This window comes from Panthera leo, chromosome A1 (genome assembly GCF_018350215.1).
Source record: "Panthera leo isolate Ple1 chromosome A1, P.leo_Ple1_pat1.1, whole genome shotgun sequence".
In the NCBI taxonomy this organism is placed as follows: Eukaryota; Metazoa; Chordata; class Mammalia; order Carnivora; family Felidae; genus Panthera; species Panthera leo.
Window position 1 is genome coordinate 185,415,787 of NC_056679.1, and position 72,089 is coordinate 185,487,875.

The following is a 72,089-nucleotide window of genomic DNA, read 5'->3' on the forward strand; positions in this document are numbered from 1 at the left end:
ATAATGTTAAAGCACAATATTTCTTTGTTTCTAGACTGCAAAAAAAGAGTTTTATCCATCAACAAAATGAATTATTCATTATAAATGGGCATCATGTTCATGAAGACAAATGTCTCAAAGTAAATTAAAGATAATTAAAGCTATTGTGGGTAATTAAATTACTAATCTGTTTGTTATACAAAATTTACCCCAACTACTCATGGGGTTTTCTGTAGAAATAAGATGAGGCAAGTGGATACATGGTTATACCAATGCTGCCCAGAATTTTCAGTGATGATGGAAATGATCTATATCTGTATTGTCCAAAATGGTAATCACTAGACACATGTGGCAATGGAGCTCTTCAAATGTGGCTAGTGTGACTGTGTAACTGAATTGTAAATTTTTATTTATCTTTAATTAATTTTAATTTAAATAGCCACATGTGGCTGGTGGCTTCCATATTGAATAGCATAGGTAGATAATAATATCGTTAATGAGCTAACTATACATAGAGATCTGTACAGTATGAATTAAACTATCTAGAGAGATTAGGTATTCTGTTGCCAAAGATAATGAAATTACTTTTTAAATAAAACATTTGCATTTTGGCTCCATTCTTCAAACCATCATTACCTTAGTGGACATGTGAGATCATTAGGTACACTGAAATGTAGTACAAGAGAGTTTGAAAGCAGGGGGGCCTTTTAAGATTAGTGGAGTCATATGTGCTAACTTTAGAATCTAACCTATCATGACACAACTAATAAATCCTGTAAATTAAGATGTAAGGGCTTAATGTTAAAATTGGTTACATGAGCTTGGAAGGGCAAACACTTTAAATTCCTACTGACTCCTTTTTACCTCACCCTTATTTACTTCTAGAGGTTTCATAATTATATTTCAAGCAGAATGATTTTAATTTATATATGTATACATATATATCTGTATATAGACTTCCTTTTATTTCCTTGGTCTGCTTCAGTGTTTCTCAAATTTTAGTGTGCAGACAATTTTCTTCACCAGGATGGGTACACAGAATTGTGTGTACTGTATTTCATAGGTAATTTAAGCGCAATTTTTACATAATTGATTTTGCCTTCTCTGCTGACTTGACTAACTCTTGTGTGACTCGTCTACCTCTCTCAGTGTTAATCCCAGACTTGTTATTTGAAATTATTTTCCCCAAAGGTTGTGAAGCAGATCAATTCAGTATTGCTTCAACTATATTTAAAGCATTAAAAAAAAATCATACCCTCAGTTATCTGATTTTTCTAAGTATTTTTATGCTCAAAGGCATAATTGCTAAAAGCAGTTTGAAATAACCTAATAAATTTTAAGCATCTGAATACTGAGTGATAATATCTATTTCTATCCTTTTTTCATGTTTTCCAGACCAACAGAAGCTGTACATTTTTAGAGACTTTTCAGGGCCAACTTATGAAAAAATATTCTTTGAGATTTTAATTACAGAAAAGTGAATGGTCCCTTTTCCACTCTTAGAATTTTCTATATTGGTTTCTTTTTCAAAAAATTATTTTGAGAGAGGGAGGGAGAGAGAGAGAAAGAGGGATAGAAATGTGAGTGGGGAGAGGCAGAAAGAGAGAGTGAGGGAAAGAGAGAGAATCCCAAGCAGGCTCTGCACTGACAGATTAGTGTAGTGTGGCTTGAACTCGCAAACCATGAGAACATGAACGAGCTGAAATCAAGAGCCAGATGCTTAACCGACTGAACCACTGAAGCACCCCTAGATAGGTTTCTTAATATCTGCTTACCTAGAAATCATATCAGATAGCTTCAAATTGTCCAACAATTAATCTTTTCATGTAAATTAGTAAAACTTAGGTATTAGGCTAGAGACTGTTGTACAAGCAAAAAAACCCTAATATTCTCAACATTTAGGTATTAATTTTTTAAAAATTTAGATAGAGTGAGCAGGGGAACAGGCAGAGAGAATATTAGGCAAGCTCCATGCTCAGTATAGAGCTTGACTTGTGGCTCCATCTCAGGACTCTGGGATCATGACCTGACCCAAAATCAAGAGTCTGAAGCTCAATTGCCTGAGCCACCCTGGCATTTAAATATTTTACAATATAGTTGTGGTCACAAGCTAATCATAAGTGAAATCAATGTGAATGATTAATATTTTAGGGTGTGATTTATAAGTTATCAACTATTTTACAAGTCTCCTGTGTCAAAATATTTAAATTCTTTGTGATTTTTGACAAGCAAATATTTGTCTTATAAAACCCTTTACAGAATGGCAAATAAATTTTCATCAACACATAAAACATATTTGGTACCTCTGATACACACATGCGTACACACACACACACACACACACACACACAGAATGAGAGAGTTGATGTCTTTCATGGGGAATGTTTTATTTATATTCTTAGAGACGGAAGTTTACCAGGAACCTATACCTAGGCAAAATATTTGGATGATTTATTAAATGCGAACAGCCTATGTCTTACCATCTTTATGAAATCTACAATAGTGTTACAATGCTATATAATCAACAATGATTGCATTGTTCATTTGACACAGTCTTAAATTCTGTGATAGTGCCCTATGAAAATGTGCTCACTATTTAACGAAAGTAACTATTTCTTTATGTCTTGCATCTATGACTGAACTGTAAGATGGGCAAGAGAAAAGATATAGTTTTTCATGTTTCTGCAGAATTCTAAAAAAAGTAAGCACATGATACATATTGGATCTTCCATGTCTGTCTTCGAAGGTTTCTATTCCTTCACTACAACTTGTACTCACTTCCTGGCAAAATTAATTTTAATGTCTTAATTTCTTGGGTTAGGTCCATATTTTCTAATTTCTTCACAATTGACTTCTACAAATATTTATTGAGAACCCATTACATGCCAGCCACCTTGTTAGCTACTTATAAATGTTTCTTGCCCTGAAAGAGTTCATAGTAGAGTAAGGGATGTTAGCTAGCCTTCCATTTATTCTTCTATAGTCTTATTTATCTTCTTTACAACTTGATTTATAAGACTACCATAAATATTTCTTGAGCACTTAGTAGAAGCTCGATAAATATTTATTGAATAAAAGATAACATAATTGTGTGGAGTACTAGTACTGAACATTGTAAAAGATCAATGACTTTGGCTGAATGTTAAAGTGGAAGTCTGGAACTGCAAAGCATATTAAGAAGCAAAAAAAATGGTCTCATGTAATATTAGAAAAATATAATTTCTCCTCTCCCCCCAAAAAGACATGAGTAGAATTAATCTAACTGAATGGAACTTGAATATGGCTTCAAGAATCAAACTTTTACTCAACTGAGAGGCTGTGTGTTTTAGATTATCAGCTTTAGTACCCAGAAATGAGATTGAGCAAAATAATCACATCAACACTTCCTATGTTCTTCTGACCCAGTACCTGTTGTGCAGTTAGGCGTCTCTCAGTGTGGGCCAACTTGTGTGGAATTGCTGCTCCTCAAGACAGATTGAAATTTTACTGCCGGGATAAGTGCACTGTTAGACTCTTCCAAGGGAAATGCTCCTCCAAGGGGATAAGAGCAGCAATGTCCTCCCTGTTGGCTGAGCTAGTAAGGAATAAAGATAACTTTATGGCTTTTTTATATCTTTGGCATTTTTTTAGGCTAGAGAAAAAAATCAGTTCTCAGTGAAAAAGAATGCCGTATAATATAGGATAGCATATATCAAATACTCCTAACCTTTCCCTACCTTTGAGTAATCCCACATTGTTTCATTTGTACAACCCCTACAACTCTGTAAGGATTTGTGTCTGCCAACGTTCATGAGGACAATCACTCACCAGGGTACAAATAGGTATATGTTTAACTCTTGTACTGTGGGCTGGGGAAAGGGAAGACGATGGTACTGATATGGCAAAGGGGATATAAGAGAATATGTGGTATGACTCAATAAACTAGATTTCACAACACAACATTAGCTTCAGAAGCAAGAAGATTTTTGGTTATGGAATGGTAACTGATACTGCTCTGATCAAGAAAAGTGATAAATATTTTTTCATGCTGGGAGGAAAATAGGGTTTGTCATTTAAAATATCTAAATCACTTAGGGACATGTTCAGGCCCAGAGCACTTCACTGTGGGTAACCTAGAGATAAAAAGCATCTTTTCTAAATTAGAAATTGTTGAATTGTCATGGAGTGTGAGAATTGAAGCATACATGAAGTGCTTCAGCACCATCAAAACATAAAGATTATTTGTAAGTGAATATAAGTACACGGAAGCTTCAAAAATTACTTTGAAGGGATTTTGCAAGGAATTCTGTTTCCCATGAGTGTGGAAGGGGATTTGGAGCCAGTCAAAATTGGGTAGTATGTTCAGGAGCTATTTGGATGTGGGGATATTAGGATAATATAGGAACAATACAGAATAACAATTCTTGTCTTATTACCACATTTATACTGTTGAGTTGCTTTCCTGTGAAGTAGGCTAATCTGAGCTACTTGGGCCACATTGTCTTTATTGGTATTTCTAGCCGACAGTCGTTTTTTGCAGATCTGCCACGAATAAATGGAACCATTTCTACTTTTCTGGCTCACACCAACAAACGTGAAAGCCCAAAGAAGAGAATTTTGGTCATAGTGAACAGGAAGACAACAGACACAGGTGGCAAGGTTATACAAAGGAGAATCCTCATCAGAGAGAGTAACAGGAGAGCACTGACAAATTTTCTAAATTGATGGGAGAATCAACTGAGGTAATAAAAAACTACATCCAGAAAACACCTGGTTTGATAACAAATTCATGGTGGAAGGAAGAAATGTGATAAGAATAACAAGTAAAAGATAATATTTTGACTTCTTTAAATGATGATACATTTAATATTTAACACATTCCAAATGTCCTCCAAGAATATAGTGCTTTGTTTTTCAAGTAGCATTTTCAAAAATATTTGAAAATATCTGAAAATATTAAGGAAAAAAAGCAACCATAATAATAAAGAACATACTTCTGCACAAATTCCTTGGTTCTTGAGGACCTGAAAGAATTTTTTCCCAACAGTCCTAAACTGAGGAATGTTTGCATTCAACTCTATCCTCTGTGAAGATATTGCTTTTTTTCATTTTTTTTAAATCAACCACTTAATGCATCTTGGAAAATTAATGAGTATTTATTATTCAGGTAAAAAATGATGAGAAAGTTACTACTATAACTTTTGGTACTTTTGTACGTATTACTCATCTCCACAAAATCTTGACTTTTTGTGTGTTTGGATTGGGATCTAGACATGGGTACTTTTAAAAAAGCTCCTCATAGGTTTGGTTTTTTTTCATATTGTGTTATGATTGAGAAACATTATCTCAGGGGAAAACAATTTCATTTGGCTTTATAATCCTTAGAAGTTTTTCACTGTTGCTGAATTATATTTTTGTATGGTTTAAATTGTCAGAGACATGGTAGAGAGAAATCCCTGAAAGATGAGTCTTAAACCATTTGTATATTTGTATAGAAGAATCTTTAAAACCTATAAAACATGATCCAAATTCAGTTCCCAAAGGTCAAATGTCAGAATAGTCTTCAAGTGTATCTGTCTCAATCATTATTACCATGTATTAGCATGAAAAGTTGTTGAAACATAAGACTCACATAAAATATATCTTGATTTGACCATATTAAACAGTATTTTATAAAAAGTGTTGTTTCCATTTTATAATAGAGGAGCTGAACAGAAAACATATTGGCTAGAAACTAAATAATTCATCTCTTTTCGACCCCACTATGATTCACAAACTGCTTCAGGACCTACTTGCTGGAGGGGAACCAGCTTCATATTGATAAACCAATAGGAGAAGCTGATATTGGGAATGAATGCAAAATGTTAATTAGAAAAGTAGATGGGTAATATAAGCAAGAGCAGAAATTAAATGTCACAAAGCAAAACTTTCTAAGTTTAGAGACAGTAGCATTTACATTTAATATGACTTCTTCTGATTCTTAAATACTTTCCCTAATCACTTGTCTCTTAATATCTGATTGCACTTGACTTTTTAGTGCACCTTGGCTGATTAGCAAACTGGTTTCATCAGGAGGAAAATGTGTGTGTTTACCAAAGGAGAGAGGCTGCAAGAGCCTCCAAGAAAAAGAAAATATTTTTGCCATGTTAATTTTCATGATGGAGTGAATGAAAAACAGCATGGACACAATATGGTCATATTCCTTTGATGATTCAGCCACCTCACTCCTGCCATGCTCTGCTGGGACTCCAAAGGTATCTTAATGACCTTTTCAATTCATTCTGTTGGGATACTAGCCCTTTATGGAAAAACACTTTGAATGTAGCTTTTGCTCTAGCAGAAGGAATTCTAATCCCAGTCAAGGTATATAAAGTTCATTGACTCTACAGAGAAGGAGAGCACTATTTCAGGAGGAGGAAAATAAATCTCTCTGAAGAATCCCTAAGCAATTTACCAAAGTTTAATAAGCCTTTTATTGTGTTTTAAATAGGCTCTGCTACTTTATTACTCCTAATCATAAATATACATTAAAATTTATTTAAATAGTCACAGCGGATGCTCTGGATTAAAGCAAGTTTTGAAGTTTAATAGACTGTGAGTTCCTTTATTGCACAAAAAATATTAAATTATTACTTCTTTAAGGATCTAAATATTTGCTCATAGCATGTAGTCCAGAAATACATGTTCAAAACTTTCATGTGTTTGTAACTACTTTGTTTTGCAAACATTTAGAAGCCTTATATAAATAGATTATTTTAGAAAGCTTGCAGAGGGTATATTACATATAGGGAAAGATACACACACACACACACACACACACACACACACACACACACACACATCATGATACCATAGGGAGGTTTTCACTGTCCTCTAAAGTTCAAGACAGTTTGTTTTGTTATTGTTCTTGCTGTTTCCCTCATGTTTTAGCAATAAAGTGATCCTCTCTTCTGCCATGGTTGAGTCTATAACCTAACAAATAGAAGGAGTGAGTGCACAAAAAATACTACGACAAAAGAAGGGTGCTAACCTTAAATTTGAGTTTATGGTCAAATCACAAACAGTTATCATTGCTTTCCAACAATGAAGCCTCAGACTGGTGTGTGTAGTGGATCCCATAACATTTCTCTGCCCTGAAGATCTATTTTCTCTTTCTTGTAGAATATCAAAAATTGCTTCATCAAAAATCTCATTAGCAATACACATCAAGTATGGCTCTTATTGCACTGCAAACTTGGTTGCCCTTTCTATTTATATTAATTATGTCTTGAATTCAACGACCTAATTTGATTTAATTTTCAATTCTCAATTTGTATTGTGTATTACCTGATACATCGTAGGCAAGTCTAATATAGGCTTACTAGTGTTAAAGCAGCTTAGTCAGTCTTTAAAATTTCAAGGAAAATAAAGTATGAATGATTTTAACAGAAAATAAATTTATTTAAGGATACTGGTAAGTTGCAGGTAAGATACCCAATTATAAGTTCTCTCCCTTACTCCGTATTCTCATTATGTGTAATCTTTGAGGTAACTTTAAACAAAGTGCCCCATGCTTGACCAGCCAAGAGACAGACATGAACCCTAAGTCCAGGTTTTTCTCCAGAGAAATTAAATTTCCAGAAGTTCATGCAAGGATGGCCTGAAGTGCTTATCCGATTGTTTCTATTCCCTAGTTTCCTGAAGATTTTTTTTGTTTTATTTTGTTTTGTTTTCTATTTTATGATTCCCTACATAAGTCTACTTTACCTTGCCAGAATCACTTTCTACCAACAACACTTCTCCAGTTTCTCTCCAAACATATAAAGAGTACATAAATATAAACCATGATGAAGAAATACATCACCAGTTTCTTAGTCCCTTTTCTTCAAACAAACAACTTCTAAACAAATGAATACATTGAATTATTTCTCTAAAATCACACAGAGCATTTTCATCCTGGAAAGTGACCTCCTTGTGAAAAAAAATATATATATGTGTATATGTATTTTTGTTGCTTGTTTGTTTGTTTGTTTTGCTGATCTGTGAATCTGGCTGACCTGATACTGCTGATTTGTTACTTTAGTTGATGTTAAAATTTAATTTCCAGGAAAATTACGACATGTGCCGCTGATTGTATCCTTGCTAATCAAGGCCAAGAATGCTTTGGAACAACTGTATTACATAGGATAAGCTCCGTGAGTCATTTAAAAAGAGGCAGCTGCTGAGAGTGAAACCAAACCAAAATCTGTTCTAGTGAGGTCAAGTGAAGTGGAAGATGATTGTCAAACTTTATAAGGTTTACATAGAACTTATTTTTTAATTGTGGGATTTTTGATTTCTTTTCTCGGCTTTAACGTGCCATATGGAATACAATAAAATTTGTCACTATCTTTTTCCAATTGCAAAGGTGGAGGGTTGAATCAACTCATAATCAAATTTTTAAAATAGCAGAGTTGGCTACTCCTGTGTGTTCTAATTTCCTTCCAAGGAACACATTTCCTGCCATACTGAATTTCATTTCTCTATTTATGTTAGTGGGTAGTTTCATGTATATAGTGCCTCCTAGAATCCAGTCATGAATTAGCCTGTAGAGCATGTTGGCTGATTTTTGCCATGTTTTTTTTTTACTTTTTCTTATGAAGCCTGTGATGTTTAATTTACATTCCCCTTGAGATAGGGGAAATTGTAGTCATTATACAACTGAGTTCCACTTGTCCTAAGCTTTTCTAATTTTTTTTTTTTTTTATGGCTTTCTTGGTTGCCTGAGGGCAGAGTATGCCAGATTGATTTTGTTTCTAGGATCTTTCCCAGTCTCTTTCTTTCTCACTCTTCTTGAGACTTCTTGTTCCTAGACTAGTTGGTATGTTTGTTTTGTTTGCCCTAAAGCCAAAGCATGATATATTGCATTACCTATCAAACCAATTATACAGTGTTCAAAATCTTCAAAAGAAATGTCTTTAAAAATATAGATTAGGGCTATAAATAGGCCATTTAAAAAGTTCATTTTGCTAAATGTGAGCCATCATTTAGCCAATTTGTTAAAGCACAAATCCCATTATGTGGTTGATAGATTGTTAGTGATTATTTGGCTTTCTTCCATCTGTCCAATGAACGATACATGAAGAAACTAAAAATGACTGTTATTTTTTAAAATTCTTTATTTTAAGTGGAAATAGTTTATAAAGTCACCAAACTATAAGGTCATTTTTAGATTGCTGTGAGTCCATATCATTTGTGTTTCCCTCTGTTATAAAATATCCTTTGGATTGAATATGGCATATACTTATGGCCTTGAGCCACATAGTAGGAATGTCTTCAATATTCTTTTTCAGAATTGGTTAAAACAACAATGAAATTTATAAGCTATTCATAAATTAAAGGTTTGTTTTGCACTATATATTTTTTGTGGAGTGGAATATAAGATAGTTGTATAAAGAGCTAATCAATTATCTTCTGAATTTAATCCATCTGTACTTAAATGCTCTAATTCAGAATCCAAATGACATTTTTGCCTGAAGAGCTAAGTGCATGTCTAAAATATTTGTATTTATAGTAGACATATGCCTACTTGCATTTTTAATAGAGTAACTTCCTCAAATATATTTTTAAGGATATGTTGAAGGTTTTACCTTTGCCTTTTTTTAACTGAAGAAATATTCTCACATTCTTAGTTTTAGCACAGTGAATGCATATTTACTGAAGGAACACAAGATATACATGTAAAATACAGAAGAATTACAGATTTAAGTTTTCTTATCTGGAACATGGAGAACAAATGAGTGAAGATGATAGATAGATTAGATAGATAGATAGATGATAGAAAAAAAGCAGAAAGAGATAAGGTTTTTGTGTGGTTTGTGTATGTGTTTCTACAGTAACTTAAAAAGTTGTAAAAATAATATAATCTGGAACTGTTGCCTTACTTATTTTCCCATAAAAATGAGGTTTGTCTATGATAAATTCTGAAGAAATGACAAGGGAGTGGCCTGTCTGCTCACCTACCTTCTCTTTATTTTTTATTCTTTTTAAGAGAATAAGTAAAACCATTCAATGTATTACTGTTCCAATATCTGATTCCAAAATCTTTCAGGAGGTTTGAAGGCAAAGAATACACATGAGCTGAGCTAGAGCTGAGCCAAGTTAAAACATTTAGATATTTGAAGATTCAATATTGCCTGTGGTAATGCCACACTTTGTATTTTTCAATACAAAGAGAAAGATAAACTAGTTTTCATACATATCTATCTGGGAGTTTCTGTACCTAATTATCTATAAAAAGTTCCTTTTCTCTCATAGAACTCAAACCTCTCCTTCTGCTGACTTTTTCCAAAAAGAAGAATTTAAAGTTGCTTAAATATCTATTAACTTAAGCAAATATATATTCATACTTAATTTTCTGAGGCTAATACCCCCAACAAGCCAACAGTCTCTTATTCTTCCCTTCTAGGGTTAAGATACTAAAAAAAATCTCTAATTTTTCAGTTCACCTCTTTACCAAACATTAATCACATAATAATTTGTCTTCTGTACTTAATCCTAAATTGAAAATGATTAGAACAAAGATATTAACAATTCCCTATATGTTAAATGCAATGACTGCTTTACATGCCTTATTTGATCTCTATACTGTCACTGTTGAGAACAACTACTTCCTCCTTAAAACAAGTTCTTTTGGCTCCTGTGACACTAGACTCCCTGTTCTTCCATTTCTTGCTGTGGATAGTTGTTTCCTTTTCAGGTCTTCTGACTTAGTTAGCATTAGTATTGCCCTGAAGTCTGAACTAAGCCTACTGTTCTCCAGTATCTACACTCTCTAGGAAAATTCCTTTGCACTAATGGCCTAAAAGTCCAAAAAGTGATGATGATTCGCCAATCTTAGTATCTAGATCTCTAGAGTCAAATACCTGGTATTTACTCTTGGATATTATACTATATCATTATTCCTCCCCTCTCCTGCCAAAAAAAAAAAACAACCCCAAAAACCAAAACCAAAACCAAAACCAAAACCAGAAACAAAACCTTGCCATTCCTCCCATGTTTTCTCTTTCAGTAAGATTCTCATGCATACCATTGCTGTCTCTTCCTCCACTCCAGACAACTTGTACCCATTGCTTTTGTCTTTGATGGTACCTCTTCCAAGAACCTTTGCTGAGCCCCTGAATTTGAATTACATGCTCTCCTATGTGCTCCTGTGTCCATACAGCAACATTTTCTGTCTAGTCTTACTAATCATGAAGCATGTCCTGTCTCCCTCTGTAGACATAAAATTAAGTCAGGAATTTTCAGTGTTATTTATAGACTTAGACTCCCCAGGATGGCACAAGTACCTATTGCCTACTAGACTTCAAATAATTCCTCAATAAATGAATAAAAGAGAAAATAGGAGGTAGAACATTTATAGCAAGTGAAGAGAAAGTAAATGTTACCCGGAGGTTGATTTCAGATCCTACCAAAAAAACGTGATAATAAAGTATAATTTTATTTGCCAGATTTTTTTATTGCACGCAACTGGAACACAAATAAAAGTGGCTGAAAGTAAAATCAAACAGACTTAAGCAAAATAGGGAGATTTGTTGGCTCAAATTACTAAACGACTCCAGGTAGTCCAATAGTAGCCAGATCTAGGGGCTCAAGTGATATCGAGAGTAATTTCTCTCCATTTTTTTGGCTCTGCTTTGTTTTGTATTGGCTTTACCCTGAGAAAAATCATTCTTCAAGCTAAGGTCTAATAGAGTCTCTCTTCTTTATGGCAAAAAAAAAAAAAAAAAAAAATCCTGGAATTGAGCTTCATTAGTCTGAGTTGGATTATGTTTTTATACCTGAACTAATCATTTAGACTGGGAATCTGATACTCTGTTTTACAGGCATTAGTTACATACTCTCCCCTTGAGGAAGAGGTACTGTCAGGTAGTTAAGTTACATGAAATGAAGGCGGGGGAAAATGGTTCTCAAATAAAACATGTTCTACAGATGGTCCGTGACTTACCATAGCTTGACTTAGGATTTTTTGACTTTACAATGGTGGGAAAATGATAGTATTCAGTAGGAGCCATACTTCAAATTTTGAATTTAGATATTTTCCCAGGCTAGTGATATGTGGTACAATACTCCCTCTTGATACTGGGCAGTGACAGTGAGCAGGATCTTCCAGTCAGTCATGGGATCACAAGGATAAACAACCCATGCACGTACAATCATTCTGAACCCATACAACCATTCTGTTTTTCATTTTCAGTTACAGTATTCAATCAATTACATGAGATATCCCATATCTTATTACAAAATAGACTTTGCGTTAGAAGATTTTGTCCAACTGTAGACTAATGCTAAGTGTTCTGAGAATATTTAGCATGGGCTAGGCTGAGCTATGATGTTTGGTAGTTTGGATGCATTTACTGCATTTTTGACTTACAGTATTTTCAACATATGATGGGTTTATCAAGATATAACTCCAATTTTTTGAGGAACCTCCACACTGTTTTCCAGAGTGGCTGCACCAGTTTGCATTCCCACCAACAGTGCAAAAGGGTTCTCGTTTCTCCATGTCCTCTCCAGCATCTATAGTCTCCTGATTAGTTCATTTTAGCCACTCTGACTGGTGTGAGGTGGTATCTCAATGTGGTTTTGATTTGTATTTCCCTGATGAGGAGTGACGTTGATATGCTAAGTGAAATACGTCATACAGAGAAAGACAGATACCATATGTTTTCACTCTTAAGCGGATCCTGAGAAACTTAACAGAAGACCATCGTGGAGGGGAAGGAAAAAAAAAGTTAGAGAGGGAGAGAGCCAAACCATAACAGACTCTTAAAAACTGAGAATAAACTGAGGGTTGATGGGGAGTGGGAGGGAGGGTGGTGGGTGGGTGATGGGCATTGAGGAGGGCACCTGTTGGAAGGAGCACTGGGTGTTGTATGGAAACCAATTTGAGAATAAATTTCATATTAAAAAAATATATAATTCCAATTTAGGTCAAGGAAGATCTATATTATTAGTAGAAGTGAGAGTGGATTCTTTGCAGGCATAATTAGTAAATCAGTCACTTATAGATGGGAACACCAGATATATTCTTCATTTCAATGACCTATATTCATGGGAAGCGGAATTATAAAATCCCCTAAAACTGGTGCTCACCTTTTAAAAATAAAGCCCAAGTAAACTCTTGGCTGCTGGCTTTTTAATGGTATTCACAATGTAACTTTATACCTCAATCCCACTAAACTAATCATTTTAATGAGGACTAGGCATCTATAATTTTTATCTGAATGTTTTAAGAAACCAAGTACTATTAATTAAAAGTTAAAAAAATGAAATTTTAATAACTTTCTACCTTGCCATGGCCCATAAACCTTGAATTCTCCTCCTTTCTCCCAGTATTTTTCAATTGAGCAGTCACATACCTACAAAAATAATTACTGCAGTTGCAAAGCTCCATGCCCAAAGCATAGTAGTACCTGCAGGTCCACTGTGTAATCATTTCTGAAAGTTACAAAGCACATTAAGTGAATTTCCCTCCTGGTTGTGAGGTGTCTACATATGTAGCTTAGGAAATGCAAAGCCAGCTACAAGGTATTTCTCCCTCCTCAAGGCAAAAGCAATTAGTATGCTAAGAAGTCGTGTCCTTCTAGGTCATGTCAGTTGCAAAATTCTTGCATGTAAAGCTGTCTTTTTAAAGATAAACAGGGCTTTTTGTGAATACAAAAGAGCAACAATCTTCTTAATTTCTGATACAAACACAGATGCACACATACATGCACACACACGCACAGCACAATCAAACTTGGAAGTTAGAAAAGCAACACAATTCATAATATTTCTGAATCTATCCACTGTCATTTGTACTGAGCTATCTTTTTCCAAGTAACTAAATTTATATTCATTTTAGGAAATGTAACTTTGAAACACCATTTTAAAAGTGCAGCGGTACTTAGGCTATAATTTTGTAGGACATCTAGGTTAATGAACATGCCAGTATCATTCTAGCCTTTGAAAACATGCTGTTTAGAAAGGGAATAGATATCTTTATTGCTAAACTCTTTATGGTTTCCAAGAAGAGACAAGGCCAGATTATCTTTGTTGCTGTGGATTTATTACAAGGACACATAGAAAGGAAAGTAGCAGGGGAAATAGCCTTGGCACTTTAACATTTATTCTGGATCTCAAACTTCCCAGCTTGCACAGATAGTCTCAAAAAGAACTGGAACCTGAGCTCAGCATTAATCAAAGCATCAAGTCTGAATCCCTGTAGCCTGTGCACCTGTAATTTATACTTCCTAAAGAGAGGATCTTGTTAGGGTAATGTGACACTTCAGATAGCATTTATTTTCCTTGATACTCAATCTTCACAGAGTAACTTTGGTTTAAGCACTATTCACTGGTCCCACCAAAGAAAGCCAGGAATGTTTTGCTTGTGCTGTGCACATGACATGAGCAAGGAGGAACCACTGGGAACTGCTTTCTCGAAAGAAGCATACCACGCAAGATGGTAAGCTTTGGCGTAAAACTGGACTTTTCTCAAAATTATTCACACTTTTTTTCAAAATTGCCACTTACAAAACATTTTGGAGCCTCGGAGTAATAGTTAAGGTTGGCCAGGTTATGTTGTGGTAACAAATAAGGCTCTAAAGTGTAGTTGCTTAACACAAAGATTTATTTCTTGCTTATTTAATCTGATGCAGAACAGTGACTACTCCAAGGCAGCTGAACTCCACATGTAACTCAGCAAACCAGTGTGAGTCCATCTTGTGGCATCTCTCTTGTCAGATAGCTTCCAGGGAAAGGAAGAGCTTAGCAAACTCATACCCATTCTAAATATTTCCAATAGCACCCACCAATTCTGCACATAGTTTGCTGTCCAGAAATAGTCCCATAGCCCCGCTCCCTCTGTGTACATTGGGAATTGTAGAGAAGCACATCTGCGAGTGTGAAATTTTTCTGTCACACTTGGTTGTCTCATATATAAAGTGGACATACTCACAAAATGTGTAGGATTCTTACAAATTAGTGCTATGTAGTAAACTAAGATCACTGTAAAACAAATTAAAATTTAAATCTCTCATGTGCTTGTCACACATTGTTATATAGCAAGTACCAAAGGATAGCCTCCATTGTCATTATTTCCTCAAAAAAAGAGCTACTGGTGTGGACATTTCATAGTATGTAAACTTGTTCTGTGGTACACTGTAACTTTTAAGGTCACCTCAAAAAATATTCATAAACTGGTGATTTAACTTTAACCCCAAGTGAGTGAGATTTTAACAATGGCTATGATTCTATCATAATAACTGAAAACTTCTTTTTTTCCAAGATGAATCTTAGTTCAGGACTGCAGGTACTCATATGCTAGGATCCACTCTAGTTATTGGGGGTCAGGACACATTTAATCAAAATTTCATAATCATTCGACGGATTTAGGAGGCTATATTCAGGGCACTTGAGTGGTTCAGTTGGTTAAGTGCCTGACTTCAGCTCAGGTCGTGATCTCATGGTTTGTGGGTTTGAGCCCCGCATCGGGCTCTGTGCTGACAGCTCAGAGCCTGGAGCCTGCTTTGGATTCTGTGTCTCCTTCTCTCTCTGTCCCTCCCCTGCTCCCGCTCTGTCTCTCTCTCTCTTTCTGTCTTTCTCTCAAAAGTAAACATTAATTTTTTTTTTAAAAAAGAGGCTATATTCAAATCGATCCAAAGAAACATGTTTATTTTGTGCATGTAATTGTATTATAGGAGCTATAATTCATTTGTAATACATTTACAATACTCAGATACATCCATGACTTCAGAGACTTCAAATATTGATGAATAGGTAAAACAAACATAGGCATAATCACAATACATGTAGATTAAGCTCCAGGTGTCAGCAAGAAGATGGAATATCCAGTTAGGCACCCTAGGAAGGTGACCTAAAAGAAGGTTTTGAGATGATGTCAGTGGATGTGGAACATTTTAAAAGGTGGAGATGACAAGAAAGGCCAAATAGGCAGAGAGAAAAACACTAGCAAGGACAGAGCAGGTCCTAATCCATAAACAAGGGAGGTTATGTAGGGCACTCAAGAAAAAGGTATATCAAGCTCAGGTAATAGGGGGCCTTGGAGGTTATAATCACGAATCATTCTTAACCTGTTCAGTAGAGTAGATCTGCAGAAGGTTTATTTTTTTCCATAGCCTGGACAGATTTTACATAGATAAAAATTCTTGTGTATTCTTTAGTCACTAGCAACTTTTTCCTGAATTGGGCCTCAGTTCTAATATAAAAATATAAAACTATTTATCTTTAAAAACCTGTTTGGCCTTGTGATACCACCTTCCTTCTGAAATACTTTTCCAATTAACTTTCAGTCCATTCTAAGCCTGATAAATAGAGATGAAACAATGTTCCCCAATAAAGATAGTAACAGCTGATATGTATATAAGTTAATGCAGTAGATTTCCATTTTCCATTCTTAGACTTTTGGAAGCTTTGAAGGAGTGAGAAAAAATCAAATAGAAGAGGATTTTCAGAAATTTGTCAAGGTTTTCCAAGTAGAAGTTGAGGACTCTTTTAAATAAATTAATGGAAGTCTTGATCATTTTGCATGTATAAGAAAGTTTCCAGAAAGATTGCTTTACTTGTTGGATCCATCAGATAGAAGAACTATGTGGTTAGTATATTCAGCCTTATTATTTGGAAAAATGAGAAGATTAAACAGAATATGGATAGCTTGAAATTATATTTGAATGATATGTTTGATGCTTACTTATAAGGGGCAATGTACTAGAAACATTTTTGTTAGAACTAGAGAAAGGATACCATATCAAGGACATTTTTCTTTTTTTTTTAACGTTTATTTATTTATTTTGAAAGAGTGAGCACACGATTGGGGGAGGGGCAGAGAGAGAGGGAGAGAGAGAGAAAATCCCAAGCAGGCTCCGTGGTGTCAGCACAGAGCCTGACGTGGGGCTCGAACTCATGAACCGTGAGATCATGACCTGAGCCAAAACAAGAGTCAGACACATAACCGACTGCACCACCCAAGGGCCCCAAAATGATATTTTTCAAAATAACTGTTTATTTAATTGTAAATAGGTTCTTCTTTGTCATTAAACCCCTGGGGAGAAATCAATTATATATTCATTTAGTAATTACCTTTTAAAAAATGTTTATTTATTTTGAGAGAGAGAGAGAGAGAAAGACAGAGACAGAGAGAGAGAGAGAATCCCAGTCGGGCCCCTCTCTGTCAAACCAGAATTCAACTCAGGACTCTATCTCACAAACAGCGAGATAATGACCTGAGCCAAAATCAAGAGTCAGACGCTTAACTGATTGAGCCACCCAGGCTCCCCTAGTAATTACTTGTTTTAAAAAAGTTCTGGTTGAATAATTTTTTAATTAACTGCTGATTATACATAGCAGGATCCTGCAACAAATCTAGAGCATGCACTTTTAAAATCAACTAATAACAGAAATTATAAAAGAAAATGTTTTATATTTGCATCTGCCAAAAATAGAGCAAATTCAAATAAATATTGCCCTTAATCAATTTATAAATGTTTATAAGTGCCTGGAATGAGTAAGTGCTCAGTTGAAAACATGATATCTAAGTGTGTCAGGTGACTGATCTGATTCTATTAGAACATAAACTAATAGAATGAGGATTTTTTTAAAAATTTTCTGCAGTGGACTTTTTTTCTTCTACTCATTTGGAAGAGGCCTATCATAAACTTGTGTTTTTGGCTTCATTTCAGTTTGAAACTGGAAATAGTTATTGCTTCAGAGCCACTTAAAGTCATCTTCCCTGGAAGCATCATGCTCCTGCCATTTTGCAAAATTATGTCCAAGAAATAAAATTATTCTAAGCATTCCTGGATATGCAAAAGAATTTCTACTATTTTCAGCTAAATAACATCAAGTTCAGTTCGTGTTCAGTGTAAATGCAAATCTAAAGATGATGTTAATAGACATCAACTGGCATGCTATATATTATTAGGTAATATCTACGGAATGGGTTTTTTATAATTGATTTTATCTTCATAATAAACTCTAAAAACTCTCTTTACCAAATTTAGGATGTGTTTACAATCTGAGAGGTATTTTTTTTGACAACCATCAAACTGAGGTCAAAGCAAATTTTTTTTATCTGAAAACGACTGTATAATGAGAAAGGGTACATTAATTTCTACCCTTTTCCTCTTCTTTGGATCTATGTCAAGGAAACCAGAGCTTCCCAGAACAGAGATCTGGCTTCCCAGAATGGAGCTTTGGAAGGAGAAGGAAGCCTGAAGAATAAGTGGTAATTGCAAGGATGTCATCAAAGATGTGAACTCCTTCGTGAGTTTAGTGTGTGTAGGTCCAAAGCCAAGATGGAAAAATGGAGTAAGGACCCACATTTTCCAAGTTCTTCTCCAAGTTAATCTCCCAGGACTTATATCTCTATGTTAATGTTTGATGATATTTTTCATAATAGCAACAACATAGAATGTTTCTAAGTTTTACTTACCTGACTCTGATTCTGACAACAATTCGGTTGAAAGGAAATGCATTCTTTATTTTCCTATGTAATCAGCTTTTTTCTAAAAACTATTTTCTTTCATTGAGCTGTAGGTTAATTCTTACTCAGTGCCACACAGTTTAAATTACTGTCATAAAGTTTAAATTAACGTGTTTGCTTTTCAATGAACTTAGGCGATAGTACACTCTTTCCATTTCTTTTTTTCCTTTTCATAGAACTTCCTCCACTCAACTGCCCTCTCTAAAGCCTGATACCTAAGGTATGACCACGCTTGTATATTCACATTAAACCACCGTGATATACATTCCCATGTAGACATCATTACTCCCAATTGTATGCTGTGGGGAAGCCACACCTTCCATGACCATCTGCACATATCCCTTTCATTGTTTTTTACACCTGGTCCAACAGGAATGCCTCTCATTCAAACTCCTTCCTTTCCCCATGATTCCCAGTTCAGGATAAGAGGGTCTTGTTCCAACAGGTCTGAGTCGTTCATTGAGAGGAATAAAAATCGAAGAGGGAACAAGGGATAGCAAGAAAAGGGATAGAGAGCAGAATTATTTTTTTCCAAGTAATAGGAAAACAACATAAGAAAATAAAGGAAACTAAGTTGCATGTCTAAATGAATGCCAAATTCATCATTATGGTCTTTACACTCTATAATTATCATAAGGAACAATCCTGAAATGTTCTCTTTCATTAGTAAATTGAAACCTTTATTCTCATTTAAATGTGGTAACCAGTAGATGCATGTGAAACCTAGCTAACCAAATATTCTTTTCTCTCAGATATTATAAACATCTATTCCTGTTTCTTCCAAAGCAACATTTTCTTAGGAGGCCACATTAGTTGTTTACATATTCTATAGCATTTCTTCATAGCAAGAAGTTATTTGAAAATTTGCAGGTAGCCCCAGGTTTGCTGAAGGAATTACCATACTTGAACCTGTAGGCAGTTTTTCTGTCTAACATATTTCCTTCAAAGCAGTGATTTCTAAAAACTTATTTGCACATCAGAATTCTCTAAGGAGTTTGATAAAAGCTGGGCAAAACAGCTCTCTAGACCTAGTGAATCAGAATCCCTGGGCTGAAAAAGTATAGGCTTCATTTTTACCAAACTGGGCAAGCTTATTTATCTGAATCTGGAAAGCACTGTTCTGAATATTTTTTGATATGCCCACACTGAACCTGTTGCATGAACAGATCTTAAACCTGTCCAGTTATCAAATTCACTTGGGAGCTTTTAATTACTTTTATTCATAGGCCCCATCCATAAAAAAATATAATTATGTAGATCTGAGGTAGGGCAAAGAGAATGCATCGTTACAAAAGCATCTCAGGTGATTTTTATCAGAGCCAGAGTGGGGAATGGTTTTCTAAAAACATACTAATATCAGCATCAGCTTTAGTATTCTGCAGTTTTGAAAAAATCCAAAATTGGCAACTGATTTATTTTTGATATGCCAGAGTTAATTAAAACGTTTGATGACTTAAATGCCTAAACATAAAACAACACATAATTATTTACAGAATTCTTTAAAATGAAGTTATTGAATTCTTGTGTTTGTTACAAAATGTGCTAGATTTCCAGTGAAATATTCGGTAAATTTTACACATTACACATACATATATGTGTACGGATGAAATATCTAAAGTGACTCCCTCTCCCCAATCACCATATTGTCCTGTTCAATCCCTTCTAAAATATTATATTTTTAAAAATTTCTTTGTTTATTATATCTCCCTCTACTAGAATGTTAACTCCGTAAGGATAAGAGCTCTCTATGCTATGTTCAGCATTGCACTCCTAGGGCCTAGAACAATGGCTGGTATATAGTAAGTATTCAGTACATATCTGTTTTTTTTCAAGGTAGGGTATTATATTCATATATACTATTTATGTATAGATTATATATGTAAACCATATATCTATATATGAGATTGGCATGTAACCCACTCATTCACATACACATGCACACACACGATGTATGTGTAGTTTCTTGGCTGCTGATGAAAGTACCTTTTATTTGTCATGAGAGTTCTCCTAAATTCAAAAGCATTGGAGTCTCCTCTAAATAGCACATGCACAGAAAGTTTTATAGTTGTGAATAGATACCCTCTTCCCCTTCATTTGAAAGGGAGGTAGAGACCTTGACTTGGATTTGGAATAGCATTTCTTTTCAAGAGGGGTCACGCTGCTTCTCAGCTATTGTGAATCACTCTCACCTAATGTGCATGAAAAGCAGCTGAATCATACTGGAATCACATTGCTCTACAAGAAATGTGTCAACTATTTTGTCTTCATTCACATGGTGGAAAGTGTAGTTAATGACACCGTGATATTGTCACATTGAAAAACTTCAGAATCAAGGGGCTAAAAATATTTTCTCGCTGTGTAAGGTAGTAAAGGCACTAAAAATTTACCTTTAAAAGTATTTTTTATAAGGTGAGGCTATTATAATTGCACCTTTTCTCTCTGGGTGATATTCTTTTCAGGTGACGAGTGTATTTCAGAGTTGTTCAAGCTAGCTGTTCCTTGGATCATCTGCCAGGCTATAACACCCAGTATGCTGCCTGGGGAGGCCGATGGATGTAGGACATATTTATTATTTTGTTCATTCATACATTCATTCATTCAATAACATTCATATAGTACTTTTTGTACTCCCGGTACCATGTTAGGCCTCCTCCAGAAGGTGAGAGAAAATAATAATGATAGATTCAGTACAATGTCATGTGTGCTATGATAGTGATATATACAGATTGCTCTGGAAACAGAGAACAAGGACATCTACAGGCTGGAGGTATTAAGGATAGCTACCTGGAATTACAGATACTTGTACGGAGTCTTGAGGCTGGGTTGCACTTATCTATCCACAAATATTTATTAATTGACTTTTACAGAACCGGACTAAACTCTGGATATAGTGTAGGGGACAAAACAGACAAGGACATTGCCTTCATGGAGCTCACATCCTGTAAGGGAGACAGACATAATAAAACAACTAATCCTTGACTAAAACTAAGTGATAATGGAGCACAAACTTCAATAATCTCTAGGAGGTTATTGCAGATGGATCAAAATTTTGATAAATTGTTCAGGAAAAGCCACTCTTAGATGAAATGGCATTTGAGATGACATATTAAATTGAGTAGAAGGTAGTTAAGTAAAGACCGGGAGACAAAAGTATCAGATAGCAAAAGCAGGACTTCCTTTATTTTATTCGAAGAACTTTGCTCTAAAACATCCAAAAAAAATGGGGCGCCTGGGTGTCTCAGTTGGTTAAGCCTCTGACTTTGGCTCAGTTTAGGATCTCAAGGTTCATGAGTTTGAGACCCCCGTTGGGCTCTGTGCTGACAGCTCAGAATCTGGAGCCTGCTTCGGATTCTGTGTCTCCCTCTCTCTCTGCCACTCCCCTGCTCACACTCTGTCTGTCTCTCTCTCTGTCAAAAACAAATAAAAACATTTCAAAAACTTAAAAAAAAACAAATAAAACATCCAAAAAACACAAAAAAACAAACAAGAAGTATTTAAGTCATTGCCTTCACTGAACACTATGCTAATTAAAAATTTGAAACACAAGTAACAGTAATGGTTTAGAAAACACTAGGAAAATAACTTGAAATTGCTTTCCTACCCCCTCTTTTTGTTTTTTTTTCTGTCTCTTTTTTTATTTCTTAAAAGAGAAGGTACTTTAGAGATAGTCATCAGAATGTTTGAATTTAATTTTGTTGTTGTTTTATAACTTTGTAGCCACATATGATTTTACGGTTTTATTGCTATTGGGTTTTTTTTTTTTTTTTTGGATTTTCAAATGTCAGTTTATACTTGGCTCAGTGCAACCAAAGAACACTATAAAATACACGAAAGCCCAAGGTGGAGTTACTGCCTTTCTAACTTTTTCACTCTCCAGCAAACTTTTCTATTTATTGACCCCTAGCCATAATAACTCACTCTTGTCAGATTGTATTTTTCTCCGTCCATCTCAGTTTTCAGTACTTTTCTGTTCTCATTCAGTATTAGTTAGGCTGCAGTTATAGCACATTCAGGGGACTGGGCTTCTGGTCTCCAGGGATGCAAATGCTTTGTCATGTGCAATGGGGCAAAGGCTTTCATTTGGTTTATATGCTAACGGGGCAACAAGCAAATCAAAGTCTCTGGATCTTTACTCCAAGGCTTCTTTGTGAAACTGACACTTAAACAGAGAATTAATGGAATTGGTTGTGCAACAAGAGTGAGGAAGAGCAGTCCAGGTGAATAAGGAAGAGGCAGTGAGAACTGGCAGGTGCAAGACTCAGAGAATTCAAACATTATAATCCATTCAAGGAACTACTCTTAGCTCTGTGGGCTTGGGAAAGTGTAAATACAAAGGGAAAAGAAACAAAGGCTTATCAGTTTTTGTTTTGTTTAGAGGAAGTAAACAAGGGAAAGAAAAAAAGAGCATTTGGGGCTTTGGCTTCTCAGGCATCCATTCCTGCTTTGCTAGGAATACTGTCATGTCCCAGTTTCCATGGAATCCAACCTTCCTGTTATCCCAGCTAGTCTGAGTGAGAACTGATATACCCTGGCTCTCAGCCTGCCTGATAAGCTACTCATTAAATTTCCTTTGATGAAGTGGCTGGTTTAGAAATTAATTTATTACCCAATCAGGGACAATGAACTTAATTTCAGGACCTTTGTTCAGACTCTTGGGAAGAGGGTATCTCTTTCAAATGGAATTGGAGTTGGAAGATTATAAAGTGGCATTGAGAGGCCTAACGGAATAAATCCATAGGGAAGAATAGAGAACTTATAGATGGGGAGAAAACTATCAGCACATGGAAACATTGTGTGAATTTGTGGTCACAATCATATCCCAAACTATTGGCCTTTCATTTACATGAGGTAATAAGTTATTTTACATAAAGAAAGCTTGAATTAAGTTTTCTGTTGTTACAATGAAAGCATCTTGAAAAATATAAAATTTAATGGGGGAAACAAACTTTTCATGGCCTGAATCTAAAGCATCAAACATTTCTGGGGCTTCTTAGATGAATTTCAGTCACATACCACAGTTAGATTTGGTCTTAAGTAACTAAGTTAAGAGTTATTCATTATATTTGGTTTACTTTTTAAAAAGGTATAATAGGAAAATATTCCCATTTATCAGCATTTTTAGATTTTTTTAATTTTGAACTATGTTACCTTCAGAGTAAATGCATATGCCTATATTGAAGAGTCATTTCTATCACAAAATCATGTATAATAAACTGTTTTTTATTTTTTTTAATTCCTTGCTGGAAAAAAATTTTCTCAGTCCCTATGCTGTCCTGCAATTGATATTTTATTTTTAGCATTATCTTTTTTGGTTATTCTACAAATATTATGTCCTTCAACTGATATTCCAGAATGTTAAGCAATGTTTGCACCTTTCTAAAGCCATTGGAGATTTAGCTCCTTCAAATGATTGCCTAGAGCCTACTTAATCTCCCCTAAGTCTTCCAAGGTATTTTATCTGCCATTTCAAATAGTTTCATCAGCGATTTTTTCGTACTTTATTGATCTGATTAACTGGAACAGAAACTGAGGTACTAATGTAATCAAAATGGGGAGATTTAGTGAGGTAGACCTTATACTGGGAGTTAATAAAAATATTTATGGAGATAATAAGATCTTTATTACATTTGGGATTTAAATGAAATAAACCAACATTTCTATATATTTGTAATTTCTAATCCAGATGTATAATTCATCTCATTTCCCATAATTCTACATGTAGTTTGAGATACATTAAGGAACACACCTTAAACCCAAATTTTATGTGAATTTTTTTGTAGGTATAAGGCATGCCAAAGTGGGATGATGAAAGGGGAACATTGCCACAAATACCACCCTGTAAAGAAAATCCAAATTCTTGTTTCTTATGGGAGCATTTGAACAAATGGTCAAGTCACTAGGCCAAAGTCAGGCTTTGAAAATGATCAGGAAACATGTCAGTTGTTGGTGGGGAGAATGTGGGGAGCTGGAGAGTGAGAATAGAATATTTACGAGATTGGACTCTGTTGACAGTCAAATGGAAATTCAGTCCTGAATGCACTAGTTTAGTGGTCTTGGTCAAGGAACTTCACTTTGAACTTGGACAAGTAACTTCTAGGAGCCTGAATTCTCTAACCCTAGAAAATGGAGGATGGTGGGTGTCAGTTTCTTCATGTGTACAAAAAGTAGTTGATGAAATTAACATTGTTGAGCTGTTGTGAAATGTGATGAGACAATTCATAGAGGGTTCTTAGCACAGCCCCTGACACTTAATAAGAACCCAGCAAATGTTAAATATTATAATGACTATGATTAAGATGGTAGTAGCAATAGCAAACTGTGATTCAGGGTTCTGACAGTTAAGAGAACCTGAGGACTAAGAACTTGCTACTCAGGGAAGGAGAGCTAGCACTTGCATAATTGAATGGAGCTGGGGTTCAGGGACTTGGTCCTAGAAAGACATTAGGGTTCTTGCAGAATAATTCTGCAATAGTCTGCAGCAGACCAAGGTTGACACAAAGACTCTAGGCCAAGATAGCTCGGTTGTGAAAGGGATAGGAAAAGGTACTGAAACTTTCAGGGGCGGTGATGGTGCCTGAACCATACCCTCAATACTCCAGATGTCAGGTCTGTGTGAAAGAGCAACACCATTCCAATACCTCAAAGGCTAAATGATTTGAAGTTACTTCGTCACTTTTCATCTGGATTGAGGTTGTTAAAATGAAGTTTTTCCAAAAAATTCAAATTAGACCATCAGTACCTCTAGCTGTGGAAACTGGAACGGACACAGTCAGGGAAATAAAATTATTTACGCAAAGATCTTGGCACAATGCTCCACAAATACTATTTGTAATTGTTGTGATTTTCTTGAAACACTTTTTACTCTTGACATACCTGATAACCAGAGTTGCCAGATTTATCAAATAAAAAGTATAGGATGCTCAGTTACGTTTGAATAGCAAATAAACAATGAAAAATTTTGAGTGTAAGTGTTTCCAAATATTGCATACATTTAGCAACTTTCCTGATAAACTCCTCTTCCCGGTTTCCTTGATTTCTCTGCTACACTTTCTCACTCTCCTCTTGTGACTTCTGCTCCCCACATTGGCCTCTCATCCCACATCTCAAACTTCCTGCCTTCTAAACTCTGCATTTGATACTCTCTTTCCCTTTAAAAGATTGTTCTTCCACTGTGTAGGGGCTAAGGACAGGCTGCCCCAAGGTGGGCTACCTTGGCATATTGATTATTTTAAATAAAAATTACTAAAGAGACAGCCCATATAAGAAAGACATGCAGACTCTCCACTGTCCCCCTGAAAGCAGGAAATGGATCTCCCACATGAAAGGCACCCTCCCTGTACCAGGAGGTGGAGAGAGGTCCTTATAACCAGAGACGGGAGATTTAGAGATCAGAAGGCCATATAAAACCCTTGTTACCTTTTACTAATTTACCACCCCAGCCCAAATTCTGTTCAGAATTTCTCACTAACTGAAGCTTGCAAAGTTAAATTTTCTTTGTCTTGTTAATTCCTCACAGATTTATTGTCTCTTTGTTGAAAAAGTATAAAAGCCTCCTGTCTTGGTCATTTCTTGGGGTCTCAATTTCATAATTGGGCCTCTGAACTCGTGCAATAAAACAGGTGTTTTTCTCCTGTTAATCTGTCTCATGTAAATTTAATTCTTAAAGCAGCTAGAAGACCTTGAGGGTAGAGAAGAATTCTTCCTCCCCATCAACAGTCAATCTGTTTATGTTATACTCATCTTTTAAGACTTGGAGTACTCAGATTAAACCCCAGGCGAGGTGATACTCTTTAACTGTGCGGTTTCACAACATACTTTGCAGCACATATTATCTCTATGTTTGAAAAACATGTTTCTATTTTTCAACTAAACTCCACTGGGCAAGAATTATGTTTAACATAATTTATTTTTTTAATTTCATTTTAGAGAGAGAAGGAGAGAGAGAGGAGGGGGAGAATGCGAGTGGGGGGAGGGGCAGAGGGAGAGAGAGAATCTTAAGCAAGCTCTGTGCTCAGTGCAGAACCTGACACCAGCTCAATCTCATGACTGTGAGATCATGTTCTGAGTCGAAGTCAAGAGTTGGATGCTTAACAGACTGGCACCCAGGGACCCATCTTTAACTTAATTTTTTAAAAATTATTTTAATGTTTTTTTACTTTTTGAGAGAGAGAGAGACAGAGTGTGAGCGGGAGAGGGGCAGAGAGAAAGAGCGAGACACAGAATCCAAAGCAGGCTCCAGGCTCCGAGCTGTCAGCACAGAGCCTGATAAGGGGCTCGAACTCACAAGCTGTACGATCGTGACCTGATCGGAAGTCAGACGCCTAACTGGCTGAGCTACCCGGGCGCCCCTAACTTAATTACTACTGAGTCACCTATACCTAGCACAGGAAACCCACTTAATAAACATTTGTAGAATATGGAAGGAGTAATAATTGTTGTTGTTATTATTATTAACAAGCATTAGTCTCTTGCTTTGCATGGCAAGTTTATGTAGTATATTTCAAAGACAAGAAAAAGCACCCTCCTATACCACACTAATGAGATATTAATCAATAATAAGTTTCCATTAGGTAGTGGTCAGCTCTAGCTTCTAGTATAATAACAAACATTTACTCAGCACTTGCAATGTCCCAGGTACCTTTGGAGGTACTTAAAATATTATCTAATTGTATTCATAATCTACTTTAAAAAGATCAATACTAGCTCACACAACACTAATTAATGATCCAAAATGGCAGCTGGTTAATTTAATACTTGGCAGACTATTGATATTTGTAACTTATTATTAACAAAGGACATTAGTCCGTGTAGGCAGGATCACTCAGGAATCAAGTAACAAAACAATTTTTTTTTTTGTTCTTTTCTTTTTTGTGTGTGAGTAAAGGAAGTTAGTGGAAGCATAAAGAGAATGTCATTAGCCACAAGTGTTCAATGATTTCTTTTCCATTATAAGAAATTTATTTGTCTAGATGATACATATTACAATTATTAGAATCAAATCATATACCCATTTATTGACTGAAAATTTCTATTTAAGATCTTATCATCTTTTATTAGTCATAAAAATGATTATAATAACTCACCCCACCTGAAATATTACAATTTGCTAAATATTGCCATTTCTTACATTATAGAGATTTTAAAGTGATAAAATGATGATCTATGTTTAAGAACTATTGAAATCTTATCAATAATTTATTTACAAATTAACTTTGTTGTGAATAGCTTCCATAGAGGAGTCATCTAACACTTTGTGAATTTTTATTCAGTTTCTGCAAGTGATATTTTCTACCCTTGCTTCAAATGCTTGGGATACACCCTTTATGAGGCTTTCAACTTCCTGTGCACAGGTAAGAAAGTGTTTTGAATTACTCAGAAACAAGACAAAATTTTAAATAAAGATATTGTTAAGATATTACTGTAGATACTAGAGAATATTAACACAAGTTTCCATAAGAAAATCGAGGCTGCATACAGTCCAATTTTCATATTATTTAAATTGTTTTCAATACACTCAAAACAAATGTAATGTTTATACATAAAAGTGTATGACTAATAACTGTACAACTTATTTATTATTGTAAATAACTTATTTATTATTGTTCATAGCATGAACATAGTTTTGTAACCAACCACATAGATCAAAAAGGATATTTCCAACATACCAAAATTTATTCTCAGGCTTCCACATCACTATTTTCACCCTATTCATCAAAGATAAAAACTTTTTTAACTTGCAACATCTTAGTTCAGTTTTGCCTTTATATAAATAAAAGCATAGAGAATCTACAGATAAGATTTTTTGATCAACCCGTCTATAAAGATTTTTTAAAAATTGAGTTTATTTATTTATTTTGAAAGAGACGGAGACAATGCAAGTGGGGGAGGGGCAGAAAGAGAGGGAGCAAGAGAGAATCCAAGCAGAATCTACACTGCTAGCACAGAGCCTTACACGGGGCTCAAACTCACAAATCCGTGAAACCATGACCTGAGCCGAAACCAAGAGTCGGAGGCTTACCATCTGAACCACCCAGGTGCCCCAAGACATTTATTTTTATTATTATTATTTTTAAAGTTTATTTATTATTGAGAGACAGAGACACAGAGTGTGAGCAGGGGAGGGGTAGAGAGCAGGGGGAGACACAGAATCTGAAGTAGGCTCCAGGCTCTGAGCTGTTAGCACAGAGCCTGATGCGGGGCTCGAACTCATGAACCCTGAGATCATGACCTGAGCTGAAGTCGGTTTCCTAACCAACTGAGCCAGCCGACGCCCCAAGATTTTTTTTTTTAAAGAATTGAGCTGTCCTTCATGTACTAAGTTGAAATGGCTTCTTAATATTTTTGGAATACCATGAAGTATTAGAGAGTAAATGTTCAAAATCAGTGGGAAAATTAAGAAAAATGGTTGATATGGATTGTGAAGTACATGGGTTTGGAAGTCTGTATCAAGGAATTAGTATCAGTTGGGATTCTAATCATAAAAGTTCACTCTTTACATTAACTCATCTGTTAATAGTAGGCTTGCTGTTGATTACAATCTGATTTGTGACAAGGGAAATATCATGGAAACACAAAGTAATTTGGAAGGAACCAGATTTTTGTTGAATCAGCTAAATATCTTTATCTTTTCTCATATGTTTTCTCATATGTGAAATTACTAAAAAAACTGGAAATTGTAGAGCTTCAGTTATCTGATACAGTAAAAAACTAATATTTAATGAGGTTTAGGAGAACCATCTTTAAGTAAATTGGTAAACTTTTATGTAAAACAAAGGAAAACTGAAAAAATCTAGCAACTTATGCACCATTGTGAAGATTATTTAATTACTCACACAGGAGCAAAACAACTATGACTTGATATATGAGGGTATATGCATTTCTCATAGTATGCTACAGCCAGAGGGTACAGTAATTGTGGATCTGTGACTACTTAGATAATGCTAGCTGTTTCCAAATGTCCAAATTTTGCAAACAAAACCATCACCCTACTTCAGACAGAGGAAATGTGTGACCTTCTATGGTCACTTAACCTCTCTATGTTTTCCCATCTTGAAAATGATAATTTCATAATCAACACGACTCCTGTGTGAAGCAATGGATATTTTCTTCCTCACTTTTGAAGATGTTTTATGTAAAGCAGTGTGAGATCTGCCAAGCATGCTGTGGTATAATGAGAATTTTTTATTAGAAGTCCTAGTGAGAGGCTAGTTAGCTGACTTAGAGCACAAGACATACAGGATTGGATTGTAGGATATAGTCCTATGTAAGCAGACACATAGCCAGTTTTATGAATCCTGATCTGTTCTCTAATCTCAGAAAACCTTAAAAAAAGTGATTGTGGTAAAAAAAAATGGTAAGGAATAGCAGATTTTTTTTTTTATTATTTTTAAAAATATTTATTTATTTTTGAGAGATAGAGAGAGACAGAGCACAAGCAAGGGAGGGGCAGAGAGATAGGGAGACACAGAATCCGAAGCAGGCTCCAGGCTCTGAACTGTCAGCACAGGGCCCAATGTGGAGTTCAGACTCACAAACCACAAGATCATGACCTGAGCTGAAGTTGAATGCTCAACTGACTTAGCCACCCATGTGCTGTGAGAAATGGTAGAGATTTTTAAAGGAATACAAAAACAAAGAGTTCTTTGAATCACCTTATACTTTGTATACCTTAACTCTTTGCTTTGTCATATTTCAGAATTTGTCATATTTTATGCTTATAGAAAATCAGTTTTATATCCATTACTTATATTTAATAAAAAATCCTCAAAGCCACAACAAAAAATTATAATATATTTAACTAACAGCTCATCTTTTCTAAGAGTTTAATGCCTTTTGTAACATGTCCTTAAAGACAGGCATGGTCTTAACGGAACATATTTCTGAAGTACTTGATAATCAAACATAAACTTGAATTTTCAGAAAAAAAGTATTTTTTAGATAAAAGTTTTTAAAGAAAGCAGATCTCCTTTCACTTGTTGAAATACTGTCATTTGAGTTCACTAAAATGAATCAGAATAAACAATTCTCCCTAAGATTGATATCTTAGTTGGAATTACTGGAAAATCTACTAGAAAGGCAAAATTTTCTTCTAAATAAAGCTGACATAGTGGAAAACAAAAGAACTGAAGAGAAAAAGAGAATCCATACAGTATTGTTTGGGCATCTGACTCTTGTGCCTGAAGCTAAATCAACCCCTTACAAATGCAATTTCATGAACAAATAAATCACATTTATCATTATTTTTCCCAAAGAGGGATGAACACATAGTGAGATTATAATGTTTATATTCTTCTTGTAGGAATTTTGTGCATAAAAGCATTTGCCATAGTGCTCAGAAAGTAAGTGCTCAATATAATTTGTGTTACTTGAGTCAATCTAAACTGGTGGTTGAACCTCACTGACACTATGCCGTGAAAATGGAGGGACCAGAACCATCTTCTACATAATGTTTTCCTAGCAATAAGGTATTCTTTGAGCAACAGAATAGAATGGAGGGACCATAACCATCTTCTACATAATATTTTCCTAGCAATAAGGTATTCTTTGAGCAACAGAATAGATGATTTGGAAAAGTCAGGACTGATCATCCCAAGAAACTTCATTTAGATGCATTTATAGAGCACATTCTATATATCAGATATATATTCATTCTCCTGGGCACCATCCATGTTCCTAGCTAAAGCCAGGCTCTCCTTTCCATTATCAATATCAAGACTCTGTGGGACAAACAGCATAGGGTTTATAAAAGAATATTAATCCATATAAATAATATATAGTTTTATTTTTTATGTTTATTTATTTTGAGAGAGAGAAATTGAGCAGGAGAGAAGGAGAGGGAGAGAGAGAGAGAGAGAGAAAGAGAGAGAGAGAAAGAGAGAGAGAGAGAGAATCTCTCTCATACAGAGCCTGAAGCAGGGCTTGATCTCACTGAGAGATCATAACCTAAGCCAAAGTCAAAGTTGGATGCTTAACCAATGGAATCACCCAGGCACCCCAGTAATATATTTTTAAAAATCTGTATCCCCCAAGAACTAGAGACACTCTGAGTTACATCTACCAGTGTCTTTGGAAGGAGGAATTAAAAAATATCTAATTTCACTATTTGGGTCCAGCTTCTCTTAAACTTTATAAAAATGAATGAATTAATACTTTTTTATCTTAAAGTTTTTAAATCTCCATCATTTCCAGAAACTTTTGCATTTAGAGTACCTTTAATTTTATTCTATGTAGATCTGGACCAGGAGGCAGAGATCCTATTTGACTCTTTCAGGTCAATAGTCTGGTTCCCAGAGTGGGCATACCTGGGTAAGCAGCACACCTTGAAGAATGTTACCTAAAAAGTCTCAGCCATCTAGATCGGTTACTCCTTCTATAGATACCTGCAAGTGGAAAGTAAATGGGCTCAACAGCATCTATCCCAAAGTTCTTGTGCAGTGTTTCTTTAACACAGAGAATTTGACTTCACAAATGGCATAAAAAAATTGCATCTTTCAGAGTCTTATAATAGAGCTGTTAACATATTAGCAATCTGTTCACAGTCTGGACTGTCATGAGCAAGAACCTACGCACAATATGAGCTATCATTTATTTTTGGCCACACCAAGAACGTACAACGTTTATTTTAATAAACTAAGACAAAAAAGAATCAGGTTGAGATGCACCGAATGGGGTACTGAGAGACAACAAAATGTTGTTGGCTTTTTGTAAGGACAGAAGCCAGACTGGGAGCTTGCAACTTGTTTTAAATTTCACAAAAATAGGCAAGCCATTCTCTTGGTCACTCTAGGAAGAAATCTCAATTATTGTTACCTTTTCTTTTCTTTTTCTTTTTTTTTTAGTGGTGATTTCTTGATGCCATTATTTACAATCCACAAGGATGGCTTTCCAGAAAGATACTCCATTGGAAACATGCCACAGTATGCTCTTAGCTGGTTGCTAAATACAACATTATTTTTATTCCTCTTGGGGATAGTGACGTATGAGACTACACATACAGGAACATGATTCTGGTGGAACATTTTAAGTAGGAAACTATCTAGGGTGAAGGTGTCTGTACTGGAGTAAATTTGGGTAGTTCCTGCAGAACGTAGCTCATGTTAGCTGACCTGTGGTATCTGATAATTCTGAAAGGGAGAAATCCCTAAGACTGTTGCATGCTAATGCACATACAATAATGAATGTGCTATTTACACCTAATTTTTGAATTTTAGTTTCTCTCTTGGAATCAGAGAAAGAAAGTTACTGACTTGGAAATCAAAGGCTGAAGAAAAGAGAGCAAGATAGGGCTTTAGTGTGAAAGCACACACTTGATGCACGGTGCACAGATTGTGCTTGCATAAGATTACATATTTTAAGTGGCATTTTCTAAACTCCAAATATGATAGAATTTTTGCAGGAGAATGGCCATCACAGATGGGAAGCAATTTCAGGCATAGTAGCTTGCTTGATAGAGAGGTGGGACTAGAGTAAGAGGCATCATTAGTATAACAATCTGCTGTGCAAGGTGAAAATTGCTGCAACCGAGAGCTCCTGTGATCTTTATACAGGACGAGTCATTTTCCTGTTTTCTTTTCACTGCCTCACAGAAGTAAACAAATAACTTCTTCTTTTTCTTCTGAAAAGTTTCCTTCTTGAAGAAACCCGTAAGACATTGCTGACAACCATACCTGACTGCTCTCCTGAGATTCAGCTACTGAACCCATCCGTTCTTCTGATTAATATGAAATTTGAGTTAAATGACCAGGTTAGGTTGAGTTCTGAAGATGGAGCACGCAGTGTTGTTGGTTTGGAAACTGGTCCCCAAACATGGATGCCAGAGAGAGGATGAGGGAAAAGGCAGACCCTTCCCGATTGGTGGGTGGTAGGTTTAATAAGCAAAGGAAATTACATAAAAGGCTTGTCTTGGATGCTGAAAGTCAAGTAGATCTTCACATCTGCCAGCCAGAATCTTAAACTTGTGTATAGAGGTCTTAATGAGTCACATATTCATTCCAAATGGTCTTAACAACATCTTACTCTTTCAAGGCTGTGTCCTTGAAAACAGTTCCAGCTGTGGGATTTTTGGGAAGAATGTATACAGGGAATGGGATGAGGAGCCTCAGATTGCCTGGGTCCAGCACGTGGGTCAACCAGAGGTCATATCCTCTTAATGACCTCCTCCAAATGTTGCTTATGATGGCAAATTCAGGGAACCTGTGGACAAGTATAAAGTCTCATAGGTTAGAAGGGCTAGGGTTCAAAGAGTTGTGGGTAGCAGATGCTGAAGCCCTGAGCTCTTGCACTTCCAGAGAGAGGAGTGGTGAGTTGGTGAGTAACATTTGGTGTCCATACTTTTTCAGGGAGCTGTTGAATAGAAGGGGTCAATTAATTTAAAAGGCATAGCGTATGATCGACATTTAGTCCATTTAAGAGTGTTTGCTCATGGTGGGGCGTCTGAGTGGCTCAGTCAGTTGGACACCTGACTCTTGATTTTGGCTCAGGTCATGATCCCAGGGTTGTAGGGTTGAGCCCCTTGAGGAGTATGGAGGCTGCTTAAGAATCTCTCTCTTCCTCTTCCCGTCTCTCCTGCTCATCTCTCCCTCTCTCTCTCTCTCTCTCTCAAAAAAGTGCTTGCTCATGAGCTTATGGTTTTCGTCCAGTTATTATTAAGGAGGTATTAGTTTCTTTGAGGAAATTATGCGGGCACAAAGTTGATTAGAATGGTATATATGTCAGGTTATAGGCTTGTTTTAAATAAGCCAAAGTATAACAATCTGCAGTAAAGGACTTTATTTTGTTTTTTTTCTGAATTCCTCAAGAAAATGTGCTGACCAAACATTTTAGGTAATGTGTAGATTTTTTGATTGTTATAAAGTGATTTTCTAGAGCTATACTTAATCTTCTGGAGATAAACTGACAAGATGACTGTTGCAGCACTGGCTACTCATTCATCTCTGTTGTCAACATAAAAAAAAGGAAAAAAAACACAAAAAAGGAAAAGACTCTTAGAAGTACTTTGTAGAAATTTATTTCCTCGATGTGGTCAGTGTCAAAGCTTTCTTTACCTATGGCTATTAACTCAAACCAATTAAATTAGCCTTGTAGTTCTTCACTAGGAATTCCTATCCACTCTATGTTCCACATCTCTGTGGCACTTGTGTTACTTAGATGACCTCTATTGTTTTGCCTTTTTTCTTTATTGTACTTTTTGAAATTATAAATACAATTTCCAGCGATAACCAGTTTTTATTATAAAAATATAATTCAGATAAATAACAGTTTGAAATATAGACAAAGAAATGCAAAGTTTAAAGTAATTGGCTATTAAGTTCTATTAGGCAACTAGTTTCAGAATATCAAAAGCGTAACTATTTCTGACCTACTAAGCCCTGTAGTTCATACAAGGAGTGAATTGGGGGGGAATATGACTTTGCATTTTGAAACTTGTTGAAATCCTTTGTCAATCTTTTTTCTATTGGGAGAAGCTGGCGTTAAGCCTCTTGGGGGTAGTAACATGTTCTGCCATTACCCTTTTATATACTGCTAAACTGGCTTTCCTTTGTTGAGGCACCGGTAAGGGCTACTGTTGGAGAAGAAACTAGGAATATGTAAGCAATTATGTAAGAAGTTAGAATTAGTCCAGTAGGATTTGTGCTAAATAATTGGAGCCCCAGAAGATAGAAAATAGAAATGTCCTGCTATTAACGGGTACATACCAGCTTTTCCTGGTTAAGTCATAACTTCATTGAACTGATAATGAGGTTTACAATGGCTATGGGGAACTATGTATGAGAATGTCTTGTTTACCTACATAATCTTGGTTAAATGACTTAAGTTCTTAGCACTGAAGATGATAATAAAAAATTCTACCTCATTGGGTTACTATACAGATTAAATGAATTAATATTATAAAGTACTAAGGCACCACCACTATTTTAAAAGCACTGCATTGTTTTTGTGCTGTAAAAAGACAATTACAAAGGCATCAGAATAAAATGATAGAATGTCTCAAAGATGTAGTGTACATAGTCTTGATTAAAATATTCAGTTCCCACTTTTAATTGCTTTCTCTCCTTTGAGAAGAGAAATAGAGTAGACTGTTCCCTTTAAAATGAATAAAAGGCTTAGGGACTCCCCAGTGGCTCGGTTAAGCGGCCCGACTTCAGCTCAGGTCATGATCTCATGGTTCCTGGGTTCGAGCTCTGCGTCAGGTTCTGTGCTGACGGCTCGGAGCCTGGAGCCTGCTTCGGATTCTGTGTCTCCCTCTCTTTCTGCTCCTCCCCACTCACACTTTGTGTCTCTCTGTCTCTCAAAAATAAACATTTAAGAAATGAAGAGGCTTTAGAATATGGTTATTTGGTTGTCTGACTGCCTAGGTTATTTTTTATTTTTATTTTTTTTAATTTATTTTACTTATTTTGAAAGAGAGCATGTGAGAGTGAGATAGATCGCACGTTTGAGCGAGGGAGGGGCAGAGAGAGACAATCCCAAGCTGGCTCCCCATTGACAGTATGGAGCACCATGATCATGATCTGAGACAAAATTAAGAGTCGGATGCTTAACCAGTTGAGCCACCTAGGCGCTCCTCACTGCCTAGCTTTAAATCCTGACCACCATTCACTTGTATGAACAGAGGCAAGAACCCTAAACCACATTTTGTTTTTTTCTCATTTATAAAATAATAGTACCTAACACATAGAATTTGCTATGAGGATTAAATTAAATAATGGATAATGGCTTATCCATACAATGCCATCGTAAATTTTCAATGATGCTATTTTTATTGGTATGATAGATATAGAGAGTTGGATAAAACACTACATTAGTATATGACAGAAAGGTAAGATTTTTTTCACTCAAGTTGGACTGGTTAGATGTCTAAGTTCTTTTCGATTTAAAGCATGGTTTCCCAACATTTTTTTCATTTTTGGCACACTTAAGAATTTAGTGACTAGTGTGAAAGAGCTAAGTAACATGGATATAAAATCAATCTAAAAGGTTAATCGTAGAAACTATTTCTCCCCTGGTCACCTAAGAACGAATATCATTATATTTTAATACATAAAATTGAGCATTTTATTTCCAAGGTGATTTTTCTGGGACTTGAAATTAATACTTTTCCTTGTATAAAATATATCAGAGTAAGCTTCTGAGATTTTTGTCCTCAGATTGAAGTATTAGAAGAGGAAGATGTGTGAAGAACAAAATGGAACCAGATAATCAAGGTTGCAAAAGTGTTTGATAGTTCTCCTTTCATGAGAACTGTGGATTGAACCAAAGGAGTGGAGCCTGTGCCCTTCCTCCTCAACTGTGTTCCATGGCAGTATTGGAGTATCTCAATTCCCTGTGTAATTAAATGAGCAGATGATACATAGCTATCCAAAGGCAATATTGCTCTTAAGCACCATTAATATTTTACGTCTACTTTGAAATCGCAGGTGGGACTTCTATGGCAAATTTAGCTGTAGGACAATGCTAAATCCTGAAAAACAGAGGAGCACTTGGTTTGGTTGGTTTGATGATTGATGACTTAGGATGCCAATTACTGTATTTAATTCCAAAAAGTAGAGTTACACCTATTGTCTTTCAAGGTTTGGGATTGTATACAGAATTTTCACAAGGATACTTGAACTCATTTGTTACTTGCCTTAGGTTTTTCATGAATCCCTTGCCCTTCTAGCAATTTAAAGTATGTCTTTGCGACATGCACTCACCTGAGGTATGCCAATGTACTTCCAGTACCAGATTGTTCTATCTTCCAAACAAAAGAGTAATGTCCTTTTCTAGTGTTCTGGACTCCTGAAACTTGTATTCCTTTTTTAAAACACAAGGAAAATGGCTTTTTCTGTATTGCTCTCCACAGGAAAGCCATTTCATTAATGCTTTCAGCTTGCTCAAGTTGCTTTGGTGGATGCTTTGATTTCAAAGCAAAGTCTGGTCATTGTAATTTAGTCACTCAAGGCCTTTCAACTTAAAAATTGTAGCTAGGGAATAATTTTGATTCCATAGGAACAAAATTAAGCTGCGTACTGTCATTGGGAAAGGTAACAAATGTTTGTGCATATTAGGAAAAGTGCAAGTGCAAGAAAATGAGCAATATTATGTGAGAATAACTTAAAATGCTGTTGATATCATCTTAGTTATTGAGGAATTATTAATAAATACACAAAGGGGAACTGGAATTTTTGGAGTCAAGTTTTTTGGTGAAAGAGAGAAAGAATTAAAAATACTTAACAGTTGTTGAGGCTGATCATAATGGAAGTAAAACAATTTTCCCTCTAATCTTCTGAGTTCTTAGCTGAGACCCTTGTAATAAAAGACCTACTAACAAGAGAAAAACAAAAGTTGATTAACCTGTATACATCTGTATATATGGGAGATGCCAGAGGAAAAATGAATAGATTGCCAAGGTGGCTTAGGATGAAGAATTCAATACTGTCTTAATAGAGAAAGGGAGCAGGGATGTAAGCTTCCAAAGGATTTGGAGGATCTGTCTTCAGGCAGATAAAGGGAGTTCAAAGAAAATCTCTTCTAGCATTAGCCATTTTTTCAAGTACTTAACTCTGAAAATGATCAATATACCAAAGGGGTGTATTTTGGGTAGCATGTCCTGATGTCCACAGTCCTAATTAGTAGTGGTATATTCTGCTACACTTCTCTGATCATTGGTAAGATTCTGTGGTAAGGACTTTGTTTAAATTCTGTCAAATAATTTTTGCAATGATTGGTAATCTAGGGCTTTGATTAATGCTTATAAAATACTTAGAATTAATGGTTTCTGGCACATAGTAATTATGTAATAAATGGTAGTATTCTTTTCCTTATTTATTATAATTATATGAAACGAATATACATGACCATAATGTATATGATCATAAAATCCTGAAATAGTCACTACAGTTAAAGTTCAAACACATTTGTAAGGTGGTTTCATTTGAAATATAAATTGATCTGGGGAAATATTTTTGATCTGGACCCCTCAGTTGTATTCACTTGCATTTATTATCTACTGACACTATGGTTAAAATATGAAGACTTTTTTAAAAAGTGGGCTTTGAAGAGAATGTAATTGAATTAATTGGGAAGATGTCCAAAGTTTGCAAAACAATCACAAAATAACAGATCTTGGTGTACAATCAAATGCTAAATAGTAAGAAGCAATATAGGTAAAAATAGAGTTTGTAAAGTTTTCTTTGAGATAAAGCTTGCTTAGGTCTTCAAGTTTGATAATTGAGGTGATTTTATTTTAAAGAAGGAAAAATAAATAAGGCCCAAGAGTTATTTCTCTCCATGGAAAACAGTGGGAGATGAGTTCTTAAAGATGTATTTCAAAGCTAATATATAAACTCTCACTAGAAAGTGAGAAAAGCAAAAGCATGGACTATTCCAGATACATCTTGATATCCTTCATCTTAGTATCTAACATTCTATTTCTTGAATCCAGCCAAAGGCTCTTAGCAGGGCCTAAATCAATTTATTTCCTGCCTTGGTATCAAGAGGGCTGAAGTGGACATCTCACTAGGCAGTGGCCTCCACCTTCGAATTCCTGGAGTACTGATTGAAGACAACCCACCAGTGAAGCATTGACCTAATGTGCTTAATGACCATCAAAGATCAGAACTGAGATTTTAGGCTTCAATAGCATTTGAGACCTCTCCTTGATTCTGTCTCCCCTGCCCCTCTCTGTATAGTTCCTATTAATATTTTATAACTTTCAAAAATGAGTTGAGGCTACTTACAAAAAATGCTTGTAAGTTCTTGCAATCTTGTAAATTATCTGCAACATGTGCAAAATGTCCTCGTGAAACATGAGAGGGTTTCTAAGTGTTTTTTGGATATGATTTTTTTCCCACTCTGTGCTTTCCTTGTCATGAATCCTTCTGTCTTTGATGTTCTTCCCTTTTCCCTTTCTTTGGTGGGCATAAAAATGTCCCCCCACCCCAAAACACCAAATATGTAGTAGAATTTTTGGAATATGTATATATTAGGTTACATGAAAAACAGAAAGGAGGCTGCAGATGGAATTAAAATTGTTCATTGGTTGACCTTAAAAAAGAGGATATTATCTTGGTTTATCCAGGGACCTCAATATAATCACAAAGACACCTAAGAGAAAAGAAGAAAAGTATGATAGGGAGGTGGGATTATAGAAGAAAGGCACAGAGATATACCAAGTTATTAGCTATAATGATAGAGGAAGGGAATCATGAACCTAGGAATGTGGGCAGCCTCTAGAAGCTGGAATAGGCAAGGAAATAAATTCTCCTCTAGAGCCTCCAGAGAGAAATGCAATCCTGCCTACACCTTGACGTTAGCCAAATGAACTCCATACTGGACTTAAAACCTGCAGAATTGTAATAGAATAAATGGCTGTTTCCAGGTACTACATTTGTAATAATTTGTTACAGAAGCAATGGGAAACTAATGCTCTTTCATAAATCTAAATAGATATTATAGATTCCATGATGATAGTTATTCTCTTATGAATTTTGATGGATTTCCCGGTTACTGGGTCTATGATTTATACGCAGAAGCAATTTAGTGAATGCCTGTTGGGTTAATTACGGACAGATGGAAAAATGGCAAACAAGATGTTATACTGGATTGAAGGATTAATATGGCCAGAGTATATGAGAAGGAGCTGGTCTTTACTCAGTAGAAAATGTACCCAAGATACATTGGTAAGAAATGGTAGTAAGATGGATCTGAAATCCATCTTAGAATAAGGATGAAATTAAGAACACCTATAGTAAATCAAGTAGTACTCTATACACCTACCTCAGTTTGCTCATTTGTAAAATCGGGGTAGTAGTCATACTTACAAAGTTGTCAGGGTCCTAAACGGCATAAGACATGTAAACATGAATATGTGGAATCGAGTGAACCTGTCAATAAATGGAAACTTTAATTATAATATATGCATGCAATTAGGAAGACTGAGCCTTTGATGTTGTGGTATGGTGATCTACCATAAATTGAAGCTAAAAAGTGTCCTATTTTCCTAGTGGTTCTAAAATTGGCAAGTGCTGCATTCCGCTCCAGTCCAGTCTTGCAGAGCATTGTACTTAATGTTACAGAAAGATGTGTTAATTTTGGCTGTCACAGCTGGATATTTATTAAATGTAAGCGTTTCATCTGCAAGAACAGGAATTTCAAAACACATGCAGGCATTCTCTTACATAATTAGGACATAGGATTTATTCACATTTTAAGCCTTATGCATGTGGCTTAAAAATTAAGGAACTTATACATAAGGTCTATATATACACGTTAAGTTCTGTGAGGATCAAAAATGGCATAATACAACATATTGGCATTAAAAAGCATTTGTCAGTTATATGTAATGATGGTTGAAGATAAGACTATGTAATAAATTGCAAATTTTGTGTAATGCAAATGTAAAAAATAGCCTGTTAATAACCAAATTTTAATTGTGTGATTGAAAAGGATACTAAAATGACATCAATGTGAGACTGATGGAGGCTGGAATAACCTACGAAATCTTTGTGAGGAGCTGGGTCTTGGACTTTGAAGCACAAATCAGTAGAAAGAAATGGAGCTGGCAATTTCAGAAGGGAGAAATGGCATTAGAAAAGGATTAGAGGAAGTGTGACCATATTTAAAAATGGGAGGTGATAGGAATTATTCATCTCTAAGGAGAGTTGGGCATAGAAGACTTACAGAAATGTTTCCAATTTTGGAAATTTTGCTTAAGCTCCCTAACCACCTCAAGTCAGAACAGGGCTGGTGTTCAGTATATGGCCTGTAAAACCTAGTATGACTGTCTTTGTCATTACTACCTTGGCTCCTGCTTTTTCTTTTCATCTTTAATTTATGGGCACTGTACTTTGACTTGTGCTAGAAAAAAAGAAATAAAAACAAAGTAAGAAAAGCAGGTTTAAGCTTCAGCTAGCCATGCCTTTTCATGACTTCTCTGAAGATGTTCAGGCTCTTTCTCTACTAATTGGCCCTATTATATGTAATTTGACTGTTGAGAAGACTTTTCCTGGAGAAGGAGAATAAATGAAGAGCAAAATGCAGATGTTCAAGTATCAAGCCTCATTAATTAGAGACATTAACTAATTCTAATAGACTACTTGCTGTGCCTCAAGGGATTGATGGGAGAGGTGAAAGAGACTTTATTTTATGTCAATCTGTCCTGTTTTCTTAGATTTTATGACAAGGCCCAAACAAGAATACTGTGTAAATGTTCCCATCTGGGATAGATAAAACATCATTTTCTCAAACTTAGTCATTTGCTTATCCAATTGAGGTTTTAACATATGCACTTATTCTGGTATTGCCTTCATTAATTTTGCCATTTTTTCATACCAAAATCTTGTCAATTACACAATATTAGTCCTTAAATCCATTTCCGGGTTTATGACATAAATGTATTTTAAGGGAAAATTTTATGTCAATAATAGAAAGCCAGCATTATTGTCTCTGAATAGAAATATTTACTATGCAGAAATAATAAAACCAAATGTTACTCTACCCTAGTTAATAAATATAGTTGCTTCCTATAGATGGAGTCAGAAGCCCTCACTCTCTTAAAAAGCAGGATTTGTTAAAAGGATGAATGACAGAACAAAAAGACATGGATATCTCATATGATTCATTATTCTTCAGCACCATATCCAGGTACCACGTAAACCCATCTGGCTCACTGGTGTTGAGAGACAGTAGTGAAAGGAAAAGAAGGCAAAATAAATGATATGAGCCTGTCCTTGCCCTACTGAGCAGTGACCTGGTTCTGTTTTGCATAGGACACAAGCTCTGTATCAGCTTAAAATCCCCATTCTCCATTCTGACATAGGTAGTTTACACGTAAGTAATTTCTCTAAGATTTTAATGCTTTATAGTTTTTTAACCCTTTTAAAATGGGTCCATTACATTTGTTCATGGAGTCTTAAATATTCTTTGACTGTCAACCAGATGCCAGAGGGTTTCCTAGGTACCAGAGATTCAGTAGATGAACAAAAAGAAATTCCTGCCTTCATGAAAGCCATTAACAATTAAGAGATGATAGATATGTGCATAGATGATGATCAGTGTTATAAAGGAATTTAACTTGGAAAAGGGGGACATAGGGAATTTAGAAAGGGATAGGCCAAAAAACGAGGCTCAGAGAAAAGGTGATACTTGATCTAAAGCCTAAATTAGGTGAGGAATAGAGTTGATCCAATGGAGGTTACATATCTTAGCAAAGAATGTTATAGAGGAAAGAGTGACCACAAAACCCTTGGGTATATTTAAGACACAGCAAGGTTGTCATTGCTGCTAGAGTAGAGTGAGAAAGAAGAGAGAAAACCAGAGGTAATGAGAGGCTACATCACTTAGGGTATTGTAAGACATTGGATGGATTTTGGCTTTTACTCAGTGAAATAGGAAGGTCTGCAAGGTCTGCGAATAATATCTTAAGGTACACTTTTAAAATTTTTTTCTAATGTTTATATTTATTTTTCAGAGACAAAGACATGCCACGAGTTGGGGAGGGGCAGAGAGAGAGAGAGAGGGAGACACACAATCTGAAGCAGGCTCCAGGCTCTGAGCTGTCAGCACAGAGCCCAATGCGGGGCTCTAACTCGTGGGCTGTGAGATCACGACCTGAGCTGAAGTTGGATGCCACCCAGGTGCCCCTATCTTAAGGTACATTTTAAATGATCATCAGACTACTGTCTAAATAATGGATTGCTTTACTGTTATGAAACTCTAAGGTAGTTGAAAATAGGAAAACCTATGGCTATTGGAGTGATACAGGCAAAAGATATTGTTGACTTAAACCACAGTGGTAGTGGGGGTGATGAGTTTTCTGAAAATACAGGAAAGTAGAGCTAGTACGATTTCTTGGTTTACTGAGAGGAATGATTCCAAAGGCTTTGGCCTTAACAATTGGGAGGATAGCATTCTCAATCACTGAGTTGGGCAGTATTGTGGGAAGAACAGATTTTGGTGGGAGGGTCAAGTGGGGTAGATGAAGAATTCAGTTTGGGGTATAATTTTAAATGTCTCATCGATATCTAAGTGTAGATGTCAGGTAAACAGCTGAATATTTTAAAATGAAGTTCATATGAGGTTAGGTTAGAAAACTAAATTTTAAGGCAATAGCTTATAGATAGCATTTAAAATAATGAGACTAGATGAAATCACCAAGGTAATGAGCTTATAAAGCCTACAAAGGCACTTTGGGCAGAGTTTTGTTTAGTGGTTGGGGATATGAAGTGAGATGGGCAAAGAAGATGAAAAGTGAAATCTAGTAGTATGTAGCGTCCAGAAAACCACCGTGAAGGAAGTGTTCAAGGAGGGTGGATAAAATGTTAAATGGGCAGTTTAACAACAATGAAGTCTGAGGTTTATATAATTTGTTTGAGAATATAAAGATTATTAGTCACTTTGACAGTAGTACTTCTAATGAAGGATTGGACACAGCAGACTGATAGGGGATCAGTAGAGAATAAATGAGGATATTGGGAAAAGGGAGCATATAAAACTTTCAAAGCATTTTGATGTACATGAAATGGAATACTGGTGTTACTTATAGGGGGAAAGGAGGTCAAGATAGGGTTTGTTTTCGAAGATGGTAGAAATTACAATGTATGTATCAACTGAAGGAAAAAAAATCTAGGAGAAAGAACTAGTCAGAAGGATGTAAGGAAATTGCTGGATCCATGTCCTTGAATAGGCAAAAGAACATTGGATATAATGCACAAATGAAATGGTTAGCTTTTCAGTAGAATATGGATAGCTCATCTGTAATAATGGGAGGAAACAGAGGAGATGTGGGCTCAAATGGTCTCTGTTCTGTAATTGAATCATCTTTCCATTTTGTACAAGGTCTATAACTTTGGGTGGCCTTTTTATGCATTATGTATTATAGAATACCTTTTAGGACACGGATAAAATTTTCTTCTTAGGGGCATTTTTCAGTAGTAATATCTCACACCTCTGATGGTCTTTCCTGAACTCTAATAATACCTAGTAATTGATTTAAAATATACTCATTACTTAACATATGAAGCCTTGTTCTGTCCTCCATTTCTCAGTTAAAAGCTGAAGTTTTCTGTAATGTATTCACATAACCACCTTGTAGATTCATAGGCTTTTTTAGGACCCCACATCTGTCACTATTTTTCTATGTCTTTGTAACTTTTCAAGAGTTATATCCTTCCCTCCTTTTGCCTATGGTTTTTAGTCCATGTTTTTGTATTGCCAAATCTCAAACTGCATTGCAAATATTCCTGTTGATCTCACCTATTGACTCTTTAGGATAGGGATTGTATCTTATTTATATTAAGCATTCCCAACTATGAATAGTTTGTCTTTTACATCATAGGTGCAGAATTTACAAGTGAAAAAAATGCTAGCATTAGGTTCAGTATGTATGTGCTGATTAGATCAAATTCAACTATTGCTCCCTATGATTTGAATTCATCATGACCTTACTGGTACTAAAGGTGGTCATTTAATTTCCTAAGAGGTTACTAAATGGAATTAAGACACAGGAAAGAGGATGATTTATGTATGACATGAGACAGAGCATGAGTATCTTTGTTTATTACAGTAAATAGGTAACACCATCAGTAAGACTAATCTAGAAACCCCTCATCCTTGGGCATTATACAACTAGTGTTTCTCAGTTTTGTTGATGTTTTTGTTTTGTTCTCTTCTGTCCCAATTTCACTTAGTTCATTTCATTGAATTACACATTTGCTAAAAATTTATTATTACTGTCTCTATTATCCAGGTGTCCTTATATTCTGGACTAATATATTGTTGTCAATCATAATAAAATTTTAGAAAATAAATTAGAAAATTAGAAAAGAAGAAAAGCTTAGAAAAGAAAAATACAAGTAGGTTCCATCTTGTATACCAATGTAATTCTGAGAGTGGATTGTTGATTGAGATTTGTGAGGCAGCTTCAGGTTTAGTGGCAAAGTCTGAGATAACTTCTATCTGTCCTAAACTACTACTCTCTCATCCTTCCTTCAATTCCTCTAATGAATGAAACTCTGGAGACTTCATCTCTTCTGGAGTCTTTATATGTCAAAAACACTCTTACTCCAACTCTTCCTTTTACCTTAAAATCCTTCATTGCCCTATTTTGGTTAAGATGTCATTCCCTTAGATGTAACTTTGCTCTCCCTACCCACTCTTTTCTCAATTCTACCATTTTTTTATTCCAATTACCAAGTTATTTGAAGGTTCCTTCAACAAATAATGACTGGGATTTGTGACCTTAAGTGAGATTTATCTAGCAGAATACTTGACATACAGCTCACACTTCATACATATTTTTAAATTAATATTACATGGCTGCATGGATGGATAGATGCATGGACAAATGGATGGTGAGTGGGTATGTGGAATACTAAGACCTATTACCTTTCACTGTTGACTTAGAATACATATATATTAGGTTTGGAGGGGTTTTTGTCAGTAAAATAAAACAAGATATTTTAAAGCTTTCATTTAAAAGGATTTTAATGCTTATATAATGTATATTTGAGTAGATGAACCATTGAATCTCTACTATAAGACAAATGTGGTGAAAGTATTTTATGTGTATAACAATTCTGTTCCCCAAAATTATCCTGCAACTTAATTAGTTGCAAAATCTTTATTTTGCAGACGAGGAATCTGAGACTTAATAAAGTCTATCAAACTTAAGGTCCTGTAGCTAAGAGGTGGGAGAATGGAGTATTAAGCCTGGAACTCTGAGGGTCACCTGGGTGGCTCAGTCAGTTAAGCTTCTGACTCTTGATTTCAGCTCAGGTCATGATCTCATGGTTGGTGGGTTGAAGCCTGTATTGGGCTCTGTGGTGACAACATGGAGCCTGCTTCCGATTCTCTCTCTCTCTCTCTCTCTTTCTCTTTCTCTCTTTTTCTCTCTTCCCTTCCCCCATTTGCTGTCTCTCAAAATAAATAAATATAAAAAAAGAAAAAAAAAAAACTGGAACTCTGACTCTAAGACCATAGCTCTTTTCACTAAATAGAGCCACCTCTATGTAAAATGTTAAAGTTGTTCTAAGAGTAAAAATTAATCCATCACAGAGTTCTATATTATGCATTATTTTCAAAATAAGACTTGATTAGATTAAATTGCTGCTATATTGATAAGCACATAATAAAATTTGGTAGCAAGGACAATGATGCTATGTAGAGGTTGCAAACTGGTAACCTCTGAGCCAGATATGCCTGGGATTAAGGGTGCCAGAGGTTTGGGAGGAAGAAAGGGAAATAGTATTTTAAAAATCTAAGCCAGTACTGTGTGAATGCGAAGAATTCACACATAACAAATTCCAGATATCTGGCTTCTCCTGAGCAATCTATAGCTACTTCAACATAGGACTCCAGTCTGCCTGGCAACAGTGAGTTTGAGCCTGACACTTCTTGCCTCTTTAAATGTGCAAACACCCTCCAGTTCACTACTCCCAGTAGGCTAGTTTATTTTGATAACGTATCTGGTAACTTTAGATACTTGCATTTGAAAAAGTCAAATAATACATCTAAGATCTCTGTTTTAAATAGAATTTCAAGAATGTTTCATTTTCCTTATTTTCCACTTCTCTACACAATTGAGTTCTATCAAATGGTAGCAAAATATAAGAAGGGAGAAGGACTTCTGAAGATGGCAACCTCTTTATTTCTCTAGTGGTACTACATCAAATGTTACTACCAGAGCTTAAAACACACTCAGCTGCAAAAATTGTAGTTAATGTAAAAATGGAGTAATGGAATTACTTAAAATTATTGAAGACAAATTTGCATCTAGTTCTATGATACTGAGAAATCCCTGATTAAGTTATAATAATAGACAGTTGAGAGGATGGGGGGAAAACTTAAGATGAATCACCATCTAAAACCCGAGGTTGAGTTTCAGTTTATACTAATGTTCACTTTTAAGAGAATTTTAGTAACTTCCTTTAATCCTAATTGAGTTAAAAAAATTTATTTCTAGTTTGCCATGTTTGTTTTATATTTCCGTGGCATGAGACTTGTCAGAGAAAAAAGGAAAAAAACATCGTATAATTTTAGAGTTATTTATGTTGTCTCGCTCATGATTTACAGGTAGTTCCGAATGAATGAGGTCTTGTATATAAGCCTAATTGATGGTTCAGTAATCTGTTGCATTGGGATAATTGATGGAAAAAAAATATATATGCAGATGTGCCTTCAATCATTTTAAGATCTTATTGAGGTAGAAACCATAAGTGAAAGAATACACTGATATATTTTCTACCATATAAAGGGACTAAATAATGTTTGTTATTCTGTCCCCTTTCTAAAAGAGAGCAAAAGAATTTAGCCAGTGGGCCCACGGTAGCCCTTGAGAAAGCTGAAGAAATTCAATACCAAAATAAAACCAACTTCAAATACTTAGTCTACAGGTTAGGTGTGTCTCTAACCTTCAATGTAATCATGAGATCTAAACCTACCACACACGAATTTTTGAGAATGACTCTCAGTATCATTTGAGCCCTCTTGATTATAAATGGACAGTACCACCTAGCCAATGCTTCGAATAGAACTTTACCAGAATTACCTGGTTATTCAATCCATTTACAAATACACTGGTCTAGATATACAAAATAAAGATTTAGTCAGCTGTCCAAATAATCATTGTTTATGCACATGAAAGGATACCATTTCACACACTTTCAGGATTCACTAAAATATAGCTTAATGTGTTGAGAGAATAAAGTCACAAGTTATAACCTTTTGAATTAAATTGATCTTTTCTCTCAGGCTCACTGTGGAATTGGGGAATCATGTCACCAATGGTGCTGGGTACTCTGGCTACAGGTGGACATCTAAGGAATGTGGTACCAAGTAGAAAAATGACTTAAGTTTTTCTAACCCCACACCCAAGGGTTAGAAAAATCATCTAGTGGAATCATTTTTTCATCTCCTTGGTAAAATATTTTTAATACATTGTTCTAAAATACATTATACAAACTCAAGTAATAAAGACTATTTGCCTTAAGTTTTATTTATTTATTTTGAGAGATAGAGAAAGAGAGCAGGGGAGGGGCAGAGAGAGGGAGAGAGAGAATACCAGGCAGACTTTGTGCTGACAGCATGGCTCAAACTCACTAATGATGAGATCATGACCTGAGCTGAAATCGAGTTGGTTGCTTAACTGACTGAGCCACCCAGGTGCTCCTGCCTTTTTTATAGATAAACCATTCTATCAGTGAAGTATGTTTTCTTTTTTTTCAAGTAACTAAAAATGTTTATAACCTATTCATATATTTATATAGCTAATGTGTATTGAATACTTGTCTGTCCTGCATTGTACTATATTCTTGATATACACTATTCACAAGTAATTCCATTTGGTATCTAATACTAGATGAGATGTCTGCAGATGAGTCAGTTTAAACTATCTGTGTTGAGAAAGAGATCTAAGATTTTATTTCACCTTCATCCAATCCAAAGTCTGTAGAGAAACACTATGCTGTCCCAGTAAAATAGATTTACACACACACATACATACACACCTATTCACACATAAAAATACATGTGAGCACACATGAATAGGTGAAATATAACTGATATGAATTATTCATGAATTAATGAATATATTTAAAATGAGCACTGCATACATATGTATAGGTATGAGGGTATTTCCTGAATTTTCATAGAATTCTAATATCAAACTCATTATCTCCCCTTCAACCTTTATTGCTTTCTCCAGAAAGCTCTAATTTTGTCATAACCATCTTACCATCTATCCATTGGATGTTTGCAATCTTCATGCTTTCATCTCCCTCATTTATCCTATGCAGTGTCTCTATGCTTTATGCCTTTGCCAAGGGAGGGCTTTGTATTTGCTTTGTGGGCAGCTGATTCTAGTTGCTTATTTTGTGACTGCATCATGAAGTACCTTATTCTTAAGAGAATCCTTGCTAATATACTAGCTATGAGTTTGACTTATTGCTTCTTTTACAGACATCTGTGTACTAATTGAAAGCTTTTCAGACTAAAACAATTTCAAGAACTAAATGTACTTTTTTCCCCATGAAAATGTTTGCCTCAGAATTTCTATGGAGTCTTGAACATTTCAACGGTCTGTTTACAGTTGCCCGTCAAAAGATCTATTCTGCCTCTGTGTTGAATATTGCCACCATCCTTCTGTGACAGAGGATAATTTCTTTGGCAGACAGTTTTTGAAAAGACATGCCTCTTATTATGTAAGGCTTGACTATATATAGTTACTAGTCCATTATGGGACAATAGGTATTTCAGAATTGATCCAATCTGTCAAACCCTATTCCAGTTTGAAGTAATGTTTTCATCAATGACAAAACAGTGAAGGCTTGTTTGATATACACTATCAAATGGACTTCAAATATATTAAACAGAATATCTAAAATAAGTTAATACTTATAGTATATTTAATAACCTGAAGAGAAGACCTTATATACATACATGAGTCATTATGAAGGTTTGGAATCTTAGGTTTGAACAATGAAGGGAATCTTTCTGTGTAGCCAATTCTGAAGAGAACCTGACTGTTTTTAAAAATGGCAAGAGAAACAGATGCAGGTATCCTCAGAAGATTTGAATGGTGGTGGTGAAAATAAGCTTATATTTGCTTGATTTGTCTATCTTAACAGGTTTTAACACAAATAACAGGGACTTTGTATATTTCTCTCTCTCTCTCTCTCTCTCTCTCTCTCTCTCTCTCAACCAAAGGGACTCTTAATTTTCCTTTCCTAACCAGAACACTGCAGTAAAGATACATTCTGGATGAGGGAAAGGATTTCAAATATTAGGAAATTAGAAGATGAGGAGCGCTCATATTAGGACTTTGTCTATGTTGTTCCATTGAACATATGGAACCAACCAGGCACAACCAGGCTTTAAAGGACCCATGAATATTTCCTACCTCATTATCAGTTGCAGACATGGGTGGAGAGCCTGCTCACAAGGAGGCCTCGGGGACCAGAATATAATGGAGGTGACGGTGCAGTGTTTCGGAAACAGACTTTAACTACCTGTGGGGGAGTGTGGGGTTTGTCTTTGATGACTGACTGGATATTTAATATGTAGATTATTTATAGTCCTTAGATAAATAGTTGATAGATCCTTGCCAATGCTGGCATAAAAACATTCCTTGGTTGAAGGAATAATGGCTTGACCAGGAGTCAAACTTACTGAGCTTTAGCTCTAACTCCCATATCAACTAGTTTTATTAACCTATGGCAGATGACAATTACTGCTTCAATGTTATCTCTTGTCAGGAATAATTAATACATGCATATGAAGGCATGGAATGCCTATGAGAATTAACTCTGAGGTACAAAAAAAGTCTGACATGTGATACTCAGCCTCTGGCTCCGCATACATAAAAATTATATACTAAATTAGAAAAAAATCAACCAAAAATATAGACATGAGTTTATTTATTTTTTAGAATGTCTTTATTATTTAATATATGAAATTTATTGTCAAATTGGTTTCCATACAACACCCAGTGCTCATCCCAAAAGATGCCCTCCTCAATACCCATCACCCACCTTCCCCTCCCTCCCACCCCCCATCAACCCTCAGTTTGTTCTCAGTTTTTAAGAGTCTCTTATGCCTTGGCTCTCTCCCACTCTAACCTCTTTTTTTTTTCCTTCCCCTCCCCCATGGGTTTCTGTTAAGTTTCTTAGGATCCACATAAAAGTGAAAACATATGGTATCTGTCTTTCTCTGTATGGCTTATTTCACTTAGCATCACACTCTCCAGTTCCATCCACGTTGCTACAAAGGGCCATATTTCATTCTTTCTCATTGCCACGTAGTACTCCATTGTGTATATAAACCACAATTTCTTTATCCATTCATCAGTTGATGGACATTTAGGCTCTTTCCATAATTTGGCTATTGTTGAGAGTGCTGCTATAAACATGGGGTACAAGTGCCCCCATGCATCAGTACTCCTGTATCCCTTGGGTAAATTCCTAGCAGTGCTACTGCGGGGTAATAGGGTAGGTCTATTTTTAATTTTTTGAGGAACCTCCACACTGTTTTCCAGAGTGGCTGCACCAGTTTTCATTCCCACCAACAGTGCAAGAGGGTTCCCGTTTCTCCACATCCTCTCCAGCATCTATAGTCTCCAGATGTGTTCATTTTGGCCACTGTGACTGGTGTGAGGTGATATCTGAGCGTGGTTTTGATTTGTATTTCCCTGATGAGGAGCGATGTTGAGCATATTTTCATGTGTCTGTTGGCCATTGGATGTCTTCTTTAGAGAAGTGTCTATTCATGTTTTCTGCCCATGTCTTCACTGGGTTATTTTTCGGGTGTGGAGTTTGGTGAGCTCTTTATAGATTTTGGATACTAGCCCTTTGTCCAATACGTCATTTGCAAATATCTCTTCCCATTCCGTTGGTTGCCTTTTAGTTTTGTTGATTGTTTCCTTTGCTGTGCAGAAGCTTTTTATCTTCATGAGTTCCCAATGGTTCATTTTTGCTTTTAGTTCCCTTGCTGTTGGGGTTGTGTCAAGTAAGAAATTGCTGCAGCTGTGGTCACAGAGGTCTTTTCCTGCTTTCTCCTCTAGGGTTTTGATGGTTTCCTGTCTCACATTCAGGTCCTTTATCCATTTTTAGTTTTTTTTTGTGAATGGTGTAAGAAAGTGGTCTAGTTTCATTCTTCTGCATGTTGCTGTCCAGTTCTCCCAGCACCATTTGTTAAAGAGACTGTCTTTTTCCAATTGGATATTCTTTCCTGCTTTGTCAAAGATGAGTTGGCCATATGTTTGTGGGTCTAGTTCTGGGGTTTCTATTCTATTCCATTGGTCTATGTGTCTGTTTTTGTGCCAATACCATGCTGTCTTGATGATTACAGCTTTGTAGTAGAGGCTAAAGTCTGAGATTGTGATGCCTCCCGCTTTGGTCTTCTTCTTCAAAATTACTTTGGCTATTCGGGGCCTTTTGTGGTTCCATATGAATTTTAGGATTGCTTGTTCTAGCTTTGAGAAGAATGCTGGTGCAATTTTGATTGTGATTGCATTGAATGTGTAGATAGCTTTGGGTAGTATTGACATTTTAACAATATTTATTCTTCCAATCCATGAGCACGGAATGTTTTTCCATTTCTTTATATCTTCTTCAATTTCCTTCATAAGCTTTCTATAGTTTTCAGCATACAGATCTTGTACATCTTTGGTTAGATTTATTCCTAGGTATTTTATGCTTCTTGGTGCAATTGTGAATGAGATCAGTTTCTTTATTTGTCTTTCTGTTGCTTCATTATTAGTGTATAAGAATGCAACTGATTTCTGTACATTGATTTTTGTATCCTGCAACTTTGTTGAATTCATGTATCACTTCTAGCAGACTTTTGGTGGAGTCTATTGGATTTTCCATCTATAACATCCTGTCATCTGCAAAAAGTGAAAGCTTGACTTCATCTTTGCCAATTTGATGCCTTTGATTTCCTTTTGTTGTCTGATTGCTGATGCTAGCACTTCCAACACTATGTTAAACAACATAGGTGAGAGTGGACATCCCTGTTGTGTTCCTGATCTCAGGGGGAAAGCTCTCAGTTTTTCCCCATTGAGGATGATATTAGCTGTGGGCTTTTCATAAATGGCTTCTATGATGTTTAAGTATGTTCCTTCTATCCCGACTTTCTCGAGGGTTTCTGTTAAGAAAGGATGCTGAATTTTGTCAAATTCCTTTTCTACATCGATTGACAGGATCATATTGTTCTTATCTTTTCTTTTATTAATGTGATGTATCACGTTGATTGATTTGCAAATGTTGAACCAGCCCTGCATCCCAGGAATGAATCCCACTTGATCATGGTGAATAATTCTTTTTATATGCTGTTGAATTCGATTTGCTAGTATCTTATTGAGAATTTTTTCATCCATATTCATCAGGGATACTGGTCTGTAGTTGTCTTTTTTTACTGGGTCTCTGTCTGGTTTAAGAATCAAAGTAATAATAGCTTCATAGAATTAGTCTGGAAGTTTTCCTTCCCTTTCTATTTTTTGGAACGGCTTGAGAAAGATAGGTGTTTCTGCTTTAAATGTCTGGTAGAATTCCCCAGGGGAGCCATCTAGTCCTGGACACTTATTTGTTGGGAGATTTTTGATAACTGATTGAATTTCTTCACTGGTTATGGGTCTGTTCAAGCTTTCTATTTCCTCCTGTTTGAGTTTTGGAAGTGTGTGGGTGTTTAGGAATTTGTCCATTTCTTCCAGGTTGTCCAGTTTGTTGGCAGATAATTTTTCATAGTATTCCCTGATAATTGCTTGTATCTCTGAGGGATTGGTTTTAATCATTCCATTTCATTCATGATTTTATCTATTTGGGTCATCTTCCTTTTCTTTTTAAGAATCATGCCTAGAGGTTTATCAATTTTGTTTATTTTTTTCAAGAAACCAACTCTTGTTTTCGTTGATCTGCTCTACAGTTTTTTTTTATTCTATATTGTTTATTTCTGCTCTGATCTTTATTATTTCTCTTCTTCTGCTGGGTTTGGGGTATCTTTGCTGCTCTGCTTTTATTTCCTCTAGGTGTGCTGTTAGATTTTGTATTGGGGATTTTTCTTGTTTCTTGAGATAGGCCTGGATTGCAATGTATTTTCCTCTCAGGACTGCCTTTGCTGCATCCCAAAGCATTTGGATTGTTGTATTTTCATTTTCGTTTGTTTCCATATATTTTTTAATTTCTTCTCTAATTGCCTGATTGACCCATTCATTCTTTAGTAGGGTGTTCTTTAACCTCCATGCTTTTGGAGGTTTTCCAGACTTTTTCCTGTGGTTGATTTCAAGCTTCATAGCATTGTGGTCCGAAAGTATGCATGGTATGATCTCAAAATCTTGTATGCTTATGAAGGGCTGTTTTGTGACCCAGTTTGTGATCTATCTTGGAGAGTGTTCCATGTGCCCTCGAGAAGAAACTCTATTCTGTTGCTTTGAGATGCAGAGTTGTAAATATCTGTCAAGTCCATCTGATCCAATGTATCATTCAGGGCCCTTGTTTCTTTATTGACCATGTGTCTAGATGATCTATCCATTGTTGTAAGTGGGGTATTAAAGTCCCCTGCAATTACCATATTCTTGTCAAAGGTTGCTTATGTTTATGAGTGATTGTTTTATATATTTGGGGGCTCCCGTATTCGGCGCATAGACATTTATAATGGTTAGTTCTTGTTGATGGAAACACCCTGTAATTATTATATAATGCTCTTATTCATCTCTTGTTACAGCCTTTAATTTAAAGTCTAGTTTGTTTAGGGGCACCTGGGTGGCTCAGTCAGTTGTGCATCCGACTTTGGCTCAGGTCACGATCTCGTGGTCCGTGAGTTTGAGCCCCGCGTCGGGCTCTGTGCTGACTGCTCAGAGCCTGGAACCTGTTTCAGATTCTGTGTCTCCCTCTTTCTCTGACCCTCCCCCATTCATGCTCTGTCTCTCTCTGTCTCAAAAATAAATAAACGTTAAAAAAAGATTAAAGTCTAGTTTGTCTGATATAAGTATGGCTACTCCAGCTTTCTTTTGACTTCCAGTAGCATGATAAATAGTTTTCCATCCCCTCACTTTCAATCTGAAAGTATCCTCAGGTCTAAAATGAGTCTCTTGTAGATAGCAAATAGATGGGTCTTGTTTTTTTTATCCATTCTGATACCCTATGTCTTTTGGTTGGTGCATTTAGTCCATTTACATTCAGTGTTGTTATAGAAAGATAAGGGTTTAGAGTCATTGTGATGTCTGTAGGTTTCATGCTTGTAGCGATGTCTCTGGTACTATGTCTCACAGGATCCCCCTTAGGATCTCTTGTAGGGCTGGTTTAGTGGTGATGAATTCCTTCAGTTTTTGTTTGGGAAGACCTTTATCTCTCCTTCTATTTTAAATGACAGATTTGCTGGGTAGAGGATTCTCGGCTGCATATTTTTTCTGGTCATCACATTGAAGATGTCCTGCCATTCCTTTCTGGCCTGCCAAGTTTCAGTAGAGAGATCCATCCCCAGTCTTATAGGTCTCCCTTTATATGTTAGAGCACGTTTATCTCTAGCTGCTTTCAGAATTTTCTCTTTATCCTTGTATTTTGCCAGTTTCACTATGATATGTCGTCGTGCAGAAGATCGATTCAAGTTATGTCTGAAGGGAGTTCTCTGTGCCTCTTGGATTTCAATGCCTTTTTCCTTCCCCAGATCAGGGAAGTTCTCAGCTATTATTTCTTCAAGTACACCTTCAGCACCTTTCCCTCTTCCTCCTCTGCAATACCAATTATGTGTAGATTATTTCTCTTTAGTGCATCACTTAGTTCTCTAATTTTCCCCTCATACTCCTGGAATTTTTTATCTCTTTTTCTCAGCTTCTTTTTCCATAATTTTATCTTCTAGTTCACCTATTCTCTCTTCTGCCTCTTCAACCCGAGCTGTGGTCATCTCCATTTTATTTTGCAGCACATTAATAGCATTTTTTAGCTCCTCCTGGCTGTTCCTTAGTCCCTCGATCTCTGTAGCAATAGATTCTCTGCTGTCCTTTATACTCTTTTCAAGCCCAGCAATTAATTTTATGACTATTATTCTAAATTCACTTTCTGTTATATTGTTTAAATCATTTTTGATCAGTTCGTTAGCTGTCATTATTTCCTGGAGTTTTTTTTGAGGGGAATTCTTCCGTTTGGTCATTTTGGATAGTCCCTGGAGTGGTGCGGGACTGTGGGGCACTTCCCCTGTGCTGTCTTGAATAACTTGCGTTGGTGGGCGGGGCCGCAATCAGACCTGATGTCTTCCCCCAGCCCACCGCTGGGGCCACAGTCAGACTGGTGTGTACCTTCTCTTCCCCTCTCCTAGGGGTGGAATTCACTGTGGGGTGGCGTGGCCTGCCTGGGCTACTTGCACACTGCCAGGCTTGTGGTGCTGGAGATCTGGTGTATTAGCTGGGGTGGATTGGCAAGGTGCACGGGGGCTGGAGGGGCAGGCTCAGTTCACTTTTCCTTTGGTTATCCACTTGGGGGGGTCGGCCTGCAGCACCGGGAGGGAGTCAGACCCACCACAGGAGCAATGGATCCGCAGAAGCACAGCTTTGGGTGTTTGCACAGTGCAAGCAAGTTCCCTGGCAGGAATTGGTTCCCTTTGGGATTTTGGCTGGGGGATGGGCGAGGGAGATGGAGCTGGTGAGTGCCTTTGTTCCCCGCCAAGCTGTGCTCTGTCTTCTGGGGCTCAACCACTCTCTCTCCCGTTGTCCTCCAGCCCTCCCGCTCTCTGAGAAGAGCTGTTAACTTATAACCTTCCAGATGTTAAGTTCCGCTTGCTGCCCAAACACACTCCGTCCATCCCCTCTGCTTTTGCAAGCCAGACTTGGGTGCTCTGCTTTGCTGGAGGGCTGCCTCTCCACTCCGGCTCTCTCCTACCAGTCTATGTCGCGTGCACCACCTCTCCACCCTTCCTGCCCTCTTCCGTGGGCCTCTTGTCTGTGTTTGGCTCCAGAGAATCCATTCTCCTGGTCTTCTGGTGGTTTTCTGGGTTATTTAGGCAGGTGTGGGTGGAATCTAAGTGATCAGCAAGACCCGGTGAGCCCAGCATCCTCCTACGCCGCCATCTTCTGCTCTAGATAGGAGTTTAAAAGGAAAGAAGACAGCTTCACTTTTGGGATGGCAGTGTTCCTATTCTGCAGAAAAAGAAGCAAAACATGCAAACCTGGTGAAAATTCAAAACACAAGGAATCATTTAAAGTCTTAAGAAATTGTATTATATGCATACAGAAATGCAGAAACACTTATTTGAGAAAAGATATTAAAAGTAAGAAAAGCAAGAGTATGGCATGTGGGCTGTGAACCATTTTCTACCTTTCCCTTCCCCTGTCTGTTGGAAGCTCTACTACACCTAAGTCTATAGGGAGATGGGGTTAAGAAGATGGGGCTTCATGTCCCCTGAGCTTTCAATCAAGGCCTACCATATCTCACTGTGAGGGGCAAAATTCCAGCGCTTCTCATCTCCTCCAACTCCTGATTGAAGAGGCTACATTCACAGGGAACACAACTGAGCAAGCAAGAGCTCCCTTCCTCCATCTATCTTTACTCTCAGGGCATGGCCTCTGCCTCAGGCATGGAAGGCTGAGAATATTGTAATCCAAACAGCTTTGCCCCAGCTCAATCCTAAAACCAAGGTTCCATGCAAGAAGATCAAAATTAGGAAGACGAGAGGTTACTGCTCCCCTCAAAGCCCTGTATTGTGCCACAGAAAATTTGCTCAGGTGAAGAGGTAGCCCTTAAGAAAAGGGAGTACAACAAAGCTCTCACAATATGAACTCACTTTATTTGAAACAACTATAGGGAGATTAAAGCCCATGAGTACTTTCAAAGGTAATAGCTCTTCCTAATTATGCAATGTGATATTTAATAATGGATGTATGTCATCATACTTTTGTCTAAACTCCTAAAATGTACCACACTAACAGTGAGTCTTAAGGTAAACTATAGACTTTTCGTGACTATGATGTATCAATGTAGGTTAAGCCTTGGTTTATACGTATCTATAGATTTCTCTATTATATAGATAGATACCTATAGATGCCTATACATCTATCTATCAATCTATCTGTCTATCTATAGTTTTATACACATAAATACACACACATATACATCTACACTTTTCTGGTGAGTGATATTGATAATAAGTCTATATGATAAGGCTTATAAGATTAGTTGTATATGACGAACCCTAGAGGAACCCCTAGAAAGTAACCAAAAAACATAGTGAAAAAAATCATTACATGAATTAAAATGTTAGACTTGAAAATACTTAATGCAAAATAAATACAGGAGAAAGAGGAACAGAAAAGCCATTAAACATTAAAAAAAGTAAAATAATACATTCAACTATATAAGAAGCATTACTTGTGAATAGGCTAATCAACAGAGCATATTGAACTGGATTAGAACAATAAACTGATGCAATTATGTGCTGTCTACAACCACACTTTTAAAAAATAGAAATAGATTGAATGGAAAGATACCATGCAAACTGCAGTGGGAGTGCCTATAGTAACATCAGGCAAAATTGACTTTAAAATTAAAGAAAAAAAGGTTACTAGAGATAAAAAGCAATATTTTATAGTGAAAATTGGGTCAAACTATCAGGTTATAAAAATTATAACCATTTAAGCAATAGACCATGGAGTCTCAAAATACATGAAGCAAAAGAAAATAGAACAGAATAGAGGAGATAAATAGATGGCAATAGATTTAAGAACTCCACTTTGAGTAATGGATAGCATACCTAGAAGAAATGGAGGTCTTGAACAACATTGGACACAAACTAGATAGACCTAACAGACATATTTAACACTCCATCAAACAAGAGAATACACATTTTTTTATTTAAAGTTTTTTTTTTTTTTTTTTTTTAATTTTAGAGGCAGAGAGAGAATCCCAAGCAGGTTCCACACTGCCAGCCTGGAGCTCAGCATGGGGTTAGAACTCACAAACCATGAGATCATGACCTGAGCCAAAATCAGGAGTCAGATGCTTAACTGATTGGGCCATCCAGGCATCCCAAGTGAATACATATTCTTAAATGCACATGGAACATTACATAGGACAGATCCTGTGGTAGGCTAGTGATAACTCTTAAGTACAAAATGTATTGAAATTCTATATTTTTTGGGCCACTATGGACTGATATTAGAAATAAGTATCTGAAAAACTGGAAATCTCACAAATGTGGAAATTAAACACATTCATAAATAATCAGTGAGTCAAAGAGGAAATCATAAGGGAAATTAGAAAATCCCTGGAGGCTAATGAAAATAAAGATACAACATATTAAAACATGTTGGTTGCAGCCAATGCAGGGCTTAGAGGCAAACCGATAACCATAAATAGTTAAAGACAGAAGAAATCTCTCAAATCAAAAACTGAATTCTCAGCCTGAAGACCTTGGAAAAAGAAGTTAAAAACCCTGAAGAAGTGAAAGGAATGAAATAGAGTGAAAATTAATGAAATAAAAGGGAAAAATAATAGACAAAATTCAATGAAGTAAGTTGGTTGAAAGATGGACAAAACTGAAAAACTTGTAGCTAAATTGAGCAAGAAAAAGAAGACTCAAATTGCTAAAATCAGTAACAAAAGTGGGGACATTATTACCAACTTCACCAAAATAAAAAAGATAACAGAATGTTTTGAATGAAAATAGACCAACAAATTCTAAAACCTTGATGAAATGGGTAAATGGCTAGAAAGCTACATAACTCAAAACCAAGGAATAAGTTTCTAGGAGGCATTTCAGTGTCTGGATTCCAGTTCTTCAGAATCTTTATTATTTTTACTATTTTTTTAATGTTGATTTTTGAGAGAGAGAGAGAGGGAGGGAGGGAGGCAGGCAGAGAGCAAGCGACACATGGAATCTGAAGCAGACTTCAGGTTCCGAGCTGTCAGCAGAGAGCAGAGAGCCTGATGTGGGGCTGGAATTGATGAACCGTGAGATCATGATCTGAGCCAAAGTCAAACTCTTAACCAATGGAACTAACCAGGTGCCCTCCCCCGCGCCAGTTCTTCAGAATCTTTAAAACAGACTGCTTAGTGATCAAAATTCAGTAAATGGAGAGTTGAATTTTACCTCCCATGCAGAGTATCAACTTCTGATCATCCGTGCTAACCTAGTTTTGTGTGCTAACCCTTGAAGTGTGTAATAGTGAGAAGCAATGAAGGAATACTTAAACAGACCTGAGGTCTATGTACTGCACTGTATTCTTCAGCAATTATAATCTAGTCCTCATTTGTTGTCTATAGTCTGTCATTTCCTCAGAGCCTTACTTAAGTTCTGATTCCCTCAATTTTAATGTCCTTCTGATAATTCCTATCCAACCTGTCAAAGACCACTTTGTGCTCTGAATGTTACCTGATCCTTCTAAGCTGACCTAAATTTTTCCTCTCTGCATGTCGTAACTCTTCTGTTACTTTTGTATTACTTAGAGTTTAAGCACAGTGCACTTTTGTTGGAGTTGTATTCATGACCGTTTCATGCTGTACATTATGTCAGGAAAGTGGGGACAGTTCTTAATCATTTCCCTTCTCTTTACAGCTTCCATTCCCAGATACACTATAGATATCTGGCATATATCAAGATGAAAATAATGAACTTTTAAAGTATCAGCATGAAAATAGAAATGCTAAAAAAAGTTTTAAAGATTCTTGCATCACCAAGGTTCCCACCATTACCAGGAAGATTGGTTTGCCGTATAAACAATGAATACCTCATTGATTTTAGCAGGCTGGGAGAAATTGGGGGAATTTTTTCCCAGATATCAGTAGGAACAGTAATACCTAACAGGCACGGTGCTAAGCTTCACATACTGTGTCTCTTGTGATTCTTACTATTTCAGCTTTCCTTCTTATGAATGAGACTCAGAAGATTAAGCAGCTCACCCATGCTTTTTCAGTCAAATAGGAATGGGTATCATATATGAACCCTGGTTGGTCTGATTTCTTAACCACTTCAAAAATTCATTGTTTTTTAGGGCATATTTACCAGTGCAGAAAAAACCAGGGTTATTCTAGGATGAATTGCAAATGTTTGCTTGAGCTTCTGATTTCTTGTCTGGGTCAATTTGCCTTCACAAATGAAAACAGTAATGATTTCCAGATGAGCAGAGTAGTTCAGAATAGATTGTGACACACAGTTTTCTGGATTTTCTCCCTTTTCCCAGGACTACATCAATTTACTTTGATGTTGCATTAGCAATCATACTTTAGCAGCTTCATTTGTATTACACACATGTCCTTTTATGAAATAATAAGGTGAGAAAATTATGATTACAGGATGTCTTCAGTAATAGACACTTGAAAACTGGAACATCTATCAAGTGTTGCCATATCCCTAATTAAAAGTGTTCATGGATTTATAGAAAAATGCTTGCTGAGAACTAAGGTAGTTTTCCACCTGCCCTGGCATGTTTTAATCATATGCCTGGTACATGTTCAAAGAATAATGGAAAAAGCTATTTCTAAAAAATGTGGAAGCAAAAAACAAATATGTTTTTAACAAAACATATGTGAAAAATAAATTTAAATTTGGAGTGTAGTTTAATCCCCAGTGTGGTATAGTGAGGAAGATGTATACATTGGAGCTGGAGGACCATCTTTAAATCCCAGCTTTCCTACTTACTAGCTATGTAATCCAGAAAAAGTCATTCAATTGCCTGGGCTCTCTTTTTTTAAATTTATTTAAAAGATAATTATATTTGCTTTAAATGTTTTTCATAGAGATTGAGTTAAGTAAAAAAGTCTTAGTTCAATACCTGAAATAATAAGTAACAAATTTGTTAAATCTTTGATAACTTTTTGGAGAGTTAAACAGCAAAATACCCAGTTATTGATGCCGATGAGAATTATTAAATGTATATGAATATGTATATAAGATATACATACAGGCATACCTCAGAAATCCTGTAGGTTCTGACCACCTCAATAAAATTAACATCACACTAAAATGAGTCAAATGAAACTTTTGGCTTTCCAGTGCAGATACAAGTTAGTTTACACTATACTATATTCTATTAGTTGTACAAATGTATTATGTCTAAAAAAACAATATACATATCTTCATTAAAAAAATGCTTTACTGCTAAAAAGGGCTATCATCTGAGCTTTTGCCAAGGCATAATCACTAGTTACAGTTTACCATAACAAATACAGTGAAAAAGTTGGTAATATTGCAAGAATTATCAAAATGTGACACAGAATGAAGTGAGCAAATGCTTTTGGAAAAATGGTGCCAACAGACTTGATTAATGCAGGATTGCCACAAACTTTCAATGTGTTAAAAAAAAAAAACTTCAAAGTACAATAATATAGAGTATGCCTGTTTATGATAAATATATGCTGTTTTGTAATTATATACAACAATAACACACATGTGTATATATACTCAAAAAGGTAAGAAGGCTTTTTAATGTAGTTATTAAATGTATAGGCTTTAGAACCAAGTAATTGAGTATAGACATTGTTCTCCCACCTACCATCTCTGTGACTTTGGGTGGTCACCCAAACTTTGAAAGCCTTAGTTTCTTCTCCTGTGAGATGAGCATATTAATTGAACTAGCTTCTTGTGTTTTTCTGAAAATGTTTTATATAGTGTTTTGCACGTAGCGAATATTCAGTAGATGCTGGGCATTTCTGTCCTCTTCACTTAATAAGGAAACAGGTTCAGTTAGGTTAAGTGTTTTGCCTGTGTTCCAACAGGAATAAATGAGCAGAATCATGATTTGGATTTGCTCTTGTCTAAGTCTAAAACTCACCCTCTTTCTCTTGCAACATGCAACCATTCACAGTCAGCTGACTTTTCCAATTCATGGAGTTCCTCTTTATGCCCTCATATATCTGATGCCCACACAATACCTTCCAGTATAAAATGTTTTAATTATAGATCACCAGTAAAAAAAAAAATCCACACTTCTGTATGAAAGGATTCAAACTTGCTTTTAGTTGGCTATCTCTAAAAATTATACTTGAAACCATTAAGGGTGTCTCAGTGTGAGAATAAAACCATCAAAGAATGGTGTTAAATGCAGAGTACATTGATAGCAAACAGAATTATTAAGGTCCATTGTAAAAATATGCATAAACTTTGCCTATCAATAGTAGCTTTCACTAACACAGTAAGGTGAACCAATAATTATGTGGTGATTCTGCATTTACTATCAGAATTTATGCAAATGACATCATTTTGCTTTTTTTCATTTTATGAGGTGGGTTAGAGAAATGCTATTATAGATAGTATAAAAACTAAAGTTCAGGGAAATGATAAGACTAGTGCAACATTGCAAAGCTAATAAGAGGTAGGTCTGAATTTGAACCCAGCCTGCCTGACTGTAGTGAAGCACCCTCTTGAGCATCACTATTATCACGCCCAAGTACTTCAGGAAAAAAAAAGTGCTTTGCAACTCAGTCACATCCAATTTTAATACTGGTGCATCTCTCCCACCAGCTGACAGTTGCTTAAAAACAGGATCTGTGGCATTTGAAATAAAGCATTGTTCTTTATGTTGAACATAGTGCTTACTTAATGTTGACCTAATGGAGAGAGACTGATACAGGGTGTGCACTTGTTATTGGTAGGCATCCAGAGTATATTTGTGCATGTGAGATGAAGTATGGGTTTCATGTGGCCACCAAATGGGAATGAACCATGACATAAACTGATGAAGTAGGAAGATTGTTTGATGTGCTTTGTCCACTTTTAATGAGAAGTGTTCATGTCATCATCCAGACTTTATATTATAGCTGTTACTTGCATCCTTTCCTTGGGTATCCTTTCCATACACACAAAATAACAAAAAGAGAATGAAACACTGTGTGATAGGTTCTTAATCCCAAAGATCCAACGGCATGGAAAGAAAAATACGCTTTGCTTCTCAGCACACCAAAGGCTCTGCTTGTCAGAAAAAAGTTCCAAAGAGCTGACTGGAGATGACTGGATAAAATCTGACCATCCCCAAAGGGGGGAAAATCACTTTATCAAAATGACAACTAGATAGGCCATGTGCCCTTTGTGCTATGATTTCTATGCCATGGCTCTCGAGTTTCCTAATCAAAATCTCTCTGGCTTGCTGCCCTCTGCTTTGTCAATTCTGGTTCTATTTGTGTGTACAGGTTATCCGCTGGGAGACACAGACCTGATAAAAGATAACAAAGAGCCATTTGATAAATTAGTGACTGAATACTCCTGTAAATACCTATCTGGAGGATGGAATAGAGTGTGGAAGATCTAGACAATATACTTAACAATGTAGGTAACAGAATGTGGGAATTAAAATTTTAGGCTCTGGGTCTAGATTGTTTTCTCCTCATTATCTTGGTGTCCTCAGACAACTTAATCTCTCAGTTATTTCCATTTTCTAATCTTAAAATTAATAATTATTACACATAAGTAATCGGGATTTTTGAAGATTAAATAAGATCACCTATTTAAAATGCTTAGGCTAGTTATTGATATTAAAGGCCATTAAATGCTAGCTATTAAAACTATAAATGCATCATTTGATTCCTACAAATATCATGTCAGAAGGGCACATTAGGCGGCATTGAGTCAAATTCGTAGGAAGAAAATACATCCCAAAAAATCACATAAAGATAGTCTAGTTCAGGCATGTCAGTGTTAGGAGAATGGCAAATCTTCTCCCCCGACCCCTCCAAAAGTAAATATATAGTTGGGCAAAACTGCCAAAACAACCATTTCGGTGTTCTGGGATTCAGTCGAAGGCATACAGCTAATGGAACTGAATTTTTTTTCCCCATGAGAACTATTAAATTTTAGTTAAGAACAGTGGGTTGTCTTTAGTGTTCTTGGATAGAACTCCCATCTCCCCACCCTCCCAAATGTGGTGAGCCCACCGGAAAGGGGAAATCTGAGAAAACTGGCAGCATTGGTACTGGAGAGGGATCCGTTAATTTGGAGTGGAAGGCAAAAAACAAAACAGAAAAAAAAAAACAAAAACAAAAGTAAAAAATAAAACAAACAAAAACCCCACTCAGCAGAGGACAGCAAAGGCCTGAAGACATTCTAGACTGAGATTGCAGTCACAGTCCCGGGTAGGTAAGCAGCAGAGCCACAGACTAACTAGGGATTTAATAGGAATATCTGGAGGGCTGGATACTCCTAGACAGTCTTGATAGTCCTTGACAGTATGCCTGGATATGAACAGAGACTGTGCACATCTGCATCTGACAGGGGCTATAGTTAAATGTATCTACACATTACTGGCCAGCAGGAAGAGGCTGCACACACATGAAAAGGGCACATGAAAGGTTTTAGCAAAGAGAAAATGGGGACACATTGAAAGGTGCCTAACTTTCTTGTGTGCTACCCAAATTACACGCAGACCCATCAACCAATCCTGTACTGCACAACCCTGAGAGCTAGTACCTTTTCAAATTTCTCTCCCTAGCTGCCTTACTTACCTCGATTTAGTCCTAGACCTGAAATACAGACACACAGGTTGCTCCTTGGAGGCCAGGTTTGAAATAACAACAACCAACAATAACAAACTGAGCAGAGACATTAGATAACACACATCGTGAAAAAGTTAGATTTCATTAATACATTACTAAACAATATTTTAGTCTAGATACGTTACTAAACAACAACAAAAAACCTGACAACCTCAGAGGGGGTGGGGAATAAAAATCAGAAGTAAGAATTATTATCCTGTTTTGCAGAAGGATAATGTCCCTGGATGTAGAATTCTTGGTTATTTTTTTGCCCTTTTAGTTATTCCACTGCTTTCTGGCCTTCACTGCATCAAATTAGAAGTTTGTTTTTAACCATATTGATGTTCTTCTTTACTGAAGGGTTCTTTTCCTCTTTTGTGCCAATTTAGGGTCACAAAGATTTTATCCTATGTTTGATCAAAAAGTTTTATAGTTTTGTTGAGGTTTTAGATTTAGGTACACATTTGTACAGATTCACTTGAGTTAATTTGGTTTCTAATTTAAAGATACCCAATATTCCACCTCCATTTTTTGAAACGTCTATACTTTCTCCATTAAATTGCCTTGTGTTTTTGATAAAAATCAGTTGTCCATATAGGTGTGGAACTATTTTTGGATTCTATAATGTATTTGATCAGGCAGTATATTCTGATATCATTGAGTGTACCCTATAAATGTCTTTAAAAAGTTACTAAATTTTGTTTGATAATGTTTTAGTCTTCCTTATTTCTGTATCTATCTATATATATATCTATATCCTTCAAATACATCACTGTTGTTTTTCCCTTGCTCTGTGATGAGAATCAGTAGTATTAATGATCTTGTTTAACTGTGTCTGCATTTCTGTCTACATATTCTATTAATTTTCAAAAGGAACTATTATATTTAAAGAATTACCTGTAGATATATCTTAGTATTTTCAAAGCAATAAGGGTTGACACTAGAAATAACGAAGAAATGAGAAAGACGCATTATAACTGAGCAGGTTATGAATTCTTAGGGAAGGTTTTCCTTTTCCCAGATGCTGCTGGTACCAAAACAGAAATTTATGCTTTGTCTCTCTTTGCTAGTATTATTTTATCTACTCTAATTTCTTTCAGAAGATCTGGTTATTCAAGGGCCACTTTTTGTAGGGGTCTCTCCATCTCGCACTACTGAAAGCTTTGTCTCTTGAGTGGTGAAACTGCCACTATCAGAGTCTCTAATGATAAATTCCCTCAGAGCAGTACTGAGACTTATGGAAGTCCAGTATGGAGATAAATGTGTGCCTGGATATAAATTTTGACATCCATAGGTATAGGTATATGTATATGTGTGTATATATAATTGGACAAAAGGAGTTATTCTAAAGTGTGTTATATGTATTCCTGATTTTGCTCAAAATGATGGTAAATTATGAATAAAATTGTGTATTTCAGTAGTTATGTATCTGTTTTAAAGTATTTTCAGAGGGAACATAATTGCCCTACTAAGTTTTGAAGTGAAATTCTGGAAAATTAAAAGCAAATGGTTCGAGATACTATATAAAAAGTGTATTTCAGAAATCTTTGATCAAATCCTTGAATATTGTCTTAAGTATACCCATTAGTGATCTAGTTAATTGTTTTCTTGTCCATAACTCTAAAATTGTGCTTCTACAAGGTTTCCAGATTCAATCTTCCCTTCATGCTTTTTTTCTTTTACTTTTGTAACCTATATAATGGCTCTTTTTGTTTGTAGCATTGACAAGATTATTAGTCTTTATTTCATGTTGGCCAGTTTAAGAGACGAGAGATTCACTTCCTTATTAATTTGATGTATCCCTCCATCAAATCATTGTTCTCTCTGGCAAGAAATTTGCCATATAAATTTTCAGGTACACTGATGTAAAGAAACAAGGAACTATAAAATAGAAAATTTCTTATGTGATTAAAATTAGAGGAGTCTAATAAAAAATAAAATAGCTGATATCCAGATGGCAAGACAATAAAAATGTTGACATACTGGACTGAAAACATAAATATCTTATGTTTTATACTAAATACTCGCCTTGCTGTGGGCTGCTCTATCTATGGGATGGGACATTGTGTAATCAGACTGTTTTGGAAATTACTGAGTAGAAAATACGGACAGGATTCAAAAGAGACCTACTTCTAATTTGGTTCCAAGTCACCAGTGCAATGTATCATAAAAACTGAACAAATCATAATATTTGTTACATAAATTACTATTAATGGGGACCTGGATCAAATGAATTACTATTAACTGCAATTTATTGGAAAGTAATAAATTGCCAGGGAGTAAAGTTGCTACTCAGTTTTTTGGGTTTACATTTTTAGCCCTCACAACAACCTTAACATATTAATACTACTGTAATGTCCATTTTACAAATGTGATAATTGAGACTTTCAAAAACAAAGTCAATTATCTGAGATTCCAGAGTTTGTCAGTGTTAGAACTGGGATTTGTTTGACACCCAAGAATGACTTTATAAACCACCACAGTGTGGCTAAATTTTTGGCTAAGTCTTTTCTACCCAGGTTGCATTGACAACATATTTTGGGAGTTAGGACCTAGTGATCTAACTTGATACATAATCTCTTAACTAGCAGCCATAAAATCCTATCACCTTTAAATATATCATGCTGGATTTCAGTAACAGTTCATCCATAACCTAATTGTATGCAAAGATTGAAACTACATATAAAACGTTTATGTTGGAAATGAACTTAGAATCTTGAATTTTTAAATAAGGAAGATTTATGCTTACTGCCTTGAACTAGATAAAATGACTAAAATTCCTCTAATCAAAGTGAGTTAATTGTTAATAAAATAAAACATGCAATTTCCATTGTAGCATATGATTCACATCTTGAAACAAATTCTTTTTTGTCATGGAGAGCAGCTAAAATAAATAATTGAAAAGTAGCCAGAAGATACTGCTTGGAACATCCCAAAAAATTTGAAGAAGTGCATCCTCCAAGGCCATTTATTTTCTCTATGAAAAATGTACCAGTTTAAATAAACCAAAACTGGTCTATAGATAATTTAGTTCATTCATCAATATTTAAACTTTGTTTATAGTGCTTGCAGCATTTTATTGTCAATATTAGAAGGGCCGATGCTTCTTTTTAACATCTTGTTCTTTCTTAGAAGTGCATTTCACAAAGGAATACCCCAACCCTCTGCCTTTGCAATATATTGTCTATACCAAAATTCTTACTTTTTTTCATATATCCACTGCCACTACAAGCAATTATCACTGAGTTTCTGATAAGTTTAATAAAGGCAAATTGAATTTTTATCATATTTAATTTTCTTCTAAGATAACTGTTTTGTGGTAAACATTTTCTTCTCCCTGATAAAATGTCTCTTTATCTTCTGAACACTGCAATTATAGAACTGTCTCCTCAACTAATTGTGAAATTACAGAACAACAACTTTTCTTAATTACAATCTAAATTCCTTCACTGTAAATCATTTTATCATCACTCATTATTCCATAGGCACACATAAAAACGTGTGCTGAAATTCTCACTCTAAAAATGCTCAAAAGCAATCAAAGATATTTGAAATATATGTAATAAACTCAAATCATTTCTGAATTGAAACTCCTTTGTTTCTCGCTTACTGGAGTAATATTTTCAGTTTCTATGTGATCATTGATAACAGAATAGCTCCACTGAAATATGTTTAGATTTGTGATTAGTATGCACATGAAAATTAATTAAAATTTTGTGAAAAGCCTCACTGACCTGGCTTCATATAACCTTATAACATTCCAAATTTATACAGAAGAAGCTAACTCAAATCCATGATAGTTACAGTTTTATAATATGTTTTATTATTTAAAAATATGGACATGCATTAATTTTGTATTTTTGCCCTAATAAAATCTCACATTGACATTTTGTTGAGGAGTATGAAAAAAAGAAAATTATGGAATTACTACCAAAATTTAAAACAGGCAGACATTTTCTTTATTCTCTCTGTTTCATTTCTTTTCATACAGCTTCAATTAAAAAACTTACTTTCATCTTTTTTTTCTTACGTTTTTCTCTCCCTTTGGAACTCCTGAAAGTCTGGAATCTAGCTAATAAGTTTCATATGTCTACATTAACACTAACTTTATAGACAAGAATAAAAGAAGCAAACTGACCTAAAACCAGTGGGACTATATGAAGATCCCCATTTTCACTAGAAACTAAAATCTACTCACGTGGTCTGGTTTGACTATTTTGTTCCTACAGAAAATATTAATGAACAAAAACAACAAAATCCATATCCCTGAGATTGGAAAAATATCACAGATTGTAACGTAGAACACTTAGCTATCCTCTTGGAAAGGTAAAGAAATAATAATGAAACCATGACAATAATATATATGCATTTAATAAATATTAATATACTCTGTACCTTTCAAACATTTAACATTTCACACACACAGATACAAATAAGACCTTATATAAAAGAACTCATAAGCCATAGTTATATACACAGCAAGTCACATAAGAGTTGGAAAAGGTTGACTTTTCATTTTAATTCTAAAATAAATGATATAAACTTCTGGCTTCTAGGAATGGAAGGGTAATTTTTCTGCCTTCTGGAAATAGAAAAGTACCTTGGTCAAACTTCAGGAAAAAAAATTAGAAAACATCAACAAAATATGTGACACAGCTATTGGAAGGTGCTAAAAAGTGACTAAAAGTTGGGAGAAATGAGAGGAAAATAGATCTGAAAAGATGAACTGCAATTCTCCAGTCCTGCTAGGGTAGCAAAAAGGTGCAGCTTCTTGGCTTGAGGTGGGACAGTGTTGAAATTGAAAGAGGAGATAGCAACTCCTTAGGGGCCAGGTGTGTAAGGAAGAGTAACAGAAGGATTGATAATAAAAAATGACATTTCATTGACCCCCAAACATTGGGTTAGTACTGAACTATGCATGTACAGGTGAGACCCCATAGGCCATGGTCAAAATGAAGCATCTAGAAGCTGAAAGGATTGTGCAGGGTTTTCAGTGGTTTACCACTTCAGGCGAGTTAGGAATTAAAATTTGAGTGCAACCAAATTAACTGCCTGTAAAAACAAATCTTAAAAGTTATTTAACACAATCTAGATTTTCTAATTTCTAACATTTATAAAATCCATTATATAGGAAAGCAATGGACAGTGAAAATACAGAATTATATGATCCATACTCAAGAAAATAAGCCTTTAGTAGAAAATAACTCTGACATAGCATAAGTTATAATGAACAGCTCAGGACTTTAGGGCAACTTCTACAAATGAGTACTTAATGCAAAATATGTATCCAATAGCAGAGGAAGCCTGTCCATAAAGATATAGAAACTATAAAGAAAACCCAAATAGAAATTCTAGATCTAGGAAGTATAATAACTGGCTATATTTAATTTCTTTAAAAGATTATGACTGTTTAAATCAAGAAGTATAACATAACAAATATTAGAGGTTTAAAAATTAGGTAGATATGACAAAAATAGCCTAAAAGTAAGAAATGTACTGTTATAAGCTTTCTATATTTTATGTGAAGTGATAAATGAGATAATGATAGTACTTTGGTAGGTAACATGACAAGGACTATATAAATGTACTAAGCAGTGATAATCACTATGATTAATTAACATAACACAATTGAACTAACCCAAATGGTGACGATAAGTGGCTCAGAGGAAATACAAGAACAGTAAGCATCAGACACAGGAGTTTTTTTGTTGTTGTTTTTGTTTTTTGTTTTTTATTATTTTTTTACACTATAATGTTAATTACCACTTACCGGTATTAAATTATTAGGGATTATTATCTCAGTACTACTTCTGAAAAACTGAAGCTTAGATAAGTTGTTTTTGTCCCTGCACACAGAAACTGGGCAACTGAGGACAGGGCAAGGGAGGTTTTATTTCTCACGTTGTTCACTTTTGTAGCCTTAATTTATTGGTGTGCATAGTTTCCTTCAAAAATGACAAAAACAAAATCTGAATTACCAAACCAGATTACACACATCACATTGCTTAACTTTACTGTTTTCACAAAACAGAAACCCCTATTTCAGGATGTTGTGTATTTAATTTGCCATTCACTACTTAGTTTGTTTATTGGACTATGGCATTAAATGTAACATTGGCTTATTTCTAAAGAGAAAGTGACAAAATGTTGCAAACTTCTGCTGGTACCTAAAGTCAATAAAAGAGGTTAGTGCTTGTTAAGACTTTGCCGGTGTTTTCAGAGATTATCTATACAAAGACATAAACATATACACACCTAAACATACACATATGCAAATATACAAACTTACTGTTAACAAAACCACAAATTGTAAACCTTGCATTTTCCTAGGTGAATACTTTAGTAAATTAACCCTGGAATACTCTTTTGTGCCATATTACAAAAATATGGGTTGTACAGATCAATGTATTGAAACATAGGAAGGCATGGCATGGATCATAGGATGACCATGGAGGAAGGAATAGAGATTTAGAGACCAGGGTAAAAGTCTCAGTAATATTGCATAGTTGAATTGTGTGTTCTTGGATGTGTAATTTACTTTCTCTATAGACCGAGTAGGGTAAAATAAGTTGAAAACTCCAGAAAAAGTAGGATATGAAATGAGAAGTATAAAGATTTATAACATTTTATTTTGTAAAAGCCTTTTGTCTTAACTGCTGAAATTATTACTGTTTTCTTCAGTTACTATTTTTATTATAGCATGTAATGCATAC